The sequence below is a fragment of the Odontesthes bonariensis genome, chromosome 8 (genome assembly GCF_027942865.1).
Source record: "Odontesthes bonariensis isolate fOdoBon6 chromosome 8, fOdoBon6.hap1, whole genome shotgun sequence".
Lineage (NCBI taxonomy): Eukaryota > Metazoa > Chordata > Actinopteri > Atheriniformes > Atherinopsidae > Odontesthes > Odontesthes bonariensis.
Window position 1 is genome coordinate 25586714 of NC_134513.1, and position 60948 is coordinate 25647661.

General features: G+C 44.2%; 8 non-coding genes and 1 pseudogene across 8 annotated transcripts; 2 read left to right on the forward strand and 7 right to left on the reverse strand.

Moving 5' to 3' along the window:
• Window positions 1–11218: 11218 nt before the first annotated feature.
• Window positions 11219–11292, reverse strand: trnai-aau (transfer RNA isoleucine (anticodon AAU)). The gene has a single exon. It is a non-coding gene; the product is annotated as a tRNA-Ile (tRNA).
• A 2481-nt stretch (window positions 11293–13773) lies between these two features.
• On the reverse strand, window positions 13774–13862 carry trnay-gua (transfer RNA tyrosine (anticodon GUA)). The gene is given in 2 exon segments: window positions 13774–13809; window positions 13826–13862. It is a non-coding gene; the product is annotated as a tRNA-Tyr (tRNA).
• Window positions 13863–24962: 11100 nt separating this feature from the next.
• On the forward strand, window positions 24963–59863 carry LOC142385694 (uncharacterized; annotated as a pseudogene).
• trnam-cau (transfer RNA methionine (anticodon CAU)) lies at window positions 26947–27019 on the reverse strand. The gene has a single exon. It is a non-coding gene; the product is annotated as a tRNA-Met (tRNA).
• Window positions 27588–27660, reverse strand: trnam-cau (transfer RNA methionine (anticodon CAU)). The gene has a single exon. It is a non-coding gene; the product is annotated as a tRNA-Met (tRNA).
• Window positions 30467–30538, reverse strand: trnae-cuc (transfer RNA glutamic acid (anticodon CUC)). Its single transcript has one exon. It is a non-coding gene; the product is annotated as a tRNA-Glu (tRNA).
• trnag-gcc (transfer RNA glycine (anticodon GCC)) lies at window positions 30821–30892 on the forward strand. Its single transcript has one exon. It is a non-coding gene; the product is annotated as a tRNA-Gly (tRNA).
• On the reverse strand, window positions 32843–32914 carry trnae-cuc (transfer RNA glutamic acid (anticodon CUC)). The gene has a single exon. It is a non-coding gene; the product is annotated as a tRNA-Glu (tRNA).
• Window positions 34032–34103, reverse strand: trnae-cuc (transfer RNA glutamic acid (anticodon CUC)). Its single transcript has one exon. It is a non-coding gene; the product is annotated as a tRNA-Glu (tRNA).
• Window positions 59864–60948: the final 1085 nt, after the last annotated feature.

The following is a 60948-nucleotide window of genomic DNA, read 5'->3' on the forward strand; positions in this document are numbered from 1 at the left end:
AAGGCTAATTCCCCCGAACAGATCCTTTGTGTGGTTCTGCAGGGGACAAGCATCAATATTCTCCAGGGCCCTTTTCCACTTCTTGGCCCCTGGACGTTTGCCAGTAGAGAAGTGGTATTGGCCCTGGGCATATTTTACACAGATGTCCCTCCAGTAAGCATCAGGTTTGCAAACATTAATAAAACAGGTTAATGTAAAGCTAGGCTATGTGTACAAAGGGTATGAATTCATCCCCCTTTCACAAAAATAGAATCATTATCTTAATGTGGTTTCATGTAGGGATGTTAGAGGTTGTTTGATTAAAAATTAGGCGAAACAAAAGCAATTGCACTTAGGACAAGTCAAATTTAGGGTTGGGGTTATTACAATCTCTTCAGTATATACCCAAATGTGGAAGGCAAATGAGGTCAAATTATAAATGTGTTGATATGCAGTATGCATTAAATAGCCATACCAAATATGACCACTAGGTGGACCTACCAAGCATAAATAGAAGGTCAACTACATGAATAAGGCAGTAGAACAAGTGATGTTGAACCTGGAGACATGATTGAAAATGTTTGTTAAATAAAGTGGAGTACAAGCTCTTTAGTGGGCGGCTTTAGCTCAGGAGGAAGAGCAGTCACCCACCAATCGGAAGGTCGGTGGTTCGACTCCGGCTTCCACGGGCTACATGTCGAAGTGTCCTTGGGCAAGACACTGAACCCCACGTTGCCTACCGATACATCTGTCGGTGTATGAATGGTTGTGTGAATGAATATAAAGCACGTAGTGTGTATAGATGTAGACGTGCTGTATGAGTGTGTGCGAATGGGTGAATGTGGCATGTAGTGTTAGAAGTGCTTTGAGTGGTCAGTTAGACTAGAAAAGCGCTATACAAGTACAGTCCATTTACCATTTAAGGAAGCTACAAAGTTTATCGACTGAGTTCGTAAACAACACATGGTACCAGGAGTGGGGTTTGAACCCACGTGGGCGAGCCACTATGCTTTCAATCACGTTACATCCAGTCCTCAGCATGCACAGGCAAATGGCAAAGCTGAAAAGGGGGTGCACATCATTAAACAGATTCTGAAAAAGACCACAGACAGCAAGTCAGATCCTTACTTAGCTCTTCTAGGCTACAGAGCTGCCCCGCTTGAATGTGGTTTATCCCCAGCAGAACTGTTAATGAATCGCAAAGTACGCACAACCCTTCCCTGTTACACAGACATCAAGCACAACACAGGGATACAGACGAAATTGGAGAACATGAAGTGGAAACAGAAACAACGTTTTGACAAGTCAACTAAGCCTCTCAGTCCACTCGCCAAGGATGACGTGGTGCGAATCCAGGATCAAGAAGCATGGAACAGAAAAGCAACTGTTCTCCAGGAGGTCGGACCTAGATCCTATGAAGTGAAGACAGAAGAAGGACATGTCCTCAGAAGGAACCGCCGCAGCCTTCTGAAAACAAAAGAGACTTTCACAGAGGCTGAAAATGATTCTGATGATTTCAGTGCAGACGCAGCATCAAGTGCAGACAATGGACATTTGCAGGAGGACACAAGCAATGTTCAGTCGGAATTACCTGTCCTGAGAAGATCTGGGCGCCAGACAAAAAGACCTGATAGACTGAACTTGTAAGAAGAATGGACTGGATATTGGTTCACTGTAAAAAAAAAAAAAAAAACTGGTGATGTGTTGATGAATGTTTAAAGTAAGTATCAGTGTGTTAGATCTATTAAGTAAGTAAGTTAAGTATCAGTGTGTTAATGTTTGGATCTACAGAAGGGGGGATGTGTTGATATGCAGTATGCATTAAATAGCCACTCCAAATATGACCACTAGGTGGACCTACCAAGCATAAATAGAAGGTCAACTACATGAATAAGGCAGTAGAACAAGTGATGTTGAACCTGGGCTGCGTTCGAAACCGCCTACTACATACTACATACTTGAAAACGGCATACTCATCTATCTGACAGTATGCAGAGCGTTTACACACAGTGCACTTCACTCCTGCCCGAGCCGAAATCAGCCAGCCTGAAAAGCTGATTTCGCTTAATCTATAAACTCTGTAAATTTATAACTTTAGCAACATTTGACACATTTTCAGGCGAGAAAGTAGTCATTTAGACCCCCAAGGTGTTGAAAATCTGACAAAATACCGGCTATTTACAATTTTGTTCCCACGAATTCGCCGCTAGTAAAGCTAGCCGCAGTGAGCAACGCACTTCCGGTTTCGCCGTTTTGACTGCTCTCGTCCCGTTAACGGAATTTGACCGTTCAAATGGCGATGGGCGACGTCACGTTACGTTGCATCTTGGGTAGTTTGAGTGTGACAAGTAACCTCATGATGAATACTCAACATTTCGGTGAAACTAGTATGCATCTAGTGTACATCCGGGAACTTAAAAAAGTATGACTAGTAGGAATAGTAGGAGAAGTAGGCGGTTTCGAACACAGCCCTGGAGACATGTTTGAAAATGTTTGTTAAATAAAGTGGAGTACGAGCTCTTTAAGGAAGCTACAAAGTTTATCGACTGAGTTCGTAAACAACACAATAAAGGGCTTGCTTTCCAGGTAAAATGTGGCGGGATTTATGTCCACACTCCTCAGAAATCTTTTAGGTGCTCTTCTGGTGAGAGGCCTTAAACATATCACAGAAAATAATAATGGACTTACTGTGCTTTCTATGTTAAAATTCTCAGAATATTCCTTCCCTATTCTCACTTGTATTTTTCTTCCTTCTAAATTTTTTTTAATCCATTTAAACATACAACCATTTATATCCATTCTTCTAATTTTAACTAATAACCCTTCTCTCCACATCATATCATACGCTCTTTCAATATAAAAATATACTGCTACAACACTCTCTTTATTTACATGAGCCTTGCTTATTTCATTCTCTAGACATATTAATGGATCCATTGTACTTCTCCCTCTCCTAAATCCACTTTGATACTTTGATATAAGTCCTACTTTCTATATAATATAACAATATTTCATTTACCATTCTCTCCATTATTTTACATATATTGGATGTTAAAGCTCTTGGTCTATCATTTTTGATTTTTGGTTTTAATTCATCTTTTCCTGGCTTTCTAATTGGTATAACCACAGCTTCTTTCCAACTTTTTGGTAATTCTCCCTCCTCCCAAATTCTATTATACAATTCCAATCAAATATTTTTAGAAAATTCACTTAAATGACTTACCATTATATAACAAATCTGATCTTTCCTGGAGCTGATAATTTATATTTTTAAACTGCCCTATTCAATTCCATTATTGTAAATGACATATTCAATAAATCATTCGATTCGACCATTTTCTCCAATAACTCCTTATTTTCCAGAATTGTCTTTTCTCGCCCTACTACACTGATATTTTCAGAACTATGAATTCTAACAAACACTTTTCTCAACATCTCTGCCTTATCTTTATTTTTCACTGCTGTTGTTTCTCCATTATTTAATATTGGATATCCATTCACTCTTTTAATTCCTTTCATTCTTTTAATCACTTTTAACAGTTCTTCTTCCCTTTGCTTGCAATTTTTTGTATTCATTCAAATTCTGAGGGCTATGATTTCTTTTTAATACTTTAAAGGCTTTATTTGGTTTCTTCAATAGCTGCAGTACATTCTATTGTCCACCATGGTACCAACTTCCTTTCCTTTTTCCCACCTTTTATCCTTATAGTTTGACTAGCCACTTCTACAATAGCATTACATATATAAAGATTAAAATCCTCAATACTACTATTTAAATCCACTTTTGGTATTTTTAATTCACTATTATCTGAATGAGCCCTGAATCTTCTAAATCTAATTATACCTGATGAGCAACAGCTGTGTCACCTCCACGAGGAGCTGATTTAAACCTCACAGGTGGGTTGGGATGTTGTTTGCTGACTGGAACAATGGGAGCTGTTGGAGTCCTGCTGATTTCTGTGCTGACGGCTTGGCTGGCCAAAGGTTTTGCATTTTTGTCTGCTGTTTTTGGTGTTAAGTCCTAAAACTGGATTGTGTCTGTTGTTCTTTCTCATGATTAGCATTTGTGCAAAATATGCTCTCTCCATAGGATCATGTTGGCCAATAGTTGGGATGAATCATGGAGCTGCCAGTGAGGTTCAGAAAAAGCAAAGCGGTAAGGACAGCTGTAAGAAATGTTTTAAAGCTGTAGGTTTTCATAGTAACTCAATGCCTTTTGTGTCATAGACTTGTCTTCAAGGAAACCCCTTGAACTTGTCCAGCCAATGGATTCCATGTTGGGGAAGAACTCAAAAGAAGGTATGCATAATGAGTTTGAGTCTTCCTTGGATGGTGAAACTTTATAAACTGCGTTAGTTGAGCATTGACTGGAAAATGGTTTTCAGAAGACACCTGTCTGAACATTGACCCGTTTCAATCTGCTGCTGTTTACTTGACTTCTGCATAGTTGTATAGTACGTGTCAGGATATGGTAAAGCCCTTTAAAGCTTTGTCACACTGCAAGAAAAGCAACTAAACTGAGTTTAAAGCTGAAGTGTTTGCATTTTCTGTTTGACTAACTTGTCTATATTTCTTAATCCACTTTTGAACTTCTTTGCAGTCTTAATGGAAAGCAAAGAAGTTAAAGCTGCTGCATCCATTGGCCACATGAAATATAAGCAAGCTGAAATCTCACAAGTAAATCTGAAGGCTAAAAGAGAAGTGAATGTTTCTCTGGCTGCCGCGGCCAATCCGACAGAAGCTGCCGCTGCAGTGGCGGTCGCCGCGGCCAATCCGACAGAAGCTGCCGCTGCAGTGGCGGTCGCCGCCAATCCGACAGAAGCTGCCGCTGCAGTGGCGGTCACCGCCGCCAATCCGACGGAAGAAGCTGCCGCCGCCGCAGTGGCGGTCGCCGCCGCCAATCCGACGGAAGAGGCTGCCGCCGCAGTGGCGGTCGCCGCCGCCAATCCGACGGAAGAGGCCGCCTCCGTCTGAGGTGGCTGTCATGAAGCTGTCTAACTTGCCAGCCTGAACCTCTTTTTAAATAAAACGGTGGTATTGTACAATGTGTGCTGCTGAAACCAATTGGCTCCGAATAATTTATTTGTCTCGATGGAAGGGTGGCTGTCCAAGGCCTTCCTAAGGAAGGGAACCAGGGAGAAACATCCTGTGATGTTTGGAAATGGATTTAAGTTGGAGCTGCATGTTCTTATAGATGCAGCTACTCAAATGATGGCTCTGTACAGCCAGTTGCCAGCAGGGTCCTATCCAGTTTTCAGCCAAGTAACACCACCCCAGCCATAACAACAAAGTAATGTAATGTCCTTAATCAAGGAAGTGAGCTGCAATGCCTTTTCTCCACATGGGGAGGAGCAATGACTGAAGCTAAAACTGTGTACAGCTGTCTCTGTATTTTTACTTTCTCGTGGAGTCATCTGAAAGTAAAATATTATGCCAGAACTCCTTTTTAAATGGTGATGAAGATGTAGGCGCCTGCAATGGTTTTTACTTCCTGAAGAGTGCAGATGTCTCTGCTTCCTCCTGCTGCTTACAGCTTTATTCACTTTTAAATCATTCTACTTTCCACAAGTCTTGGCTATAATTTTATTCTTTTATTCCTTTAATTGTATATTTGTAAACGGTATTGGCCCTCCTGTTTACAAAAATAATCGAATAGAACAATGTCTCCTCACCCTGCAGTATCAGTAAGCTGCACAGTGTGAGCTCCTCTGTTAGGATAACACAGCTCGAGGATTAAAACACTGCAAGACATATGTATAAACGAGGAATTTATTGATTCTAATATAGCTCCTGTGCAGGCTGTAGTGCCTTCATGTGCCAAAGGACTAAGTCAGATCTTTCTACATGGGATCACAGCTGATGTGGAATCTCACACTGCAGAGGCAAGAGGCAACATGTACATATTAAAAAGCAATGGGCCTAAAATTGATCCCCACACTTAATTTAATGAATTCTCGAGGAGCATGTATCCATACTTATGAAAAACTGTCAATCTGTGAGAGATGTAAAGCCATTTATGAACAGTGCCAGAGCACCAGACTTCTAACTCTGTTTAATAAAATCTGGTGATCTACTGTGTCAAAAGCTGCACTAAGATCCAGCAACACCAGGGGCCCGTTGCACAAAAGTAGGATTTAGACATCCAGGATGAATTACTTAGCCAGGTTCAAGGAATCCAAAACATGGGCACCCAGGCTTAGTGTGTTGCACAAAGGCCAAGCCTGGATGAGCAGACACGGATTCATTAAGCCAGGTGAAACCGATCCTGGATAAGTGCTGCACACGGCTTGCTTAAATAGACCCCACGATCGATAATAGATTCACTTATTCACCATGGCAACAAGGGTGGCGTATTTCTCCCCAGCGGAGCAAGAACTATTAATGGAAGCATATGAAGAGGTGAAGGAGAAAATAAAACAAAAAGGAAATACTGCCACAGTTAAAAAACAAAGGGAGCAAGCGTGGCAAACCATTGCTGACCGCCTGAATGCGTAAGTAGTGCACAAATACACACTCACCACTCCACTGAAACTATCACAATTAGGCTACAAGCAAAAAAAAATGTTAATTAACATATTTGAAAACATATTTGTAACCTACTTTGATTATGAATAAGTTGAAATTGACTGCATGTGAGTGAAACTATCTAAATGTAACTCCATGCTCCTCCACTGTTTCATCGTGTGTGTGTGTGTGTTTTTGTGTGTGTAGATTTAACATGACTGGGCCAAAACGGACATGGCAGCAAGTCAAAGTAAAATATAAGAACATCCTACAGAATTGTAAGTCCCCTGACAAATACTTAACAAGTGTACTTTTTAGTAAGAATGTGCCTGCCGTCACATTGCCTGTACTGTGCATTAATTGGTTTAACATCTTATCATTTCAGATGGTCTGCTCCATTTGCAGACCCTCTGGAGGCACAACTGGCACACAACCATGCCCATGCCAGAACAAGGGCCCGGATAGAAATGACATTTGGCCTACTGAAGGCACACTGTCAGTGTCTGAACCACCTGAGAGTCAGCCCAGACAGGGCATGTGATATCATTGTGGCCTGTGCTGTCCTCCACAATGTGGCCTGCCTGAGAAAGGAGAGGGCCCCCAGAGTGCCAGCTCTCATAGACTGGGACAATCCTGCCATCTTCCCGGATGACGACTGTGGTCGGCTGGTCAGAGACCAATAGGTGTTAAATTATTTGAATTAATATGCATGTTGATTTAAGTTGGGCCTGCAATGGCAGAGGAATTTTTGTTAGGTTTTTGTGCTGTATAGGCAAGGCAATTTTATTTGTATAGCCCATTTTTACAAACAGTTTGTCTCAAACTGCATGCTTTGATTCTGTGCTTTTTGTCTTGTACAGCACTGTGTGACTTCAGTTTTGAAAGGAGCTGATGGTTTACTTGCTTTGATTCATCCTTGTTCAATAGAGGAACATCATGGTACTCTCTAATGTGTATTTATATTTATATGGTGATGTACGTTATGTGTAGTCTGTGGGAAACTAAATTGTCTAATGATTGCAAGTTCATCTAAAATCATCAGTTATCTAAAATGATTGCAATTAATGATCACAAATGTTTCAATAATGATAGTGGGTATAGTTAAATGTTTTAACAATATGTTCTAGGCAGTGGAATAAATATTGGTTTCCATTTGTGGTGACCGCTGACTGAGATAAGGAATGAGATTAAATAGATCCTGGAACTTAGCCTGGTCTGGAGCAGGCTAGCTTCACAGAATAAATCTCCATGGTAACTTAGGTCTGAACATATCCCACTTCCCTCTATCCCACTTTTGTGCAACTGGATTACGGATAAGTTGAGCCAGGATAGCCTACATATCCCGGCTTAATCCCTTATCTTAGTTTTGTGCAACGGGCCCCTGGGGGGTGTTCCTAGAAAGTAGCTAAAGAAAGCCAGGCTATAGCCGGTAAGCGTCGCTTGAACTAGCGCCATCTCCCAATTAAGCCTCAAGTCGTTCCTCGAAGATATTTCAGCTGCATCTCAGTGAGGCTAATCCAAGCGAGGCTTACATAGCCTGGCTTAGTGCGAGTGCACGAGGAACGTAAGAAGCCCTGACGAGTGGATGGTGGAAAAATGGAGATCTGTGTGAAAAGGAAAGCAAGACAAGCGCTGTTGTTTTTTCGGCAGCTGAACAAATAATGCTGATGGAGCTGTATGAGGATTTTAAAAGTGTCATAACCAGAAATGGTAATACAGCTGCGATCAATAAAGCGAAGAATACGGCATGACTGACAACTGCAGACAGACTAAATGCGTAAGTTATGAAAGTTTCATACCATTGACATTCATTTTACTGTTCTCATGTATTTATGCTCTCCTCTTTGTGTTATAATGTGTTTACATAAAGCATGCTGAATTGTCTCTGTATGAGATGTACAGCACACATACACTGGCCCTGCTCACTTTATTAATAACACAATGATCGACACGCATCATCATACTTTGTGACTATATTATCCTGTGTGTGTGACCCACATATTATTTTTTCACTGTTACATCTCAACAGGAGCAATCTTAACAGCCAAAAGCGTACCTGGCAGCAGGTGAAGGTAAAGCACAGCAAAATATCAGAGTGGTAAGTAGCCTTTGAAGAAATGTGTTTGTCCAATAAAGAGAGCACCAAACTAGATATGGAACACAAGAAACTGAAAATAAAAAAGATCAAGCTCGAGATTATGAAACTGGAGAGGGATGTTAGTATAAATTCAGATAAAGGAGAATTTCGTGTTGTGAACTGTATTTAATTCTGTTTTCTCTCCACAGCTTGAGAAACATGTAATAATAATTAAACAATTCAACACAACTTGAACTCAAACTTGTCATTATTGTACGGTTCATGCAAAGTGTTAGAAATGTGTTTTTCACATTTATATTCACAGTGGGGTACCATGACCTAAACGTGTGGAAAGTTATAAATCATCTCTGTCCATTTAGTCTTAAATAAGATGATCTTGAGCAGAAACCGAACACCATGGAGAAACACTATGATGGTAAAGGCCTTGAAAACAGAATGCAGGAATGCAGAGCGTAAATGGAGAAAAACTAAACTTCAAATTCACCATGACCTCTACAAACAAAGTCTTTGTAATTTTAACCACGGGTTACTCCGCGCTAGACAGTAACACTTATCTGAAATGATTAATAAGAACATCAACAACACTCGTGCTCTGTTTGCTATGGTTAATAAGCTGACAACCCCCCCAAAACAGATAGTTTCAGAACTCTGTTCCACAGAAAAATGCAATGAATTTTCTTGTTTTTTCAATGAAAAATCAAATCTATAAGGCTAAATATCAACATAAATCAGCAAAATAATAAAATGACGCAATCTTTAAAACCACCTAGGAATCAATCAACTATGATGTCAGAATTCAATAAAGTTGACCAAAAAACCATAGAAGAAACAGTCCAGCATCTTAAACCATCGAAATTCTGTCTTGACACAATGCCATCTGACTTCTTTAAAACTATTGTAAGTTCTGTCCAAACAGATTTGCAGCAAATAATAAACTGCTCACTTCAATCAGGCACGTTTCCTAAACCCTTAAAATTAGCTGCCATCAAGCCACTCCTAAAAAAGACAACATTGGATGCTTCCATTTTAACCAACTACAGACCCATCTCAAATCTTCCTTTTATAGCCAAGATTGTTGAGAAAGTGGTTTTTAATCAACTCAGTAAGTTCTTGAACTCCAGTGGACTCCTTGACAAATTTCAGTCAGGCTTCCGACCTCACCACAGTACAGAAACGGCTCTCATTAAAGTGTTAAATGACATAAGGTTGAACACTGACTCAGGCAAGGTGTCAGTTCTGGTATTGTTGGGTCTCAGTGCTGCATTTGACACTGTGGATCACAGTATACTGCTGAACAGGTTGGAAACCTGGGCAGGACTCAGCGGGACAGTCCTAGAATGGTTCAGGTCCTACTTGGAGGAGCGGTGTTATTTTGTGACTATTGGAAGTAATCAATCTGATCGAGTGGCTATGACGTGGAGTTCCTCAGGGGTCAGTTCTTGGACCCCTTCTGTTCACCCTATACATGCTGCCTCACAGATATATCTCGTACTGTCTCCAGATGACTGCAGTCCTATAGAGTCATTGTGCGACTGCTTAGAGCAAGTCAAAAAGTGGATGAACCTTAATTTCCTTCAGCTAAATCAAGAAAAAACTGAGGTCATTGTGTTTGGCACCAAAGAGAAGAGGTTTGCTGTCAGTAAACACCTTGAGTCACTGTCTCTAGAAACTAAAGACCAAGTCCGGAACCTCGGCGTGCTGATAGACTCAGACCTGACCTTTAAATATCATATCAAATCAGTCACCAAATCAGCCTTTTATCAACTTAAGAACATATCCAGAATTAAGGGTTTCATGTCCCAAACAGATCAGGAGAAGCTGATTCATGCTTTCATCTCCAGCAGACTTGACTACTGTAACGGTCTTCTGACTGGACTCCCCCAAAAGAGTCTCAAACAGCTGCAGCTCATTCAGAACGCTGCAGCCCGAGTTTTAACCAGAACAAAGAGATCACATCACATCACCCCAGTTCTCAAGTCTTTACATCGGCTCCCGGTCAGATACAGAATAGATTTTAAAGTTCTGCTACTCGTCTACAAATCACAGAATGGTTTAGGTCCAGAATACATGAATGACATGCTAGCAGAGTATAAACCCAGCAGAGCTCTGAGATCTACTGACTCAGGTCAGATAGTGGAGCCCAGAGTTCAAACTAGACACGGTGAAGCAGCTTTTAGCTGTTATGCTGCACACAACTGGAACAAACTACCAGCAGACCTGAAATCAGACCCAACTGTAAGCACTTTTAAATCCAGGTTGAAAACATTTCTCTTTCGGTGTGCTTATGGTTGAGTTTATATTTTCCCTTTTCCCCTCTTCTTTGATTGCTTTAATTTTTATTCTATTTTTTTTCTCTTTAAATTTCTTGTTTTTATGCTACTTCATGCTGTTCTTTTAAATGCCTTGTCTTTATGTAAAGCACATTGAGTTGCCTGTGGAATGAAATGCGCTATATAAATAAAGATGCCTTGCCTTGCCTAGATTATGTCCTGTGAGAATCGGGGCTCGGGATGTCTGCTCACATTGCTTCCTTTGTGATCCGTTCCAGGAAGAGCAACATCAAATATATTGATATATCTTTAAAAGGCATGTGTTATGGAAGGGCACCTACACATGTGCTGTTGTTGCTGATATTCGTGGCCAGTATGGGGATTGAACCCATGACCTTGGCGTTATTAGCACCACGCTCTGACCAGCTGAGCTAACTGGCCTGATTTTGAGTTGCCCTATGAGCAAATTTTTGCGAGAATAAGTGCTCTCAGTGTTTTCTCTGTTACCTATTTAAGTCACACAAACATTCTATACAGCTTGCCTTTGGTATTGCGGATTTGGATGTTATCAGCAGGTGAGATGAAAGACTTTTAGTTCTTCAAAAAATTGCTTTCAAAGCAATTATTTTATCATTTGTTATATGCTACAATGACTCGACGTGATAGAACTTACTCATTCAAGTCTAGCATCTTTTTTTTATAGCTTTAGCGTAGGCAGTATGGGGAAGCCAAGATCATTGCGCAACATCAGCATAACTATGGATTTTCTTTACCAGTAACAGACTGGTAAAATCCTCCGACTTTAATGGCATGCCATTCAGAGGATTTCTGACACGGAGTACAACTAGCAAAGTACTTACCAGCTTTCACCATGTGTTTATTTGGTTAGTACTCAGTACAGTGCTCTTGATTTCTATACATATATGACAGCATACAACTAAACAAGACAACCACGAAGGGACTCGAACCCTCAATCTTCTGATCTGAAGTCAGACGCCTTGTCCGTTAGGCCACATGGTCTCACCTGAGTCATCTGGCCGGTACAGGGGTGGTGTGCTGCCAAGTGTGAAACAGCCAGGAATAAAATTGTACCTCCAAGTCTGAGGCTCTGATCCTTAGTTGGAAAAGGGTTGAGGGCCCTCTCCTTGCTTAGAACCAGTTGCTGCCTCAAGTGGAAGAGTTTAGGGATCAGACCATTTTGACCACGACTGGAGGATCTCGTTCTACCAGTCGATCTTCCTTCCAACGCTCACCTCTGGTCACTCCTTATGAGTGGTGACTAAATGAATGAGATTGCGAATGCATTAGGGCTGAAATCATCTTCCACTCTGTGGTGATTAGGCTCACCCTCTTGGATAAGGGTGATAGGCGTAGTCATCTGGAATATGCTGAGAATACAGTCTCTTCCGCTCTTCTTTGAATGAAGCCAGATCAGGCGGTATGGGCATCTGGTCAGAATATCATGTAGACTCCCCCCAGGGGAGATATTTTGGATCAGTTGCACGGTGAGGAGGCCTGAGGGAAGGTCCAGGACTCACAAGAAATAAACCATACTGGTCTTGCATTGGTATTTCTGTGTGTAAACCCGAGAAGAGGTGTAGATTATGTCCTGTGAGAATCGGGGCAAGGGATGTCTGCTCACATTGCTTCCCCTGTGATCCGTTCGAGGACAAGCAGCATCAAATATATTGATATATCTTTAAAAGTCATGTGTTATGGAAGGGCGCCTACACATGTGCTGTTGTTGCTGATATTCGTGGCCAGTATTGGGATTGAACCCATGACCTTTGCGTTATTAGCACCACGCTCTGACCAGCTGAGAAATCCCGGCCTGATTTTGAGTTGCCCTATGAGCAAATTTGTGCGAGAATAAGTGCTCTCAGTGTTTTCTCTGTTACCTATTTAAGTCACACAAACATTCTATACAGCTTGCCTTTGGTATTGCGGATTTGGATGTTAACAGCAGGTGAATTGAAAGACTTTTAGTTCTTCAAAAAATTGCTTTCAAAGCAATTATTTTATCATTTGTTATATGCTACAATGACTCGACGTGATAGAACTTACTCATTCAAGTCTAGCATCTTTTTGTATTGCTTGAGTGTAGGCAGTACGGGGAAGCCAAGATCATTGCGCAACATCAGCTTAACTTTGGATTTTTTTACCAGTAACAGACTGGTAAAATCCTCCGACTTTAATGGCATGCCATTCAGAGGTAAATGAGGGCCACTGTGAGTTATCTTTGGGGTGTAAGTGAGCTGGGATACCCAGGGAGTAGAAGGTTGTGGTGGCTACAAGCTAAGTGCCACCGAGAAGCTTTCGTGGGAGTTCAATAGCTGACGCGCAAATACTTGTCTCTTCTTTGATGTCTTTTATTCGTTGTTAAAAGTTCAAATACAAAGGTTAAAATGCCTATCTAAAACCGCCACCGTGCAGTGCGCAGCCGGTGAGAGTTAAAGTGCTATAGTGCGTAAAGAGAGCAATGTTTCCATCTAGCGATGCGGTCAACAAAAATTGTGCTCTCCCATGCCTGCCCCTCTCCCAGCCAGTAAACAGGTGCACAGGCGCACAGGTGCCTAAATACAAAACAAATTGATACGCTACCCTCACGTGACACACGGTGAACGTCAAAATAAAGCCATTACAAAAACACATGACAAGGCATATGGCCGCTACAGAAGGTTTAAAGCGATCCCGTTCTATAGGTGTGGGGGAAGTGAGAGACTAGAACCAGCCTGCCAAGCTAGCCAGGAGTTGAACCTAGAATCTTCTGATCCATAGTCAGACGCGTTATCCATTGCACCACTAGCCCTTAGCAGTTCGATAGAGAGTGGAACAGTCTTTCGTAAAACAGCATATTCCAAAAGCTTTGAAAGGATTGACGGAGTTGGCCAAAAGAGCCTCTGTATACAAAAGCTTGGCACATCCTTCGAGCCGGAATTGAACCAGCGACCTAAGGATAACTGTTGTTGGGCGCCTACAGTCCTCCGCTCTACCAACTGAGCTATCGAAGGGAGCAAAGCCAACATCCTTTTCATGAAACCTGTATGAATGCATGTAATCAGGCTTAAGATGCGTATCATGGGACACCTGCAGTTCTCTGCTGTACCAAATGAGTTATGGAAGGGAGCCAGGGGCTTGGGCCTGTTTATCAGTTAAATAAACACAAAAAGTGATGAGAAACCATCAGTTTCAGATGCGTTTCAGATCAAATCAGCCTCAGTTTCTATCATGCATTTAGTCGTTACAGAAACATATCTGGCATCTGTCTGGGAAAGTCTCCACATCGTCCAACACAGATGTTGATCCTCCATATACCCTCACATTGTCCAGCGCAAAAGTCCAGCCTTTTTGTTTTGGTTCTTTTTTTGTCAGGTCTATCCATCCATTCATTTGGCACACGATTTTCATCTTCTGTTGTTAGGATGTTTATACTTTGGGTGTGGCGGTGTGTGAAAACCCTCCCTTTAGAAGAGCTAAAAAACACAGAACATATGCGGCCTTGGCGACTCATTAAAAAGGCACTATTTCTCATTGGGGCCTGTTTGATACTTTGACCCCTTTTATGCTCTTTAAATGGGCAGACCTTCTGCATTTGTGCTGTTTGATTCTTTCAGACCTTTGATACGGGACAGAGGCCTGTAGACAAATTATTTTTTTTTAAAGTTTAAGAAATGTAAGTTGAAAGTGGGATCTTTTTTCAGCGATGCAAACAAATTCGGTCGGGGGGTTGCCGTGACCACAACACAGAGTACTAACCACTATACGATCACGGCCGGTTGTGGGTTTTTGTCGTGTGTGGCTTTGATGTGATCCGAAACACCTTCGTATCCCAAGGATAGCATATGTAGCTCTGCGGCATGTGGCTGGCAGGCATGTTTTTTTTTTGTGTTTGGAGCAAAATCATTGACAGCAGAGATAAAGAGGAAGACGAGCTTTCCTTACGGTGTGGGGTCAGCCACATGTGTTGCAAGACGACACACTGTGAGGTATCTTTGGGGCGTAAGTGAGCTGGGATACCCAGGGAGTAGAAGGTTTAAAGCGATCCTGTTCTAAAGCAGTGGGAGAAGTGAGAGACTAAAACCAGCGTGCCGAGCTAGCCAGGAAGTGAACCTAGAATCTACTGATCCGTAGTCAGACGGTTAATACATTGCGCTACTAGCCCTTGGCAGATCTGATAGAGAGTGGTACAGGCTTTCGTAAAACAGCATATTCCAAAAGGATTGAAAGGATTGACGGAGTTGGCCAAAAGAGCCTCTGTATACAAAAGCTTGGTACATCCTTCGAGCCAGAATTGAACCAGCGACCTAAGGATAACTGTTGTTGGGCACCTACAGTCCTCCGCTCTACCAATTGAGCTATGGAAGGGATCAAAGCCCACATCCTTTTCATTAATCCTGTATGGATGTACGTAACCAGGCTTAAGATGCGTATCATCAGAGGGGAACCCTCGGGGCCTTCTACGCCTTCAGAGAAGGTCTTAAAATATTCAGAACAAAAACATATTAGTATTAAATAATAATGTATGTATACATAAAAAAAACTCAATCACTCTCAATTAATTTAATACAATACATTTAATACCACATTCTCGCTAATCTATGTTCCAAAGTTAAGTTTACTGTCAAATTCACATCGGCAATGAAAGGGTTACTGTCCTGAAACATACTATCCAATCAGAATCGTCCATTTCTATCGAAGCAAGATTAACCGGCTCATTAATTGGTTAGGACTTCACGCATCTCGGGGAAGGCCAAGCTATGTGTTTTGGTTTGGAGAGTGATGGGAAAATTGACCAATCACGGTTTTATTTGAAGTGGGCGGGACAAAAAAAAAGATCGTAGGCCTTCGTGAAGTCCGAAAAGCGTGCAGCCCCAGTCTAGCATTAGAGTAGGCTCTCTTGCATCCACACCCCGATCCAGCAGGTGGCGGTAATGAACATTTTTCGTTAAGCTGCCAACCTCCATAATAACCCAAGAAGATTGTTTTTTTTTTTTATTTTTAAAAACACAACTTTATTTACATTTAATTACTGAAAGCCACAGCGGTAACGACAGCTCAGTCAATAAATCAGGTCAAAAAGGATGCAAATAACATTGTCAACGACAGCGTGGGAACAAATCAATTCAAAAAGGATGCAAATCATAATTTTCCGTGAGCTACTCGGCACAAAAGCTCTTTGTAAGCCCACTGCTGTACAAAAACATCCAGGTTTCCGGTGAGACTGTGGAAACAAAACTCCAGTTTTAACCTGGCCTTCACATGGAACTTCCACAGAGTTTCTGGGGCAAGGGTCGGCTCACCCTTCAGCTTGTCTCTGCGAGTTAAATAAATGGACAACTTAGCTTCCCCAACTAAAAAATTAAGGAGTGTACACTTTTCCTTTTGTGTTTTACAATACTTAACTCCACAAATAAAGATGGGTGCAGTAAAAAGAACATCAAACAAACCAAAAACATGAGTGAGAACACTAAAGAAACTTGTTAATCTGCTGCACTCAGTGAAAACGTGGAAGAGGGTTTCGGGCAGGTTACAGAAAGGACAGACATTGATAACACTGGGACTAAACTTAGATAAAAAGGCGTTTGTCGCGTTGGCGCCATGTAGAAGTCGCCACTGGAGATCCCCTGTTCTCTTTTTCAGAGGTGGTTTGTACAGGACCCTCCATTGTGGGCTCAGCTCACCCAGCCTCCCGGTCCACACACACTCTGCCCTGTCGCACAGGCCCTTCTGTTGGATGTCTTTAACATAGGACATGTACAGTGCCTTCTTATCTGCCGAGTGCAGGCTCAGCTTCACCGCACTGCAGGACGTCAGCAGAGGCCCGCTCAGCTCTGCCAACCCAGGCCTCAGGTGGATGTCAGGGTACAGGTCCCTGGGGTCCGGGTCCGCCTCTCCCCTGCCGTATGCGAGGAGAAGGCCTCTCTCCTTCTCCGTCAGCCTCGCCCTCCACAGCTCCAGGCACCTCTCCACCAGATGGAGGGAGCGCACCCCCAGAACGGAGCCCAGAGCTCGGCTGTCCGTGAGTGCTGGACCTGCAACACTCACCAGCTGATGCAGGCAGACGACCGTTGACCTGCAGAGCGCCCCCTGCAGACCGGGCACAGCACTGCAGCAGACGTCCAGCCTGGCACCGCAGATCAAAGGCTCCTGTAACAGCCAGTGCAGAGAGTTACACTTATCACTTCTTCGAGTGTGGAACAGCGCCCAGGACTTAAAAGCACCACGATAAAAAGGAGGCAACCCACTTAACTTTAGAGAATTAAAATCAGTAAAAAACAGAGCAGCATCCAGCCCCAGGTCGTTAACACGCCTGAGTATGCAGCTGGCCACGTCCCTCCACACCAGATCCTCCAGTCCAGTCAAATAACGCTGAAAGAACCGGAGTCTGAAGGTGGCTGTCTTACTGGCCAGGTGGACCAGGCCCTGGCCCCCCTCGTCTCTGGATAAAAACAAAACAGACTGAGGCCCCCAATGAAACCTATCCCAGAAAAAGGTGACCATCTTGGCCTGAATCTGGGCCAGCAGTACAGGTGGAGGGTCCAGACAGGCCAACCGGTCAGCAGCGACCGCCACCACCGACCCCGCAGGAGCCCCCGGCCCCGCGGCGGTAATGGCCGCCGCCCGCCGCTCTGCGGGTGCAGCCGGCTCAGCGCGGCCGGGACAGGCCTTAATTAAATGTCCCTCCTCACCACAACCGAAACATTTCACGGTGGACAATGTCGCAAACAAAATATATTCAAACTCATCCGCACGGACACGGAAGCGATAGTCAAGATCCTCATTCCGGTTGTTGAGGATCATGAACAGCTGCCTGCGGTGAGACACCACGTGTCTCAGCAGCGGGGACTTACAGCCTGACAGCACCTTTCTGATGGGAGACACCACCTTACCGTGCTTCGACAGTTCTTTAATGAGGAACTCGTCGCTTATAAAAGGAGGCACGTAGCCGGCTGCGTAAGCGGCATCACCGGCTCAAACTGCCCATTGACCGTGATGCCCGCCTCCACCAGGCTGTGCACCTGCTCCACCTTCGCTAAAAACAAAACCACCGCGCTGGTCATGCGGGCAGCGGACTTTACCGACCCGTGCCCGATAACCAGCCCCACGGCCAGTGCTACTTCCTCCACGCTGCACGGAGAGCCGGCACCAACTCGGATGCCGTGCTTCCGGGACAGCATGGAGAAGCCGCCAGACGCCATTGCGGCCGGGAAGCGCACCAAACAATTGCGAAAAAAACCTCGAAATTAACCTTACAACACTACACAAAGTACCAGAACGAACACAACTAATGAAACATTCAACAGAGAAGACAAGGATAGTGAACAAAGGTTAGAAAAACCACTTTCACAATTAGCCTTTCTCTCAGCTCTTCCACTCACACTCCTCGCCAGAAGATTTTTTTTTATTTTTACCAAAACATTTATTCACATTTTAACATAATACATCACACTGTGTCAATCTGTAAAACAGGATAAATTAGTGTTCAAGAAAAAGTGTAAACTGCAGTTCATTATTATCATCAATGGAACAAAGAATATCGTTAAAACACCAGATGCTTTTCAAACGTTGGAGATCGTCTGTAAGTTTGTAAAAGCTAAACTCCAGCCTCAGTCTGCACCTGAGGTTGCAGCACCACACAGAGGCCGCCTCCTGACCCGCTTTGTCCGTCACTTTGTTCTTTCTGGAAACATAAATAGCCAACTTAGCTTCACCCAAGATAAAATTTAAAAGCTGAAACTTCTGTTTGTCTGTTTTTTTATATCCTGCGCCATAGATAAAACGTGTGATGCTAAAAGACTCATTAAATAGGTTAAACACTGTGGTTAAAAGAGTGAAGAGCACTGTGAGTCTCTGACACTTGCTAAAAACGTGATAAACTGTCTCCCGAAGGAGACAGAAAGGGCACTGGTTAGACACAGCTGGGTTTAAAACAGAGATAAAAGCATTGGAGGCGATGGCACCATGTAAAATCCTCCACTGGAGGTCGGCAGTCCGTTTCTTTATGGGAGGCTTGTAGAGAACTCGCCACTGTGGACCGGCTCCATCGGCTCCCAACCTGCCAGTCCACACGGTGGGCTCCCTGTCGCAGAGCCCCCTCCTGTTGAGCACTGTCACACAGAGGTGGTAGAGAGTCCTCCTTCCAGCCGTGCAGAAGTTGATGCTCCTGAAAGTGGAGGCCCTGCTGGCCAGGTGGATGAGGCCCTGGCCCCCCTCCTCTCTCGATAAAAACAGCACCCCCTGTGGCACCCAATGCCGGCCATTCCAAAAAAAAGTCAATAAGTTTTGCTTGGACCTGAGCCAGCAAACCTGACGGCGGGTCCACGCAGGCCAGGCGGTGCCACAGCAGAGATGCTACCAGGTTGTTCAGCACCAGCACTCTACCCCTGTAAGACATCTGGGGGAGCAGCCATGTCCATTTTTGTAGTTTGCCTACAACCTTTTCTGTGACGCCCTCCCAGTTCCTCCTGGTCATCTCCTCACACCCGAGGAAGACGCCAAGGTATTTCAGCCCCTCTCTGCTCCATTGCAGGTGCTGAGGGAGAACTGGGAGGCCATCACACCATCTGCCCACAGCAAGGGCTTCACTCTTCCTCCAGTTCACCTTCGCTGCGGACAGAGTGTTAAAGGAAGCGGCTAGTTCAACTAAAAGATCTACTTCTTTCTGGGATCCGATCAAAACAATGACGTCATCTGCGTAGGCAGACAACACAATGCTCTGTTTAAAACCAGGTAAAAGCAGGCCATCTATGCGTGTGCGAATCTTACAGAGGAGGGGCTCCAGGGAGAGTGCATAGAGCATCCCAGACAGAGCACAGCCCTGCCGGATGCCTCTATGCACCCTGAAAGGAGCACACAGACTGCCATTGAACTTCAGCATACTCTCAATGTTACAGTATAACACCCGGATCTTGGCTACAAAACCAGCGCTGAACCCAAACCTCTCCATGGTTTTCCAGAGGAAGTTGTGCTCAACGCGGTCAAAAGCCTTTTCCTGGTCTAACGAAATGAGACCAGTATCAATGCCCAATGAGCTGGAGACCTCCAAAACATCCCGAATCAGGTAGACATTGTCTACCATAGACCTGCCAGGTACACAATAGGTCTGATCCCGGTGGATGACCTGCTCCATGGCATTCCTCAGCCTGTTTGCCAAGGCCTTGGACAGGATTTTATAATCCGTGCACAGGAGCGACACAGGGCGCCAGTTCTTTATCTCCTGAAGGTTGCCTTTCTTTGGCAGGAGGGTGACAGCAGCCCTGCGACAGGACAGTGGCAGGGAACCCGAAGCCAAGCTCTCGTTAAAAACCGCTAAAACATCGGGTGCTAAAATGTGCCAGAAGGCCTTATAAAACTCGACAGTCAGACCGTCGATGCCGGGGGCCCTCCGTCCCTGCATGCCCTGCAGAGCAGCCTGCAGCTCCACCAGCTGTAAGGGCTGCTCCAGCTGTGCGCTGGTCTCCTCAGAGACCTGAGGCAGCTCACCACAGAACTCCTCAAACAGGGCGTCATTCTCCTCGTATGCACTCGCATAGAGGGATGCGTAAAAATCCACAGCTCGCTGTCTGATGTCTGCGGTGTCAGTGAGTTCCTGCCCTGTGTCGGAGAGCAGAGAGTGGATCACCTTGGCCTGACCTCGCTTCTTCTCCAGGCCGAAGAAGTAGCTAGAGGGAGCATCCATCTCGGAGATGTTCAGGAACCGGGATCGGACCAGTGCACCCTGCACCTTTGTGTCCAGCAGGTTGGCCAGAGCCATCTTTTTAGATTTGAGGACTTCAATACATCCTCGATTTCCTGTGGAAGTGGCAACTGTCTCCAGTTCCACGATCGCAGTCTCCAGGTCCTGTATAGATCGACAGGCGTCCCGTGTAACATTGAGAGTATACTGCTGACACAAGAGTTTTATCTCAGTCCATGGTCCCACCACTGCCTGAGACACGTAAAATCACCTTTCCTAAGTCTAAAAATGGCCCAAAAATAACTTAAAGCTTCTTTAAAACCTTTATCAAACGTCAGCGCTGAATTAAAATGCCAGTACGCACTCCTGGGTAAAACATTCTTTAGAACAACATGACATAAAACCAAAGAGTGGTCAGTAAAACCGACTGGCATGATCGTACAGCCCTTAAAAACATTAAAATGATGTTTAAAACAATAAAAGCGATCAAGCCTGGCTGAGGAGATCCTATTGTCTGTCAGGTGGGACCATGTGTACTGCCTGCAGTCTGTGTGCGTCCTTGTCCACACATCCACCAGGCCGTGGGAGCAGACCAGCCGCCTCAGAGCGAGCTGGGAGGCTGGATGAGGCTCTGCATGGTTACGGTCTAAAACCGCGTCTCCAGTACAGTTAAAATCCCCCCCCAAGAATAAAAAGTCCTCCGAGCCACAGCAGTTCAGTCCGTCGTTGACCTGATTAAAAAAGCTCTCCCTCCCTGGACCATTGGTCGGAGCATATATGTTTACAAAAACCAGTGTGTGATGTTCAAACTTTGCTTTGATTAAAAGGCACCTCCCTGGTACAATGTGCTCGACCTCCAGAGACAACGGAGTGAATGTTCTGGAGAAGATGAAGCCTACTCCTGCACTCTGAGTGCTGTGATGGCTTAAAAACACTTCACCTTCCCACTCCCTGTTCCAGTCTGCCTCGTTGCTGCCATCGCTGTGGATTTCCTGTAAAAACAGCACATCTATCTTTTTTCTCCGTGCTGTCAAAAACCAGAGCCCTTTTTCTGGCCTCCCTGGCTCCGTTAGCGTTTAACGTCCCCATTCTTAAAATGTTCATGGTAAAAGATATGTTAAAACCAAAGACAGTAAAATGGAGAAGTAAAACCAGTTCTAAAACCCTCATCGTTAAAGTCCGATTTGACTTCTCACTTTGATCATTTGTTTTCTGAGCCTGTAAATTTCCCCATCAGTGAGACCTGAGGTAGCCTTTTGTTGAATAAGGTGTCTCGCTGAAACGTAAAATTTAAGCAGATCTGGAAAACGCTGCTCCAGACGCAGGCCCTTCATGCCCTTGGTCTGCTGCAGGAAGGTCTGGAACACCTCAGCAGGATACAGGTCACCTTCCCGACTGACGGTTGTCTGACTGAGGGACAGCTCGCTGCAGTCAGACACACCGCCCTCGCTGTCGCTGCTGCCTGCGTCGCTCACTCCAGCCTCCAGCCGGCCGGTTTTACAGCCCCCCACAACCTTCACCACATTTCTGCGCTTGCTGCGACGCTTTTCAGGAACAGAGTTCTCCCCAGACTCACAGGTCTCCATGAGTCCAGCTTCAGCAGCTAAAGCAGCTAAAGCACCTGTACACGCTGCAGGGAGGACACTCGCCTCACCTGTCCCACACACCTTACCTGTCCCACCTGTCTCACTTACCTTACCTGTCTCATTTACCTTACCTGTCTCACTTACCTTACCTGTCTCACACACTTTACCTGTCCCACCTGTCTCACTTACCTTACCTGTCTCATTTACCTTACCTGTCTTACTTACCTCACCTGTCCCAAACACCTTACCTGTCTCACTTACCTTACCTGTCTCACACACTTTACCTGTCCCACCTGTCTCACTTATCTTACCTGTCTCACACACTTTACCTGTCCCACCTGTCTCACTTACCTTACCTGTCTCATTTACCTTACCTGTCTTACTTACCTCACCTGTCCCAAACACCTTACCTGTCTCACTTACCTTACCTGTCTCACTTACCTTACCTGTCCCACCTGTGTCACTTACCTTACCTGTCTCACACACCTTACCTGTTTCACTTACCTCACCTCTAACTTCACCCTCCTCCCTTTCCCCCTCGCGGCTCACCCCCTGCTGGCTCTGTGTCTGCCCCTGTTCGGCTGTTCGGCAGCCGCGGCTCCATCAGAGCCGGAGGCGGGAGCATCAGCCCCCCCCCGCCCCGCGGCACCAGGAGCGGGCTGTTCGGCAGCCGCGGCTCCATCAGAGCCGGAGGCGGGAGCATCACCCCCCCGCCCCGCGGCACCAGCAGCGGGCTGTTCGGCAGCCGCGGCTCCGCTGGAACCCGCCGGAGCAGCTCGGCCGAGACAAGCTTTAATCAGGTGGCCCTCTATGCCACAGCCAAAGCACTTCATTGTGGAGGAAGTGGCAAACAGTGTGTAATAGAACCCTTCCACACGCACAATAAACCTCAAGTTTAATTCCCCCGACTTGTCATTGAGGATCAGGAGCAGCTGTCTGCGTTGAGACACCACGTCAGCAGCGGGGATTTACACCCCGACAGCACCTTCCTCAGCGGGGAAACCACCTTCCCGTGCCTGGAGAGTTCCTTTATCAGGAACTCGTCACTAATAAACGGGGGCACGTTGCAAGGGCGTAATTTTGGGAAGGGACGCTAGGGTCACGTCCCTACCAATATTCAGCCCCCTACTCAGGGTCTCCGCGGATCCTTAAAAAGTATTAAAAAGTCTTAAATAAAAAATACTTTTTTTAAGGTCTTAAAACGTCTTAAATTTTGACGATTTTCGAAGAGTGGCATTAAATTTCATCTGGGCGAAATGAAAGAAAGATATGTCTGGAGAGACAATTTTCTATCGCTCTGTGCACAATATGGCGACCGCTGACGTTTTGTGTGTGCGCCAGTACTTCTGGTGAAAACTTCCGGTGATTTGACAGCTAGCGCGTCAGGTTAGGGCCAGTGGCCGTAAACAAAGGTTAATTTATACCCGAGAAGAAAGATGATAATATAACGTAGCTAAAAATACTAGCCTTCTTCTGTAGCCTAATGCTTACCGATTTAGCAAGCCTAGCAGCCTCGTTGCTAATGCTAGCCGCAGTAACGTTACCAACCATACCCGACGTCAAGGTGTTGGCTGAGCAGGGGCAAGAGTATGGGGCTGGCAGAGTTAACTTCATAATGGGTGAGTGCAGTTTTCATTCACTTGTTTTCATTCTTTCACAGGATTGATTCACTTCATTGGTTTATCCGATTGCTGGCCGCCGAGCCATTATGTGTCTGGGTTTGTGTAGGTTACTGATCATGGTTGTTAGCAGTCGATAGTCAGGTTGTATGATGTGTGTGAGAGTGTGTATTTTTTCTATGGGTAGGCTACGTGCCATTGACTGTATGAGCGGTCTGTGCTCGTTTTTATTTATTTGATTAGATTGGAGATACTTTATTAATCCCGAAGGAAATTTGATTTTGTCGTGTGGTTTATGCTGCAAAGTCACTGTCCATAGTCTGTGCTTCACGTGAATTGTCCAAAGTTCTGGTTTAAGTTAACTTAGGTAGTAAAATCGTTTTGCTAGTTGTAAAAGCACAGTAGACATAACTCGAAAATTAGGTTCAATTATGGATTTATTTTGCTCAGAGCCTCAGACAAACAGACAGACAAATGGCAGCGAAAACACGCTCCTTGGCAGAGGTGTGACAATCGGGCACGATTGTCCTGTAGTGTTTGGTGTTCCCTTGTGCGTTCAAATCTTATGCGATCATGTTGACACACTGATTCAGTATCACTGAAGCACACATTTCACACTGGACTTTTTTTCAACACCGAACAGCCTAGAGTGTAGTTTTTATATATATTTTTGCCGTGGTAATGGTCTTAATTTTTATTCTTAGAGGTCTTAAAAAGGTCTTAAAAGTCATTAAATTTGTTGATTAAAAAATGTGCAGATACCCTGCATTATATGAGTTACATTGCATAACACTTAGCTGACTTTTTTTTATCCAAAGCGACTTATAAGAACACATTATTGGTTACAGTCTCTGGAGAATTGTTGGGTTAGTTGTTTTGCTCAAGGTCACTCCAGGTGTAAACAGAGGTAGCCTAATCGTGGGATTTGAGCTTGCAACCCTGTGATTTAAAGACCAACTCCCTAAAAATTAGGATGGCTCGTTAACATATAGCATCTGCATGCCATTAACTTATGATTGGTAATGCAAAAAAAACAAAAAAACTGCACTTTTATGTCCCCACCAATGTCAAAATCAAAGTTACTCCCTTGGCACGTTGGACAGAACGATCTTCGAAGCCGGCTGCATCAGCAGCATCACCGGCTCGAAGAGCCCGTTCACTGTGACTCCCGTTTCTACCAGCACCTTAACCTGTTCCACCTTCGCCACAAATATAACCACAGCCTTGTTCATGCGGGCAGCAGATTTGACAGAGCTGTGCCCGATCACCTGCCCGACAGCCAGCGCCACCTCCTCCACGCTGCAAAGGGAGCCGGCACCAACCCTGATGCCGTGCTTCCTGGACAACCACTTTTTCTCTCAGCCTTTCTCTCAGCTCTTCCACTTCCACACCTCTCACACGAAGAAGAAGAAGAAGAAAAAGAAAAGGAGGAGTGATGATGCGCAGTGGTGGAATAGGGGGAAGAGGCCGAGGAGCACGAAGACACCGTGCTGTCCCAGATGAAATTCGGGCCATAATTATAGATCATGTCATCATTCATAGCCACATAATTTTGCTTGTTTTTTGTTTGTGTTTATATTACAGTATATGTGTGCTATGTATATTTTTCTTTTCCTTCTACAATACTATACTGTATGGAAGTTACGTACTTCACAGTATTTGTGTGAATAAAAATGGTTGGTATGAGTGTATTGTGTGTGCTTTGAGGCTACTCTTACTGTGAAACTTTTTTCCTTCAGTTTTATACACTATTGTATTCTGTTAGGTAGTCCTATGCCATAGTGACAAAACATCTAAACATTTTGACTTGTAGTGCTCACACAATGCCAAAAGGACAATGCATTTTGGGGCACTGACTATTTGAATGAGAAAGAAACTTCATTTTGACACATGGCTGAACTGTTTAGGGGGAGATATGAGCTTTTGCTGGTGAACCATGGTGTTTTGCTGAACCATTCAGTTTAGTTTTGCAAAAAGTACTAAAGAGTGTTTAAAACGTTCGGTCTGTTTCAAGAAATGAGCCTAGGCAACTGAGAAAGATCTTTGCAATTTGGGTGGCACTGACTCTTTTCATGGGAAAGAAATCAGGTCTGAAGCATGGGTGAACAGTTTTGGGAGAGATATGTGCTTTTGCAGGTTAGCTATGGTGTTGTGCTGAACTATAAGAGTGTTATGCCAAATGATCTTAGAGTTTTGAGAATGTAATTTCTGTTTTAAGAAATGAGCCAAACCAATAGAGAAAAACTGTAATACGACGTTTGTTTGAATGGAAGGATATATAAGAAACAATATAACTTGATACTTACTGTAAGATTGTTTTTTTAAGTCGGCAGAGACAACGGCTCGATGAAAAATCCCTCTTCTGTAACCGCTAACTTTTATAATCCTCTAACCTAACGAAAACAAAATCTTTAATTTGTTTTTTTGTTGGTTTTGTAGGAGGAGGGGGAGCGGGAGCGGGAGCGGGAGGGGAGGGAGGTTAACTCCAAGTTAGGGCTTCACCTTGATTGGCCGAGTTCCATTGTGAGCTCGGGCGTTGATAGGCTCGGTTCATTGCGAGTCGGTGCGACATTGGCTAAACCGTTCAATGTGAGAATGGAGAAGTGCAAAGCCTATTGGAGGGGAGATGCAGACTAACGTGAGCGAGGTAGCGCCAACGAGGCTTAAAAATCATGAACATGCATGTATTGTCAGCCTAGGCTCACTTTCACACCCATTCATTGGTCCTGCAGACTTTGCTAAAGGTATGTGATAGCCACTTGCCCAGCTCACATTGATTGCATGGCAATCAAATAAGTGGATGGTAGGAAATACAATATTCTAATCTGTAGCCCCCTGTGACACCTATGGGGGGCGAGAACGGCAAAACCGAAGAAAAATGTGTCTGACATGACAAGTTTAAGTAGATAATAAAGGAAGGAGAAACTGAAAGGCGACAAATATCTGATTGCAAGGCATCTCTAAAAGAGCGATGGTTCGAATCCCCATAACTTGGGTTTGACACAAGGCGAGAAAGATCTGATTGCAATGCTTTAAAAAAAAAAAGAGATGGTTCGAAACCCCATAACTTGTATTTGACACCTTCCACACTTTGGAGTGACTGAGCTTCCAAGTGGGCTTTCTGCAGCTCCAACAGAGAATAATCGGAGACACCTGTGCCCAGCAAGTTTCCAGCTGTAACTGAGGTGAAGTGCTATAAACACATCAAAACACCTGCCCCGTGTGAGGGTCGAACTCACGACCTTCAGATTATGAGACTGACGCGCTGCCTACTGCGCCAACGAGGCCTGCAAAACATTAATATGCATGCATTGTCAGCCTAGGCGCACTTTCCCACACCCATTCATTGGTCCTGCAGACTTTGCTAAAATATGTGATGACATGGCTTGTTGAGCACGTAGCTACTTGTTCAAAAGACCTGTTGTCTGGACTAGAGGTTAAACAATCAACTCACAAGTTTCTTTATCTGGCTTTCATTCTCATTTTGAAAGTTTATGGAAAGTTGCAAAAGAGGTAGTTTCACGTGGGATAAACTTGACTGAATTGTCCCATGTCAGTCTATGTCAAGAGAAGGAGAGTCTGCAAAGGTGCTTTTGTCACACAGCGTATTCTATTATGTTAGCGTGATGAACTTCCTATCCTTTGTCATGGGTCTTGGCCAGGGTGCAACTTGCTTTTCTAAAAGAGACATGGTTCGAAGGCCCATAAGTTGCGTTTGACACCTTCCACACTTTGGAGTGACTGAGCTTCCGAGTGGGCTTTCTGCAGCCCCAACAGAGAGCAACCGGAGCCACCTGTGCCCAGCAAGTTTCCAGCTGTAACTGAGGTGAAGTGCTATAAACACATCAAAACACCTGCCCCGTGTGAGGGTCGAACTCACGACCTTCAGATTATGAGACTGACGCGCTGCCTACTGCGCCAACGAGGCCTGCAAAACATTAATATGCATGTATTGTCAGCCTAGGCTCACTTTCCCACACCCATTCATTGGTCCTGCAGACTTTGCTAAAGGTATGTGATGCCCACTTGCCCAGCTCACATGGATTGCATGGCAATCAAATAAGTGGATGGTAGGAAATAAGATATTCTAATCTGTAGCCCCCTGTGACACCTATGGGGGGCGAGAACGGGAAAACCGAAGAAAAATGTGTCTGACATGACAAGTTTAAGTAGATAATAAAGGAAGGAGAAACTGAAAGACGACAAATATCTGATTGCAAGGCTTCTCTAACGCTAGTCGTCCATTGTTCCGTCACGTCAACTTAACTCGCCCGATTGGATGCCTAGTGTCGCCGTGTTGCTACTACAGTGGGCGTGTATACGAAGTTGTAGATAGAACATACGGTAGAATGGCTCCGGGGGAAAGTAAATAACTTTTAATCAACCGAAGTTTCGGAGTTTCGGAGGGAAATTAATGTGTATTAATCGTCAGCAATGGAACATTATTTCATATTGCACCATGGATGTGGATCTGCGAGCGAGGAGAGCTGCTATTGTGCTGCTGATGCGACACAGGAGATCTCCTTCTCGCTGCATCACCTGTCCCTGCACCTTTTCTCTGATTTGAAAATGAATCATGAATAAGACATGTTGTGAAAACATGGCCATGGGTGTGATTTGGTTCTTTTGTTGAAATGAATGCCTATCACAATTATTGATAACGTTTAATCCACTACTCCACCTCTGCCCATGAAAGAATTTGATGCACTGGATTGAACCTCTATTCCTTGATGGTCATTACTTTACTGCAAAAGTGGAGATGCTCACAATTGCCTGATGTTTTAGGTGTGTTTATTCGCCTACAATCGTTTTAGCACAGCCATTCTGGCCACTGCTGCTGTTCATTTTGCCCGCAATAGCAATGACATGAGCAATACCCGAAATGTTCAGTGGTGAATAAACAAAGGGAAAAAAAATACATGATCTACTGTCATTGGGTAACGCACTACGTCTGCCGTGGCAAATTTGCATAAACTTCGAGCGAGCCCAACTTTTTGACGTGCCGCAGGTCCCCCGCTCGCCGTGCCAGAATCCCAGCATGCTTTGCGAGCACGGCGACAACGATCGGCCGGATTTCATTGAAAATTAACTGAATGCGTTGGATACGGCTTGCGTTGACGGAACAATGGACGACTAGCGTAAAAGAGCGATGGTATTAACCTGTACATCTTTTGATTTGCTACCAAAACTACAACCTGTCGCTCACCGGTAGATTTGTTCGTGCACACACTCACCCCTGGGTGGGCTCGAACCACCAACCTTTCGGTTAACAGCCGAACCTGCTGGCCGATTGCGCCACAGAGACTTGCTGTAGCTGTCTGTGGGCGTGGCCTCGATCATTACCACCTCTCACCCCATCATCAGAGTGTGTGTTCGATTTCTTTATGTTTGTCATAAGGTTGATATCTGCTGAGTAGGTAACAAGTAAAGTAGCACACAACAAGTAGTCAATAACTTCCTGGTCTGACTTGTTAAAGAAAGAGGTTTGATGTCAAATTTTTTCCAAGGTTCCCTCATTAGGTCTCTCAGGCTTTTTGAAATTTTTTTGTTTTGTGTGTGACTTTCATAGCAATATGACAAAAAGGTTCTTTTTTAACTTTGCTTGTGCAATTTTGACAAAAGACAGAGGAGCCTCCAGGTTGAGTCATGCATTACACTGCACTTAAAGGGGAACTCCGGGGCATTTGAAGCGCAATCCCATTGCTAGAGGTTGTCAAATACTGATAGTAGGACACAGACAGGTCCAAATCTGCGCTCCCTGTGTGGATATTGTGCTGTTTGCGCAGCCTGTCATGCGAGGCTAATACGTGGTGGCTAAGGGGCAAGTGCTAACCCTTCCACGTAAAACAACAACCTGCACACTGCAGAAACGTCACACCACTTTATAAACCATCCGACAATAAAGTCACAAGCCTTACCATCAAAACCATATGCATGGTTCTCACATTACTGGCATGGGGACGTTACAAAACAACTTTAAAAACAGCATGTCACTTACCTGTTGTTTGTATGCTCGCGCATGTGAAAGCCTTAAAGAGTCAATGGACGATACTCCCAAATACAAAGCAATTATCTTCTCTAGAAAAACTGCGTTCAAGTATTTAAAACATTACAACAATACATGCACAGTAATATTGTTGTCACCCTTGGAGAAATATTTTGCCAAGGAGCGTGTATAATGCGTAAGGAAAGATTTTTTTATATTTATATTAATTATATATACATTTATAAATTCGTTCATATTTATATACATTTTTTTTACCCAAAATTTCCCCCATGCCAGATCGCCAAATGCTCCAAGTCCGCGGACAAAAACATTTTGTCCGACAATAGACCATGAAATTTCTCTTTTTCCGTATCATTCGTGGATGCCCATGTCATTTAATGACAAATAGCATTTGTCTTTGCTGCTCAAAATGTTATTAAGCACCATGTTACACATCAAAGTATCAGAAAAACTTGATCATTCTTTTAGTTTTTAAAAGCCACAATGGTCCTAGAGCTGCTGGAAAGAGTTAAGCGAGTCCTTCTCTAAAGAGAAGTAGTAAATCTGCTGGCTGTAAAGTGTTATTTCAAATCAAGTGGTGCGCATAGGATGACTCCTTACAAACCAACGTCCTATTGAATTTGTGACAGGGCTCGATTAAATTGACATTCTTGTCATGTCATTGGAAAAAAACAGCAGAAATGTCTTTGGTTTACGCTACTAACAGTGCCAAAACCTGGTTCCCTCATTCCCTGACCGGGAATCGAACCCAGGCCTCGGCGGTGAGAGCGCCGAATCCTAGCCACTAGACCATCAGGGACCCGAAAGCAGTGCACACGGTACAGGTTGCAAGACTGTGGTAAACTCATTCCTAACTGGCAAATTAATTGGCACAGTGCATTGTACTGAAGTTGTGAACATTTTAGCCTTAGATGAAAGCAATTGTGCGCATCTGGAGAATGAATCCAAGCAAGCACAAGTTTCACGCTTTAGACTTCTCTCTTATTTCAGGGAGAAATAGAAAGATTCCTGAGTAAGAGTGAGTGTGTCATAGCCCTGCAAGAAAAACAGTTGATAGATGACTAAATAAGTGTCTGTCAGGGCATTGGTGGTATAGTGGAGAGAATAGCTGCTTGCCAAGCAGTTGACCTGGGTTCGATTCCCGGCCAATGCATACTCTGCACCTTGTATAATCAGCTTTCAAATGTACCTTGCTACCTCTACCTCTGTTCAGACAATGGGTGGCTTGTAGGGAAAACACAGTCTCAAGCTAATGCACTCTAGCAACTCTTCAACCAAGGAAGCATTTTTTGCTATGACTCTTCAGTTAAAGTGATGGTCTGTTTTCTCATGTGCATTCTAAGTTCCTCCTCTACAAAGCAAGTGGGGAAGATTAGATTCCACAGTGCCGTACGACACAAAAAACGGGCCTCCCTCAAACTCGATCCAAGACGGACGGACGGATGGACGGCCAGCACCTGCCAGATCACCAAATGGTTCAAGTCCGCGGACAAAAACATTTTGTCCGACAATAGACCATGAAATTTCTCTTTTTCCGTATCATTCGTGGATGCCCATGTCATTTAATGACAAATAGCATTTGTCTTTGCTGCTCAAAATGTTATTAAGCACCGTGTTACACATCAAAGTATCAGAAAAACTTGATCATTCTTTTAGTTTTTAAAAGCCACAATGGTCCTAGAGCTGCTGGAAAGAGTTAAGCGAGCCCTTCTCTAAAGAGAAGTAGTAAATCTGCTGGCTGTAAAGTGTTATTTCAAATCAAGTGGTGCGCATAGAATGACTCCTTACAAACCAACGTCCTATTGAATTTGTGACAGGGCTCGATTAAATTGACATTCTTGTCATGTCATTGGAAAAAAACAGCAGAAATGTCTTTGGTTTACGCTACTAACAGTGCCAAAACCTGGTTCCCTCATTCACTGACCGGGAATCAAACCCAGGCCGCGGCGGTGAGAGCGCCGAATCCTAACCACTAGACCATCAGGGACCCGAAAGCAGTGCACACGGTACAGGTTGCAAGACTGTGGTAAACTCATTCCTGACTGGCAAATTAATTGGCATAGTGCATTGTACTGAAGTTGTGAACATTTTAGCCTTAGATGAAAGCAATTGTGCGCATCTGGAGAATGAATCCAAGCAAGCACAAGTTTCACGCTTTAGACTTCTCTCTTATTTCAGGGAGAAATAGAAAGATTCCTGAGTAAGAGTGAGTGTGTCATAGCCCTGCAAGAAAAACAGTTGATAGATGACTAAATAAGGGTCTGTCAGGGCATTGGTGGTATAGTGGAGAGAAAAGCTGCTTGCCAAGCAGTTGACCCGGGTTCAATTCCTGGCCAATACATTCTCTGCTCCTTGAATAATCAGCTTTCAAATGTACTTTGCTACCTCTACCTCTGTTCAGACAATGGGTGGCTTGTAGGGAAAACACAGTCTCAAGCTAATGCACTCTAGCAACTCTTCAACCAAGGAAGCATTTTTTGCTATGACTCTTCAGTTAAAGTGATGGTCTGTTTTCTCATGTGCATTCTAAGTTCCTCCTCTACAAAGCAAGTGGGGAAGATTAGATTCCACAGTGCCGTACGACACAAAAAACGGGCCTCCCTCAAACTCGATCCAAGACGGACGGACGGATGGACGGCCAGCACCTGCCAGATCACCAAATGGTTCAAGTCCGCGGACAAAAACATTTTGTCCGACAATAGACCATGAAATTTCTCTTTTTCCGTATCATTCGTGGATGCCCATGTCATTTAATGACAAATAGCATTTGTCTTTGCTGCTCAAAATGTTATTAAGCACCATGTTACACATCAAAGTATCAGAAAAACTTGATCATTCTTTTAGTTTTTAAAAGCCACAATGGTCCTAGAGCTGCTGGAAAGAGTTAAGCGAGCCCTTCTCTAAAGAGAAGTAGTAAATCTGCTGGCTGTAAAGTGTTATTTCAAATCAAGTGGTGCGCATAGAATGACTCCTTACAAACCAACGTCCTATTGAATTTGTGACAGGGCTCGATTAAATTGACATTCTTGTCATGTCATTGGAAAAAAACAGCAGAAATGTCTTTGGTTTACGCTACTAACAGTGCCAAAACCTGGTTCCCTCATTCCCTGACCGGGAATCGAACCCTGGCCGCGGCGGTGAGAGCGCCGAATCCTAGCCACTAGACCATCAGGGACCTGAAAGCAGTGCGCACGGTACAGGTTGCAAGACTGTGGTAAACTCAATCCTAACTGGCAAATTAATTGGCACAGTGCATTGTACTGAAGTTGTGAACATTTTAGCCTTAGATGAAAGCAATTGTGCGCATCTGGAGAATGAATCCAAGCAAGCACAAGTTTCACGCTTTAGACTTCTCTCTTATTTCAGGGAGAAATAGAAAGATTCCTAAGTAAGAGTGAGTGTGTCATAGCCCTGCAAGAAAAACAGTTGATATATGACTAAATAAGGGTCTGTCAGGGCAGTGGTGGTATAGTGGAGAGAATAGCTGCTTGCCAAGCACTTGACCTGGGTTCGATTCCCGGCCAATGCATTCTCTGCTCCTTGAATAATTAGCTTTCAAATGTACCTTGCTATCTCTACCTCTGCTCAGAATATGGGTGGCTTGTAGGGGAAACACAGTCTCCAGCTTAATGCACTCTAGCAACTCTTCAACCAAGGAAGCATTTTTTGCTATGACTCTTCAGTTAAAGTGATGGTCTGTTTTCTCATGTGCATTCTAAGTTCCTCCTCTACAAAGCAAGTGGGGAAGATTAGATTCCACAGTGCCGTACGACACAAAAAACGGGCCTCCCTCAAACTCGATCCAAGACGGACGGACGGATGGACGGCCAGCACCTGCCAGATCACCAAATGGTTCAAGTCCGCGGACAAAAACATTTTGTCCGACAATAGACCATGAAATTTCTCTTTTTCCGTATCATTCGTGGATGCCCATGTCATTTAATGACAAATAGCATTTGTCTTTGCTGCTCAAAATGTTATTAAGCACCGTGTTACACATCAAAGTATCAGAAAAACTTGATCATTCTTTTAGTTTTTAAAAGCCACAATGGTCCTAGAGCTGCTGGAAAGAGTTAAGCGAGCCCTTCTCTAAAGAGAAGTAGTAAATCTGCTGGCTGTAAAGTGTTATTTCAAATCAAGTGGTGCGCATAGGATGACTCCTTACAAACCAACGTCCTATTGAATTTGTGACAGGGCTCGATTAAATTGACATTCTTGTCATGTCATTGGAAAACAACAGCAGAAATGTCTTTGGTTTACGCTACTAACAGTGCCAAAACCTAGTTCCCTCATTCCCTGACCGGGAATCGAACCCGGGCCGCGGCGGTGAGAGCGCCGAATCCTAGCCACTAGACCATCAGGGACCCAAAAGCAGTGCACACGGTACAGGTTGCAAGACTGTGGTAAACTCATTCCTGACTGGCAAATTAATTGGCATAGTGCATTGTACTGAAGTTGTGAACATTTTAGCCTTAGATGAAAGCAATTGTGCGCATCTGGAGAATGAATCCAAGCAAGCACAAGTTTCACGCTTTAGACTTCTCTCTTATTTCAGGGAGAAATAGAAAGATTCCTGAGTAAGAGTGAGTGTGTCATAGCCCTGCAAGTAAAACAGTTGATAGATGACTAAATAAGGGTCTGTCAGGGCATTGGTGGTATAGTGGAGAGAATAGCTGCTTGCCAAGCAGTTGACCCGGGTTCGATTCCCAGCCAATGCATTCTCTGCTTCTTGTATAATCAGCTTTCAAATGTACCTTGCTATCTCTACCTCTGCTCAGACAATGGGTGGCTTGTAGGGGAAACACAGTCTCCAGCTTAATGCACTCTAGCAACTCTTCAACCAAGGAAGCATGTTTTGCTATGACTCTTCAGTTGCTTCACTGCTGCTCAATTTCAGCCATTTTCACAGTCATGATGGATGACAGAGTTCCATTCAGAGCCAACTTATTCCTGGTCTTAGTTTTATTGAGCCCCACCCTGGAAAAAACCCTCTCTGCATCAGCATTTCAGGGCGGCAGAACTAATACCATTTGGCAATTGTAGATATCCTTGGGAATCTGCTCACACCTTTGAAAATAATTAACCACGGAAGCCTAATTACACTCCTACATATTTTTCATTTTTCATTAAGTTGCTCATGTCAAAGGGTGTGTGCTGAATATTTAGGCCTACTTCTCCAACGAACACTTTAATCGGCAGGTCTTTTACAAAGAGTAGGAAAACTATGGTAACTAATAAAAGATTAAAATAAATGAAGATATGACCTGCTGATGATTCTGACGGTTCTCTTCCACCTCCAGCTCGTTTACAACTTCTGGACGCATTCAGAGCATAATAGTTGCATTCATGGAACGCGTGCTTGCAGCTGAAAGCTATTTCAGACCTCACCCGGCAACAAGAAATTCTGTTTTCTGATTGGCTGAGAAATTCCATTTTGTTATTTGCCGATGGGTTGCCAAATCAAGACAGCTGTACCAGAGCTATAGTTCTGAGCTGTACAAGCGTACAGCAACATGCCAGTGATTCGTTTATAGTATAGGCCATTAGAATTTCTGTGTGACGAAGTTGATCATTTCTCAGCGTGAGAAATGGCATGTGTGGCGTGTGAGCGTGTGAACTTGTTGAAATGCGTGTGTCTCACGCTCATTGCGTGAGACTTGAGAGCCCTGATAAAGTATTTTTATGAGCCCTGGATAGAAGCATTTTTGAACAGGGAAACGTAACATCCTGTATTAATGTTAAGACCTTTATTTTATAAGCCAGACTGGAAGTGGTTCTGTTGTTCACCTGGAAGTGAAGGTGAGGATTAAAGGTTAAAGGTTAAAGGAGCCAGCCAATGTTGAACGCCACGTGTGGTTCTTTTGTTTTCTTCAGTAAATAAAGTCAAGACGACCCTCTGTTACATTTTTAACTTTTTTATTAATTCATCTATAAAATACACGGCTTACATCATCTTATATACATTTTAAAGGCGCATTTTTACTTTTTAAAATATTAAGGGGCTTTGGTAAAGGAAAGAAAATCTTTATGAAATACAAAAAATCTGGGTTTTACATTCATATATTTACATTTCTGTATGAAATATTTTCTGAATAATACTATGTTATTGACCAGAAAGTCCCATTCACTATTAACCATCATAAGACCATAAATAATGTCTTTTAGGGAGAAGGGTTGGAGACGGATCCCCGTGTGCAGCCAGTCATGTACATCAATCCAGAATGTTGAAAACATACAATGAAAAAACAAGTGATCAGAAGTTTCATCCTCTCCAAAAAACACACATCCATCCGATTTACAACCAAATCTCCGTCTCAGTAGCTCTCCGGATGGATATACACCATTTAGGATTTTAAAGTGAATTTCTTTTGCTTTGGGATTAATGGGGAATTTTAAATATTTAGAACGCAACGAATATATGTCTTCTTTGGAGAAACTTTGTTTAATGGAGTTACGAAATGACAATGAAGGGTGCGTGACGTCATCAAATATCTTTCTAATTGTTTTTATTAGGAATCTTAATAGTCTTAAAATGACAATTTCCAACAAGAAGAAGTGGAACATTAGGAGTGATGTCAGTGGAATTGGAAACAATCCCTTGAATTAAATGTAAAGTAGGTTTAGGGATGGCTTTTATTATGGATACAAAGAAGTTTCGATTGATGATCAGATTATCAGGCATGAAAATGGGTTAGGGGTTAAAAAGGTGAGAAGAGTGCGCGCTCGGCCCAGGGGGCGGGGTATGACGAGCTTTGTTCACTAACACTGTTTCACTGAACACGTTTCACTATGTTGAAGGACACCTCTTGCCCCTTCACGCAAACCTTTCCTTCAAGTTTGACCCAAGCCCATCTCCAGCTGCACTTGATCCCTGAGTCTATCTGCTTCACAGCTGCAGCATCCTCCTCTGTTAATACACTCATCCTGCAAGAATATTTTGTGTTAGTTCAAATGGAACATCAGTATTAACTGTAAACAGGGCTCGAAATTAACTTTTTTCACCACCACCCAAAATGACAAGAAGATATTAATGTTACTAGCCAAACACAAAATGGCTTGTACGTTTTCTTTTCTACCAGCCACACTAAGCTTAAATTTACCACCATTGGGCCAGTGTTGAAAGAAGAGCTGGTTTCTGTAACATGGTTACCCAGATGTCAGAACAGTAATTGGTCGTAAGTAAATGTCACTCTTAATTTAGATTAGTGGTGTGGTGTCATAACACTAGCACTTTTGAGAGCAAATAGAATGGCCAATCACTGTTTCTCACATTTGGGTAGAACTAACCACTGGACTACCAGATATCATTTCACCCTGGTGTTTAATTTAGAGCGAGACGGGCGGTGTTCGCTATTTTTAGGCGGCTTGAAACCATTACATTTCAATGAATCAATAAATAACATTACTGGCGACCAGTGTTTCTGTTACGTAGCGTTAAAAACAAGCTTGACACTAACTGTATTAACAATATCGAGCGAACAGGAGCTAATCATTTCTACCGGAGCTTTAGCTAGCTCTCACGGTGTTCAAGACAAGTTGTAGCGTACAGTGACTAGTTCTTAACCCATGTCAAGAAAGCTCCTCAGTTGAAAAAAAAAAAAAAAAAACAATCTCGGCTTTCTAACGATCAAAAAACGCCCAAATCAAGTCTGCTGTTTTTTAAAACCATCCAGTGTGAACAAGGAATTTCTCCATTCAACACCACTGAGCTTAGTTTCCATATCACTCGTCTCGCAAAAGCAGGCTAGCAGGTAACAACTAGCAGCCGTCATGAGCTAGATAACGTGTTATGCCCTAAACTTGATTTTCAGCAAGCATGTTAGAATAACATTTATGTACACGTTTCCCACAGTAAGCGAGTTACCTCAACGCGTAACAGCAACACAACCGTGCGACTTTTCCATTTAGCAGCTTTCACCCTAAAACGCGTTGTTCAGATCCAGAGCCGTCAGTGTTGCGGATTATTCCATCAGTCAGTTTAGATCCAGCGGGAAATGAGGTTGCCATGTCATTAAATAAAAATGTGACTTTGCTGTCTGAATCAGTGGAATATTCGTAAACGAGGACTGGCAACCAGGAGGGGGTTGTACCAGCTGATCAGGACACCAATAGAAAAGAAGCGCTAGTTATTAATAGCTATTAATCTCGTTTGGCTGTAACCATTTGTATGCGTCAGTGGATGTACCCAAAAAAAAAAAAAACTCTTCGGATCTACACGATTCACACAAGTTACCTATTTTGGGACCAAAACGGCGAATTTCGCCGAAAGGTGAGGGATTTTCATGCATGGATTATATTTGAGGCAAAAATGTTCATATGTCTACGTGACTTCCGCATTCCTTTCTTTCTTTGGAAGTCTGTGGGGGTGTCGCTGTCCAAGATGGCGGCCCCACGGCTCGTCAGCGCCAATAGACAGTAGCGGTACTATATAAGTAAGCCTATTATGAATATTAAAATACGCTGAATCAAGTGTCCCGTATCATGCCTACATATGACGTTTGCAGGAAAAAAAATCCGGTGAAAATCAGTTTAATATTCAGCGAGTTATGATTGATTAAATGCGCTGACACTTCACTGCGCCAGCCAGCCAGATTACACTGAGTGGAGCTGATGACCGGTCCAAGATGGCGGCCCCACGGCTCGTCTGCGCCAATAGACAGTAGCGGTCGATGCGGCGTCTATTCTTTACATGTCTATGTGTCTGTGCCATCTCCACTGCTCTTCATTCTGTACACCGATGAGTGCAGATCAACACACTCCAACTGTCACTTGGTTCAGTTTGCTGACGATACAGTTCGCCTGTCCCTCCTATCCGGCCCCTCCCTCCATCATGGACCCGCTCTTCAGCAGTTCATAGAGTGGTGTGACTCTTCCTGCCTGGAGCTGAATGTCAGCAAAACTAAGGAGATGGTGGTGACCTTCTCTACAGCCAAAGGGAACTGGCGGCGGCTGTCCCCACTATGATCCACGGTTCTCCGGTCGAGACAGTTGAGGAATATAAACATCTGGGAACCATCCTGGGTTGCCAACTGAGGTTCTCTTCCAACACAGAAGGGATCCTGAGGAAGTGTCACCAGAGGATGTACCTACTGAGGAAACTGAACTCTTTTTTTGTCAGTCAGAACATCTTGTTGACACTCTATTACACATTCATTGAGAGTGTTTTGGCTTTCTCCATATGCGGCTGGTATCACTCCATTACTGTACAGGATAGGAACCGCCTGCATAACATTGTCAAGGTGTGTTCTAAGATTATTGGACTTTCTGTTGGCCATCTGAACACTGTGTACGAGCAGCAGGCTAGGCCTGGCTCGTCGAATTCTCAAGGACCCGACTCATGCTGTGTTTCCGGCATTTGAGCAGCTGCCATCTGGTTGCAGGTTCCGCTGTCCAGCCTGTAAGACCCAAAGGAGGAGAGCAACCTTTGTTCCCAGTGTTATTCTCCTCTTGAACTCTAAGAAGTCTAAGACAGTTACTACAACTTAGGTCTTCTTGTACAATACTCTAGTGCAATATCTCATGTCCTGATGTGCAATATTACAATATCACCATGACACTTTAACTACGATGTCACTTTAATCACATTGTCATTTTAATTTTATCGACGCCTTATTTTATTTATTTGCAAAATATATATATATATTTTTTGTCACCCCCTTTTGTGTTTTTATTTTCTTTGTGATTCCATTTTCTTGTTCTTCTTTTAATGTACCGCTCTTCGTCCTTCTAATTGCCCTTCGGGGATAAATAAAGTTTTTTCTGATTCTGATAAAAGCCATCCCTAAACCTACTTTACATTTGATTCAAGGGATTGTTTCCAACCCCACTCACATCACTCCTAATGTTCCACTTCTTCTTGTTGGAAATTGTCATTTTAAGACTATTAACACATTGACTACCAGCGGTTTTTACAGAATTATGTCGTAGAATCCCAGCGTTGTAAACCATTTTTTTGACGTTTTTTGTACAGTCACAGCATATTATGTGATAGGGCCACTGAAACATGTTATGGCTCGTTTGAAAGCTGAGACTTTAAACTCTTTGTGGGTCAAAACTGCGTGTCTCTAGGTGCCGCCATTAGCGAGCTATCCTTAGCTAAACCAAGGGGGGTATCCACCAAAATCAACAACTAGCTGAGATCGGGGCTTTTGTTGTGAAACGTGCGCTCTGTCAGCCTGTCGCACTTTAGATACATATCCGAGTCAGAGGATTTGCGTGTCTTTGTGTCAAAGGAGTTTACATGTTCATAAGACCGCCTCGTGTCTTTTTCTCCTTCTTGTTGTTTGTTTATACAGTGGAAACCGCTTATAGTGGTCACGGATATAGTAATCAACCGCTTATATGGATCAAAAGGCTTGGGACGGAATCATTTCTATACAAATGCTGTTTAAATAATTTGTTTATAGTGATCAAGAAATCCGCTTATAATGTTCATTTTTGGCCATTTTATGAATGTAAACATGTGCAAAAATAATTTTAAAACTACGTGTAGCTATTTTATTTTTTACTCCCTTGATTCCTTTCTGGACGTCTGCTTCTGCCTCGCTAGCTAACGTAAGAGTTGACACCGGGCAGCAAGCGCGCGAATCATGGCTGGAAAAAGGAAGTCATGGAGGAGCATGTGTCCGAGGATGGGTGCTGGAGAGCGGATTGAATGCGCGTGTGACCGCTGGAAGCTCCAGGCTGGTTCTTGTAAGATGGGAGACCGGTGCTCATTCGATTTCTCCTACTTGTCGAGAATTGCTACTTTGTGGTTTTGCGCATGCGCCAAGCCGATTTTCTAAGTTTCGTTTTCACACCAAGTAGCACAAATCGACAGAACACCGGCACGGAGGAGCATAGATCCGAGCAGGGGTGCTGAAAGGCGGATTGAATTCAAACTTTATTTTCTGACTTGTAAGAAAAAAAATGCACCGGCGGCACAGCAGAGAATAAGTAACGTACTGTATTTGAGTTAGCCTACAGTATGTCTGCGCACTGCGCAGTAGCCTACTGTAATTAAACTTGCATGATAATAAAATTCAGTAAATGCTGAAGCTATCCGTTTTATTTAGTTTTTCTCATTGAAAAACGATACAAATGGCATTTAGATGATATTCTCCATAAAAAATAAGTGAAATACCTGTACTGTAATACAACTTCGGTTTTAGTAATCAACCGCTTATAGTGTTCAAATTGGCTCAGGACCAACGTGATCACTATAAGTGGTTTCCACTGTATTACTTTCCCGTCACCCTCTGGAAACCGACACGTGCGATTGGACAAAATGTGGAAATGCACAACAATCAATGCAGCGTTATCAAAATTGTTCTTGAGTTGATGCAAAGCCATTGACGTAATGATCAAAATGTCCAGATGATGACACCAGTTTTTGACTGCCATCTATGTCAGTTCTGTTCATCACATAATTACAAAAATCACACAGAATGTGCATTAGAATGTATAGATTCAGAATCCCTAAAAAAAACGGAAAAACGTATTTTTACCATGTGGGAGCCAACGCATGGGCAGTAAAAACGTAGTTTTACGTGACTTGGGAGTCAATGGGTTAAGATTGATAAATCTGATGTAGCAATCAGATTTAACATATTTAAAACTCAACATATTTAAAAATTATTTAACAGAACTATATATGATGCCGTTACACAACTCAAACTATAATTTATTTTCCATCCTAATGCCTACACTGAACTGTCAACTTCGATATAGATTTCTGAGTTTACAGGGTGCACTTGAATGCACCATAAAACCGCGCACACGCTTTACCGTACGATGCGATGTAAACGGGAACTCGATTTTAAAATGTAGCTAGCGCGCCGTGCCTCTCCGAAGCGCAGATGGCGTGACCGCAGTGAAACATCCTGGGTTGGGACAAACTTAAGAGTAGGCCCTATTCGTATTTCAAAATCCGCATTTTAGTACAAGACACGATTTCGGTTATTGCACAGCCCTTGACACACCAACAAATCTCAGACAAACCTCGACCAAGCAAGAGCGCATCAGGAGACGTAGCCTGGCTACAAACAGCCCTTGCCCTGACAAAGTTTTCAAACATTGCCAGGCTATGAAACGACGGGCAAGCGTGAACGAGCAGCAACTCCTCTGTGAAATAAGTTTTCATTCATTGTCTCTCGCCTGATATGCATCATAAACACTGACGAATCTTCACCTGCAACACCAGCGACGTCTTTCATTACACTGTAACAGACTGCAGACCGCAAGCGCAGTGTGTGGGAGCGGATTCAACATAGTTGCTATTCAGCAATGGGGGCTGATCGCAAGCGCATTTATACAAGGAGAGTGAAAGCAGAGCGGATCAAATAGTCTTTGGTTAGGAGAATGCCATGATATAAAATTATAGTTTTTAGGTTCTGCACCGAAAGCGCCGTTTGCACTTTCTCTACTTTTTGAAAGTGGTGGGGACAAATCTGCTCATCAGACAAAGTGCCGGGGACGCGTCCCCACCGCATTAACACGTTTTATTTTTTTTAAAGAAATTTTTTGAGGGCTTTTGTGCCTTTAATGGATAGGAAAGTTCAGACAGACAGGAAGCAGGGGCCGAGAGAGGGGGAACGCACATGACACTGACGTGATGAATGAAGGTGAAATGCTGTTTCAAAAAGCCTTTCCTTTCAAGATACTTTTAATAATTTGAGGAACTAATGTTAGCTAAACCTTGGTCCAGCGCAGTGTTGGCCAGGGCTAGCGAGCTAAGCTAACGTTAGCTAGCTAGACAACTTCGCTAGGTAGCTAGAGGCCAAAGTCAACCACATAAAACAAACAAAAAAAATCGCTAAAATCATTAAAAAAGAGAACGTTTTATCGACCGAAACTTAACTTACCGTAGAAAGAAGAGACTTGGAAGACAAGAAGTGTGACTGCAGTCTGAGTGCTGACTCTGAGGGTAAATCCAGAGTGATTCTCAGAACGACGGAGTTCTTTCACTATCAGGAAAGAACTGCAGGGGAAGTTCATTTTGATCAATTCTGAGTAAAATGAATAGTAACCCCTGTTAATTTACACCAACACTAAAAAAAATAACACTGACACATTTGCTGCGCAGTGAGGCACTCGGGATGGGTGTCACTGTGGGCCCCTCCTCTCTCGCTTGGGAGTGTGAAGGGTGTGACAGAGATTTGGTCTGAAGGTCTCCATGGTAACCTCGGTTCTAATACGTCACAAAGAGCTCACAACATATGTGATGATAATGCCTCAACGACACACGTCAATGTAAAACACGTGCATGCCACGTGATTTATACGTCATAACACATCATTATACGTCAGAGGCGAAAGTTTATAAATAGGACCCAGAGATATCAACAGCTTTGTGTTGGGAGGTTGTGGCTCCCCTCCCTCAGGGAGCAGGTTGAGAGGCTGATGGCAGATGGGCGTTGAGTCTCGGCTGCCAGGACAGCAGTCAGGCTCTTTCCATGCGTACAGTATGAGGCTGTGGCTGGAAGCGTCTGCTCCGCACTCGCAAGTCAGGCTTGTGTTGTGGACAGGAGCCCCCGGAATTGGTTGCGTCTTGGTCTCGGTCCTCTCATGTCCTTCTGGTCCCTGAGTACGTCTTTTGTGTTAATTCCAAACACAATCATCTGAGGCTACAGCAGTGCCCGCTGTCACTGCCGTGCATTATTAGCCTCCATCACAACAGCTGGTCTCACTTTTCCATGGCAAGGAAACGAAACCAAATCATCACGGGTCCAACACATCACTTGTCCACTTCACTAGTGGGACCTGCTAGTAGGTTTTAAAGGGGGAAAAACTGAGATCGGGTTTAAGTATTAAGTTAACCTGCTGAGTCTTGGAAATAACTCTAAAATAATTTTAACTCCTCGGCAGGAATATCTCTGCAGCTCTCTCATCCAGAGGATCTACAATCATGCATGTGTTTGTAACGTAGCAGAGGGTGTATTCTTTCTAAAGTCAAGCATATTGCCTTTTGTGCACTCTGAGATGTTTAAAGCTCAGATTAATGTCAGAGCTGAGATTTAGAAACACGTGGAACATTCTGTATTTCCTCTTTTGTCTGTTGAGGAGCTGCTAAATATCAATGGTTCAGTATTTGTAGCACATGCTCGTGCACGTAAACACGTTATGTTTAGGTTTTATTTTGTACTGTAGCTATACATACTGTGAGCTACACCACAGCTGACTGCTTATACCTCATTATATAGTCATATACTGTATACATAGACAGCTTTGGTATTGCCCTTGAGTATAATCCAGGGTTTTATACCTAAAGCTTTGCCATAAATCCACTATCAGTGGACTACACATACGAATTCACAGACCGACTTGGAATTATTAGGAAGTTTATTTCTAAGAGTTCTGTGTTGAAGCAGTGCTGCACACTTAGAAGACGGTACATTGGGTTTAATTCATTTTCATTTTCAATTCATTTTTATTTATATCGCGCCAAATACAACAAATGTCATCTCAAGGCACTTAGATAATAAAGTCCAATTCAAGCCAATTGGAATTCAATTAATTGTAATCATAATTATTCATAAAATAATCCAATTTGTTCATACAGAGCCAATTCAAAAACAATTTCCTAGCTAAGGAAACCAACAGATTGCACTGAAAACTTTTTGTTTTTCGGTCCAATCTCCCGTCCTGAGCGTGCCTGAGGCGACTGTGGAGAGAAACGACTCCCTTTTAACAGGAAGAAACCTCTGGCAGAACCAGACTCAGGAAGGGTGGCCATCCGCCTCGACCAGCTGGGGTTTGAGAAGACAGAGAGGGGGGGGGGCACTGTAACACCATTCAAAGGATATCTGTTGGAACAGGGAAACACGAGTTAATGACCACAATAATGTCACATATACATAAAGAGAGTAAAGTGAGGAAAGGTGTGACAGATGAGGCCCCCCAGCAGTCTGGGCCTATAGCAGCTTAACTATGGGATGTTTCAGGATCACCTGAGCCATCCCTAACTATAAGCTTTATAAAAAAGGAAAGTTTTAAGCCTGGTCTTAAAAGGGGAAAGGGTGTCTGCTTCCCGGACATTTACTGGCAGCTTATTCCACAAGAGAGGGGCCTGATAACTGAAGGCTCTGCCTCCCATTCTACTTTTAGAAACTCTGGGAACCTCAAGTAAACCTGCAGTTTGGGAACGAAGTGCTCTGTTAGGAAAATATCTTACAATGAGATCTTTAAGATATGATGGAGCTCGGTCATTAAGAGCTTTATATGTAAGGAGAAGAATCTTAAATTCTATTCTGAATTTAACAGGGAGCCAATGAAGAGAAGCTAAAACTGGAGAAATATGATCTCTCCTGTTAGTTCTCATCAGAACTCTGGCTGCAGCATTTTGGATCAACTGAAGGCTTTTCAGAGAATATGTGGGACAGCCCAATAATAAAGAATTACAGTAGTCCAATCTTGAAGTAACAAATGCATGGACTAGTTTTTCTGCATCACTCTGAGACAAGATGTTCCTGATTTTAACAATATTACGAAGATGAAAGAAGGCAGTCCTAGAAACCTGTTTTTTATGCGAGTCAAATGATAAGTTCTGGTCAAAAATAACTCCAAGGTTCCTCACTGTAGAACTAGAAGCCAAGGAAATACCATCTAGAGTAACTATATAGCTAGACAATTTCTCCCTGAAGCGCTCAGGTCCAAAGATAAGGACTTCAGTTTTCTCTGAATTTAGAAGCAGACAGTTCTGAGTCATCCAGGTCTTTATGTCTTTAAGACATGCTTGTAGTCTGACCAACCTATTGGGTTCATCTGGTTTTATAGATACCTCCTTGAACAGTCTGGTTGGGATTGGGTCTAAAACACAAGTTGATGGTTTAGAAGAGACTATTGCTGTTGTTAGTTCAGAAAGATCAACTGGGCAGAAGCCGTCTAAATATAAACCAGGTTCTAAAGATACTTCTAAAGCTGCTGTACTTGATGATACATCACTGATAATAGTGGGAAGGACTCCATCAATCTTCTCTCTGATAGAAACAATTTTATTGATAAAGAAGCTCATGAAATCATCACTGCTGAGAGTTAAAGGAATACCTGGCTCAGCAGAGCTCAGACTCTTAGTCAGACTGGCTACAGCGCTGAAAAGAAACCTGGGATTATTCTTATTCTCTTCTATCAATGATGAATAATAAGCAGTTCTAGCTTCACGAAGGGCTTTCTTATACGTTATTAAACTATCTTTCCAGACTAACTGAGACTCTTCTAAATTAGAGGAACGCCACTGTCTCTCCAGCTTTCTTGCAGTCTGCTTTAAAGCACGCAGCTGTGAATTATACCAAGGAGCCAACCTCTTCTGACTGATTACCTTCCTTTTCAGAGGGGCAACATTGGCCAGTGCTGTAAGCATTGAAACTATAGTGCTGTCAACAAGAGAGTCAAGTGTTGCTGGAGTAAAGTTTAGGTAGTCGTCCTCTGTCATATCTGCACATGGCAGTGAAGAAAAGGATGATGGAATTAACTCTTTAAATCTGGTTACAGCATCCTCTGATAGACACCTTCTATATGTAAATTTCTTCTCAGAAACTGTATAGTCAAGTAATGTAAACTCAAAGGTTATCAGAAAATGGTCAGATAAGACCGGGTTATGAGGGAACACTGTTAACTGTTCACTCTCAATGCCATAAGTCAGCACAAGATCAAGGGTGTGATTAAGGCAGTGAGTCGGTCTGTGAACACTCTGAGAAAATCTATATAGAATTAAAGTTCATATTTAGGCTGTCATTTTCAAACATCTACATGATTATTAAAGTCACCCACTACAATGACTTTATCTGTACTCAGCACTAACTGGGATAAACACTTTGAGAATTCAGACAGAAACTCAGAATAAGGGCCAGGTGGACGATACACAACAACAAACACAAGAGGTTTCTGGGATTTCCACTTTGCGTGGGAAAAACTGAGAATCAGAGATTCAAAAGAGCTCAAACTAATCTTGGGTCTGGGACTGATTAGTAAGGCCTATTTCAGACCAGGGCGGCAAAGCGTGGCAGAACGGAAGCGATTTTCACCGGCGGAGGTGAAAATACATGGAAACAGATCTGTCCTTGCACACCGACGCGGCGGTAGTCGGGCGGTAGCGGCGCGGAGACGCCTCCGTCCCGCGCTGCTTTTGGAAAATAGAACTCGAGCGGACTTTGGACGGCAGCGGCCGGCGGCGGCCGGCGGCGGCCGGCGGTGTCCCGTTGAAATGAATGGGGAATGCAGACAGGGCTGGAGCAGAACTACCGCGGCCGCGGACTGTCCGGTGTGAAAAGCCAAGTTGAACACACCGCCTGATAACCGGCGTAAGACTGCCGTCGTTTCGCTGCCGCCACGCCACGCTCTGGTCTGAAATCGGCCTAACCCTGATCTGAAGATAGCTGCCACTCCTCCTCCTCTGCCTGTGGTTCCAAGAACGTGAACATTTAAACAGTCAGAGGGAGTTGCTTCATTAATGCTAACATGATCCTCCTGCTGCAGCCAGGTTTCTGTAAGACAAAATATATCAATATGATGATCACACATCAACTCATTCACTAACAGAGACTTGGAAAGGAGAGATCTGATATTCAGCAAACCACATTTAATAGTTTGATGTTTTTGTTCAGTTAAAGTTTTTGTTTTAATTTCTTTTTGCACAAGAGGATTTGCTCCTTTTGTGTTAATTGATTGGGTGGGTAGCAGCAGGTGGGAAGCTGCAGAGAAGTGTGTAAGACTACAACTCTGCATCCTGGTCTGAACCCTGGGTTGTCATGTTTTAGGGTGGCAAATAAATTCATCCATATTTCTAGAAATGAGAGCAGCTCCTTCCAAAGTGGGATGGATGCCGTCTCTCCTCATCAGACCAGGTTTTCTCCAGAAAGATTGCCAATTATCTATGTAGCCCACGTTGTTTGCTGGACACCATCTAGACAACCAGTGATTGTAGGACGACATGCGGCTAAACATGTCATCACTGGTCAGATTTTTTACTCTGAGCTGGATTTTATCCAACATATTAGAAATGTAACAAATAGAATGAAATAGAAATGTAAGACAGGATTTTATCATCTTAAAAATATTGCCAGAGTTCACCCATTTCTCTCTCTTGCCAGCACGGAGGTGCTGATGCATGCTTTTATTTCTAGTAGAATAGATTATTGCAATGCCCTGCTCTCGTCTTCCCAAAAAAAAGTATTTCTAACCGACAATTACTACAGAATCAGCTGCACGTGTGCTGACGAGGACCAGAGGGCGGGAACACATGACACCAGGTTTAAAACCGTTGCATTGGCTCCCCGTCCGTTTGAGGATTGATTTTAAGGTTCTTTCAGTTGTTTATAAATGTCTTATTTTTCTGATCTGCTTTTAAATTATTGGCCCTCGCGGACCCTGAAGTCCTCTGGTACCGGCCTTTTAGTTGTTCCTAAAGTTGGAACAAAAACTTATGTTGAGACGTCGTTTCATTATTATGGACCTGCCAGAGAACCTCAGGGCTGCAGAGACTGTTGTTTTTAAAAAGAGGCTCAATACCTACCTTTTTTAGTTTAGCTGACAGCTGAATTTTATTTCATTTATTAATTTGGGTTTAGTTTACTTTCATCCATTATTTTAAACAGGGCTGGGCGAGTCAACTTGTTATCGCATTAACTCATTCATTAGACACCGAGAGGTGGAGGTGTCGATCACATTATACCTCAAATAAAATTATATCCAAGACTTGCGGAAAGAAGTAGAATGATTTAAAAGTGAATAAAGCTGTAAGCAGCAGGAGGAAGCAGAGACGTCTGCACTCTTCAGGAGGAAGTAAAAACCATTGTAGGCGCCTACATCTTCATCACCATTTAAAAGGACTTCTGGCATAATATTTTACTTTCAGATGACTCCACGAGCCAAACTAAAAATACAGAGACAGCTGTACACAGTTTTAGCTTCAACAGTCACTGCTCCTCCCCATGTGGAGAAAAGGCATTGCAGCTCACTTCCTTGATTAAGGACATTACTACTTTGTTATGGCTGGGGGTGGTGTTACTTGGCTGAAAACTGGATAGGACCCTGCTGGCAACTGGCTGTACAGAGCCATCATGTTGAGGTGCTGCATCTATAAGAATATGCAGCTCCAAATAGTTCCCTCCAAATTAAATCCATTTCCAAACATGAAGATATTTCTCCCTGGTTCCCTTCCTTAGGCCTTCGACAGCCACCCTTCCATCGAGACGAATAAATAAATTATTTGGAGCCAAAGAATTGGTTTCAGCAGCACACATTGTACAATACCACCGTTTTATTTAAAAAGAGGTTCAGGCTGGCAAGTTAGACAGCTTCATGACAGCCGCCTTAGACGACAGCTTCTTCCGTCGGATTGGCGGCGGCGACCGCCACTGCTGCGGCAGCTTCTTCCGTCGGATTGGCGACCGCCACTGCTGCGGCAGCTTCTTCCGTCGGATTGGCGACCGCCACTGCTGCGGCAGCTTCTTCCGTCGGATTGGCGACCGCCACTGCTGCGGCAGCTTCTTCCGTCGGATTGGCGACCGCCACTGCTGCGGCAGCTTCTTCCGTCGGATTGGCGGCCGCCACTGCTGCGGCAGCTTCTTCCGTCGGATTGGCGGCCGCCACTGCTGCGGCAGCTTCTTCCGTCGGATTGGCGGCCGCCACTGCTGCGGCAGCTTCTTCCGTCGGATTGGCGGCCGCCACTGCTGCGGCAGCTTCTTCCGTCGGATTGGCGGCCGCCACTGCTGCGGCAGCTTCTTCCGTCGGATTGGCGGCCGCCACTGCTGCGGCAGCTTCTTCCGTCGGATTGGCGGCCGCCACTGCTGCGGCAGCTTCTTCCGTCGGATTGGCGGCCGCCACTGCTGCGGCAGCTTCTTCCGTCGGATTGGCGGCCGCCACTGCTGCGGCAGCTTCTTCCGTCGGATTGGCGGCCGCCACTGCTGCGGCAGGTTCTGTCGGATTGGCGGCCGCAACCGCTGCGGCAGGTTCTGTCGGATTGGCGGCCGCCACTGCTGCGGCAGGTTCTGTCGGATTGGCGGCCGCCACTGCTGCGGCAGGTTCTGTCGGATTGGCGGCCGCCACTGCTGCGGCAGGTTCTGTCGGATTGGCGGCCGCCACTGCTGCGGCAGGTTCTGTCGGATTGGCGGCCGCCACTGCTGCGGCAGGTTCTGTCGGATTGGCGGCCGCAACCGCTGCGGCAGGTTCTGTCGGATTGGCGGCCGCCACTGCTGCGGCAGGTTCTGTCGGATTGGCGGCCGCCACTGCTGCGGCAGGTTCTGTCGGATTGGCGGCCGCCACTGCTGCGGCAGGTTCTGTCGGATTGGCGGCCGCCACTGCTGCGGCAGGTTCTGTCGGATTGGCGGCCGCCACTGCTGCGGCAGGTTCTGTCGGATTGGCGGCCGCAACTGCTGCGGCAGGTTCTGTCGGATTGGCGGCCGCAACTGCTGCGGCAGGTTCTGTCGGATTGGCGGCCGCAACCGCCACTGCTGCGGCAGGTTCCTCCGTCGGATTGGCGGCGGCAGCCAGAGAAACATTCACTTCTCTTTTAGCCTTCAGATTTACTTGTGAGATTTCAGCTTGCTTATATTTCATGTTGCCAATGGATGCAGCAGTTTTAACTTCTTTGCTTTCCATTAAGACTGCAAAGAAGTTCAAAAGTAGATTGAGAAATATAGACAAGTTAGTCATAAACAGAAAATGCAAATACTTCAGACCTGCCCCAATATATGGCATTAAACTCAGTTTAGTTGCTTTCCTTGCAGTGTGACAAAGCTTTAAAGGGCTTTACCATATCCTGACACGTACTATACAACTATGCAGAAGTCAAGTAGACAGCAGCAGATTGAAACGGGTCACTGTTCAAACAGAAGTCTTCTGAAAAGCATTTTCCAGTCGATGCTCAAACGCAGTTTATAAAGTTTCACCACCCAAGGAAGACTCAAACTCAATATGCATACCTTCTTTTGAGTTCTTCCCCAACATGGAATCCATTGGCTGGACAAGTTCAAGGGGTTTCCTTGAAGACAAGTCTATGACACAAAAGGCATTGAGTTACTATGAAAACCTACAGCTTTAAAACATTTTTTACAGCTGTCCTTACCGCTTTGCTTTTTCTGAACCTCACTGGCAGCTCCATGATTCATCCCAACTATTGGCCAACATGATCCTATGGAGAGAGCATATTTTGCACAAATGCTAATCGTGAGACAGAACAACAGACACAATCCAGTTTTAGGACTTAACACCAAAAAGAGCAGACAAAATGAAAAACCTTTGGCCAGCCAAGCCATCAGCACAGAAATCAGCAGGACTCCAACAGCTCCCATTGTTCCAGTCAACAAACAACATCCCAACCCACCTGTGAGGTTTAAATCAGCTCCTCGTGGAGGTGACAGAGCTGTTGCTCATCAGGTATAATTAGATTTAGAAGATTCAGGGCTCATTCAGATAATAGTGAATTAAAAATACCAAAAGTGGATTTAAATAGTAGTATTGAGGATTTTAATCTTTATATATATAATGCTCTTGTAGAAGTGGCTAGTCAAACTATAAGGATAAAAGGTGGGAAAAAGGAAAGGAAGTTGGTACCATGGTGGACAATGGAATGTACTGCAGCTATTGAAGAAACAAAATAAAGCCTTTAAAGTATTAAAAAGAAATCATAGCACTCAGAATTTGAATGAATACAAAAAATTGCAAGTGAAGGTAAAAAGAACTGTTAAAAGTGATTAAAAGAATGAAAGGAATTAAAAGAGTGAATGGATATCCAAGATTAAATAATGGAGAAACAACAGCAGTGAAAAATAAAGATAAGGCAGAGATGTTGAGAAAAGTGTTTGTTAGAATTCATAGTTCTGAAAATATCAGTGTAGTAGGGCGAGAAAAGACAATTCTGGAAAATAAGGAGTTATTGGAGAAAATGGTCGAATCAAAAGATTTATTGAATATGTCATTTACAATAATGGAATTGAATAGGGCAGTTTAAAAATATAAATGATCAGCTCCAGGAAAGATCAGATTTGTTATGGAATGATAAGTAATTTAAGTGAATTTTCTAAAAATATTTGATTGGAATTGTATAATAGAATTTGGGAGGAGGGAGAATTACCAACAAGTTGGAAAGAAGCTGTGGTTATACCAATTAGAAAGCCAGGAAAAGATGAATCAAAACCAAAAATCTAAAATTATAGACCAAGAGCTTTAACATCCAATATATGTAAAATAATGGAGAGAATGATAAATGAAAGATTGTTATATTATATAGAAAGTAAAGGACTTATATCAAAGTATCAAAGTGGATTTAGGAGAGGGAGGAGTACAATGGATCCAGTAATATGTCTAGAGAATGAAATAAGAAAGGCTCACGTAAATAAAGAGAGTGTTGTAGCAGTATTTTTTTATATTGAAAGAGCGTATGATATGATGTGGAGAGAAGGGTTATTAGTTCAAATTAGAAGAATGGGTATAAATGGTTGTATGTTTAAATGGATTAAAAAAATTTAGAAGGAAGAAAAATACAAGTGAGAATAGGGAAGGAATATTCTGAGAATTTTAACATAGAAAGCACAGTAAGTCCATTATTATTTTCTGTGATGTTTAAGGCCTCTCACCAGAAGAACACCTAAAAGATTTCTGAGGAGTGTGGACATAAATCCCGCCACATTTTACCTGGAAAGCAAGCCCTTTATAATTTGACCTAATTTGCCTTCCACATTTGGGTATATACTGAAGAGATTGTAATAACCCCAACCCTAAATTTGACTTGTCCTAAGTGCAATTGCTTTTCCATCCATCCATCCATTATCTATACCGCTGAATCCGTCGATTGGGTCGCGGGCGGGCTGGAGCCTATCCCAGCAGTCAATGGGCGAGAGGCGGGGTACACCCTGGACAGGCCGCCAGTCCATCGCAGGGCCACATAGAGACAAACGAGACAAACAACCATGTACGCTCACACTCACTCCTAAGGACAATTTAGAGATGCCAATCAACCTAACAAGCATGATTTTTTGGACAGTGGGAGGAAGCCGGAGTACCCGGAGAGAACCCACGCATACACGGGGAGAACATGCAAACGCCACACAGAAAGGCCCCAGCTGGGTGTTGAACCTGGAACCTTCTTGCTGTGAGGCGACGGTGCTGCAATTGCTTTTGTTTCGCCCAATTTTAAATCAAACAACCTCAAACATCCCTACATGCAACCACATTTAGATAATAATGATTCTATTTTTGTGAAAGGGGGATGAATTCATACCCTCTGTACACATAGCCGAGCTTTACATTAACCTGTTTTATTAATGTTTGCAGATGACTAAGACAGGGAAACCTGATGCTTACTGGAGGGACATCTGTGTAAAATATGCCCAGGGCCAATACCACTTCTCTACTGGCAAACGTCCAGGGGCCAAGAAGTGGAAAAGGGCCCTGGAGAAAATTGATGCTTGTCCCCTGCAGAACCACACAAAGGATCTGTTCCGGGGATGCCTTCTGTGCTCCTGTGGGTTCCACAAGGTAGGTGAAATGATTTACTAAGTCCTGATAAGCCACTGCAGCATGTGGATTTATTTATTGAACAATATATATCTGCACAATTCTGGAGAAAACTGTGAGTGTAGGATTCTGAGTTGCATGTAGCATGGCCCTCTTTTTGTAACCCCCCCCCCCCCCCCAGCCAGCACATCTGTCATTAGCCGCTGGCTCCAGTAAGGCAGCAGAGGTTCAGATGGAGGCAGGTCGAGTCCGAGTCGGCGCAGAGGCAGGGAGAGGAGACACAGAGACAGGGAGAGGAGACACAGAGGCAGGGAGAGAAGACACAGAGACAGGGAGAGGAGACAAAGAGACAGGGAGAGGAGACACAGAGGCAGGGAGAGGAGACACAGAGGCAGGGAGAGGAGACACAGAGGCAGGGAGAGGAGACACGGAGACAGGGAGAGGAGACACGGAGACAGGGAGAGGAGACACAGAGACAGGGAGAGGAGACAAAGAGACAGGGAGAGGAGACACAGAGACAGGGAGAGGAGACACGGAGACAGGGAGAGGAGACACAGAGACAGGGAGAGGAGACACAGAGGCAGGGAGAGGAGACACAGAGGCAGGGAGAGGAGACACGGAGAGAGGGAGAGGAGACACAGAGGCAGGGAGAGGAGACACGGAGACAGGGAGAGGAGACACAGAGGCAGGGAGAGGAGACACGGAGACAGGGAGAGGAGACACGGAGACAGGGAGAGGACACACAGAGACACAGAGGCAGGGAGAGGAGACACAGAGGCAGGGAGAGGAGACACAGAGGCAGGGAGAGGAGACAGAGAGACACAGAGACAGGGAGAGGAGACACAGAGGCAGGGAGAGGAGACACAGAGGCAGGGAGAGGAGACACAGAGGCAGGGAGAGGAGACACAGAGACAGGGAGAGGAGACATAGAGGCTGGGAGAGGAGACATGGTGACACGACAAACTAAGCAACATTGATTGAGTATTACATCCCCTCCTCCTCTCTTCCTTAGGCTGCCCCCTACTCAGAGGACATGCATTTCTGTTGTGGGATGATTGTGCTACTCATGGAGGAGATGGATGTGTATGCATGTCCTTTCTTCATCTTTGTGTTTATACTGGTTACAGGCGAGCGCATAGGAGTGGAATATTTATTGGCCCAGACCAACAGAGGTGACCTCCTGGCTCCATCGCAGGTCCCTGAAGTCCCCTCGCAGGTGCTGGAGGAGGAGGAGGAGCCAGATGACACCATCAGCACGCCTGACATTGTGGGCCAGTCAGCTGCGATAGGGGCTGGTGATCCTCTGAGTGCTGTTATGGGTGACGCTGAACCCGGACCCCTCGTCACAGAGCTCAATAACACTTTCTGTAACACCTTACTCTAAAACATAATATTTAACTGAAGTAAATGTGGTTACATTTTAATAAGATAAATGAATGTAAAATCAGCATGGCTCACATATTAGAAACAAGAGTGTACATTTATTTGCTTGGTTATTCTTTTTCTCACTTTTCGGACCAGTCAATGTGACTGGAGAGGTGTTGCAGGGTGGGAGGCAGTTGATGCCCTAGCATCCTACCTACTAGGCTTGAATCGCACCATCACAGCCTTGTCAGCCAAGGAGGAGGAGGAAATAGTCCACCTCTACACAGCTCTCCATGCCATGGACAAGAAGCCTTCAAGGTACAAAATAGTAATTATTTTGTGCACCAGAATTAAACATACACTCCATGGGCTGAATGAAGAATATGGATGTCTCTTTCACCATTTAGCTATACCCAGAAGGCTAGGAAGAAAGCGCGGGCATCAGGAGGACCGTGGAGAGCACCGAGGAAGCCGAGTGGCTCTGCTCCTGGACAGCAGGCGGCAGAGAGGTGCTTTCTATCATTTTGGTTCAATGCAAATCATTGACTAAGAGAAACACATGTTATTAAGTGTAAATTACTTTATTGCAATCCCTACTGACATTGTCACTTGGTTCTTCGTGGCTTTACAACCTTGTTCACGGTCCAGATCATATCACACTTCTCTCCCACAGACTGTACATGACTCACGGCCAAGCAGCCCGGGACCCCGAAGTCCACAGGGTCAGTGAGTGTGTCTGCCTCAGACTGGCCAAGGAGTTCCAGCAGTCACACAACAGGCCCAAGGACATGAAGGGGAAAACCCTGCCCATCCCTCAGTCCACTGTGAGTGTGTACAGCCACATTAGACAGCTGCTGGAGGACAGCAGGGTTGTCCTGGTCCAGACGACGCTGGCTCTGGTGCCGGTGAACAACACCACGGTCTCTGCATGGTATGTGTTATTTCATTTACCTTCCCCATACAGCTAAGACAGTATCTACTGTATATACATGTATATAAATATTTAACCTCAAGAAAAGCCTCCACCTGCATGCTTGTTAGAAAATACGTAATACACTGTATGTAATAACCTTAGGGGGGGAGGATAGGCTTACACATATAAAATAATGAATGTTTGTCTTCTAGGCTGCTTAGGAGGGACAAGAGGAAGGTGGGGAACATGCTGCTGAAAGGTACAGTTCTCTCTCAACAGCTGCACCTGGCCATGGAGCCTCTCCCTCCAATCAGCACTCTCCCGGCTGCCCCTGTGCAACATGCACACGAACAGATGACCTTTGACCTCCTCAGTTCCCTCCACAATTTGGGCCAGCTCCGTTCCAGCAAGCTCCCATTTTGGACATGTAGTGGACTGCAGTTTGAATGCAATACGAGAAAACTAAAATAAAAAACTAAAATAAAGGACTAAAATAAAATGCAGAAAACACCTTCACTGTCCAGCGACGTAGGGCATTTACAGGGTGAGCAGAGGGAGAGGTATTTAGAAAAGTTTAGATTAGCTGGCGTAGAGAATAACGTTTACCTGCTTCCATCAGGATGGTTCACTGACGTTCGGAAGTTCACGGCGATGTCATCATTACCCGACTTCACCCCTCATGATCTGTACCCGTATGTGATTAACAATCCATACACAGGTAGTGATCTGAAAGCGTTTTAAAGTTTGGATGCCTACAAGTACTTTGTGTCAGGCTGGGTCACATGCCTACATCAGTGGATCGTCCCTGGAGCCGGTGGTCGCCATCTTATTACAGCTAAGGTTTGTTTACATTTTCATTTAACGTTGGTCATCAGGATCAGGATAAACAAAATGCAGGGTTGACAACTCTCACGCATCTGCCGTGACACTCACTCTTTCAGACTCAGTGTCACGCTCTCACACTTAACAAAGAAATCTCACGCTAGATAATTTTTTCTTTCTGTGTTGATTTTTTTCACTCTCGTTCTATCTCTGAATGCTTAAACTCATGATTGGACCACAGCAGAGCGTCTAATCCCTCTCTGATTGTTGATTCGCTGGAAACGGCTTGTCATTACGTCAGTCGGTACGTCAGTGACGTCGGTCTGCCAAGGCCAAATCTGATTGGTAACGCAGCGCTGTCTCACTACAGCAATGTAAGGCAAGGCAAGGCAAGGCAATTTTATTTATAGAGCACAATTCATACACAGGGCAATTCAAAGTGCTTTACAGCTACATAAAATCACAAGAAGGCAATAAAACAATTAAAAAGGAAAAAAAAAAATAAAAGAAAGAAATCAAAAAAGATGTAGTGTTATTCCATTCAAGTGAGCGCGGCCAGTTCAGTCTGAAGGACAGAATTTACCACTTCACTGAGAAGCCGCGAAATCAGTAAGGTAATACAAGAAGTAGGCTTTCACTCGATGGTACCCTCTCTTCCATTATGTGCATAAAAATGAACGACCTAGAGCCGTGCTACAAGTATGAGCCCCCGGCTCAGATAGTGAAAAACGCAAAGTCTGCCACAACCCGCTTTAACAGTTCTTTACGATGTGATGATTAGATATGCACACACTGATATCTTCTGGGTTTTTTTGTGCCTGGTGGTGTGTGTGTGTCTGTCTGTCTGTCTGTCTGTCTGTCTGTCTGTCTGTCTGTCTGTCTGTCTGTGTCTGTCTGGTGGTGTGTGTGTGCCTGTCTGTCTGTCTGTCTGTCTGTCTGTCTGTCTGTCTGTCTGTCTGTGTCTGTCTGGTGGTGTGTGTGTGCCTGGTAGCCTTTTGGAGGGGACTGTACTGTATGAGTTGGAAATTGAAGAGAGACACTTTGGATATGGACATTAAAGGCAAAAAAAAAGAGACAAAAAAGGCAAAAAAAAAAAAAAGACACCAAGAAAAGGCAAACAAAAAAATGGATCAGCAACCCTGATGAATGGTTATTTTTTGATGGTCGCAATTGTTACAAGATTTGCAGATCTGTGTTCGCTCAATCAACTAGTGATAGGAGGCAGCATCTTTATGCACAAACAAATCCACAAAGCCACATGGAGATCACCCGACCACTTCACAGAAAACCAGATCGACCACATGTGCATCAACCGGAAGTTCCGACGACTGTGGCGTGATGTAAGGGTGATGAGGGGGGCAGATGTGTCATCAGACCACCACCTTATTGTGACGTCAGCACGGCTGAGGCTGAAGAAATACTCCACAAACACCAATCCACGTAAAAGATTCAATGTAGGCCTGCTCAAGGATAAGGACATCCAGACAGCATTCAAACTCAGCATTTCTAACAGGTTTCAGCCACTGCAGGAACTCTTTAAAGAGGAGGATATAGATATTGAGAACCAGTGGCAACAGGCCAAAAAGGGCTGGCTTGACACATGTTAGGAGGTCTTGGGCAAGACGAAACAACATCACAAGGAGTGGATGACCTTCCACACTATGAAGAAGCTAGAAAGGAGGAAACAAAAGAAAGAGGTATTGAACACAAGCCGGACAAGAGCAGAGAAGGCAAGGGCACAGGAGGCCTACACAGCAGCAGACAAGGAAGTTAAAAAGAGCATCAAAAAGGACAAAAGAGACCACTTTGAGGACCTAGCCAAGCAGGCAGAGGAAGCTGCAGGGAAGGGAAACCTGAGAGAGCTCTACCTGACGACAAGAAAGCTAGCAGGTAAATTCCAACAAGTAGAGAAACCAGCTAAGGACAAAGAGGGCAACCCACTTACAACAACAGAACAGCAACTTAGAAGATGGGCAGAACACTTTAATGAGCTATTAAACAGACCAGCCCCAGTGGCACCTCCAGATATACCACCTGCAAATACAGAGCTACCTATCAACACTGGAAAACCTACAAAGGTAGAGATCAAGAAGGCCATCATGTCTTTAAAGAACGGGAAGTCAGCAGGACCAGATGAAGTACCAGCAGAGGCCCTCAAGGCGGACATAGTGAGCTCAGTCAACATGCTGCACAGCCTTTTCAATAGGATTTGGGAAGAGGAGCAGGTTCCCCTGGAGTGGAGGGAGGGCATACTCGTTAAACTACCGAAGAAGGGGGATCTTGGTAATTGTAACAACTACAGAGGGATTATGCTACTGTCAACAGCAGGGAAAGTGTTCAACAGAATTGTCCTGGAGAGAATGAGGGATGTAGTGGATGTCAAACTGCGAGATGAACAGGCAGGTTTCCGGAAGAACAGGTCCTGTGCTGACCAGATTGCCACCCTACGCATCATAATAGAACAGTCACTGGAATTGAACTCTCCTCTCTACATCAATTTCATAGACTACGAGAAGGCCTTTGATAGCATACAGTAGATAGAGACACCTTGTGGAAGTTGCTGCGGCACTACGGGATACCAGAGAAGTTTGTATCTCTAATCCGGAACACATATAAGGACATGAAATGCAGAGTAGCCCATGCAGGACAGCTAACAGAGAGCTTTAATGTGAAGACAGGAGTACGTCAGGGATGTTTACTGTCGCCATTTCTTTTCATACTGGTTATTGACTGGATTATGAGGACTACTACTAGAGGAGGGAGAAATGGGATCCAGTGGACACTTTGGACACAGCTGGAGGATTTAGATTTTGCCGACGACCTGGCACTCCTCTCACACAACCACAAACAAATGCAAGATAAAAGAGCCCATCTGGACAGAACGTCAATCAGTACAGGACTTAAGATCAGCAAAAAGAAGACTGAACTCATGAAGATTAACATCACAAACAGCACACCAGTCACAATTGGAGGGGAAGAGGTGAAGGAGACAGAGTCCTTTGTGTACTTGGGAAGTGTGGTTGACCGGCAGGGGGGCACGGATAGGGATGTAACAGCCAGGATAGGGAAAGCAAGAGCAGCCTTCATCATGCTTAGGAATGTCTGGGCCTCCAGAGTGATTCGCATAGCCACCAAACTCCGGATCTTCAACTCCAATGTCAAGTCAGTATTGCCCTACGGATCCGAGACATGGAGAACCACAAAAGCAACACAACACAGGATACAAACATTTATAAACACTTGTCTGAGAAGGATCTTTAAGATTAAGTTGTCAGACAAGATCAGCAACCTGGAGCTGTGGGATAGAGCAGGACAAAACCCGGTGGGAAGCCAGATCCTCAAGAGAAAATGGTCTTGGATAGGGCACACCCTTAGGAAGACACCATCCAGCATCACAAACCAGGCTCTAACCTGGAATCCACAGGGTAAACGAAGGAGAGGAAGGCCAAAAAACAGCTGGAGAAGAGACATGGAGGAGGAGATGAGGAGCATAGGCAACAGCTGGCAAGACCTAAGGAAGAAGGCCCAGAGACGAGTGCAGTGGAGGACAATCATCGGTGGCCTATGCTCAGGCATGAGTAATGGGCCTAAGTAAGTAAGTAAGCAATTGTTACAGAATGTTAATGTTTATATTAATAATATTAATATTTTGATTTCTGATTTGAGTTTATATATTGATATTTGCAATGTATTATATTTCTCTCTGTTAAACAACATTGTCTTTTGAAGGGCAGCTGAGGATGTAGGCTATGAATGAGATGTGGATTTAGGATTTGCCATGTCTAACTAGTCACCCTAAAATCGACCAGAATGGAAGAAATTGCATTTAAGAAATTTAAAATTTTCTAGAGGAAGGCCCCACACTCTGCACTATTGCATATTCATAAAATGTATACATGTATCTACATCATATCTACACAGATATATATATCTGTACTGTGGAACAACTTCTGAGATGCGTGTCGCGAACCGACCCGCTGAAATCTCACTCCAAGGTTTTTGGAAAAGTTGGCAACCCTGAAAATGTTATGAACTGTCATTGAAATAACTGCTTAATCTGTTGAGAAATGGTCCTTGTCATAAATGTGCTGCTACCAGAACCAAGCACTGTATTACTGAAGGGTCGGTTTCTGTAGTGTTAGTAGCCTACAGGGGTCGGGAACGTGTGGCTCGCGAGCCACTAGTTATGCATGTCGCACACTGAAACAAGTTAGTATTAGCATTAACAAGTTGTAACTATGTTCGATTCCACTTATGCACGTGAGAAATCCTACTATTCAGTTTGGACGAGAGCTTATTTAGTCCACTTGTGTTCGCTCTCGATGACGTGCGAACGCAAACACGCCTTGTTCTTGGTTGTTAGCAGTGGTAGACTACTGGTAGTCCATGTCCAAAATGGCGCTTACTTTTGCGCTGACGTCACACGGGATGGGTCAATAGTCACCATTACTTGTCTCTCTCTGTTGTTTGTCTGTCTGTCTCTGGGTTGTTCCGGTCCGTCTCTCTGTCTGTTGGCGTGGATATATGACAGGGCCAGAGCTGAGGTGTGTGTGTGTGTGTGTGTGTGTGTGTGTGTGCGCGTGTGTGTGTGTGTGTGTGTGTGTGTGTGTGTGTGTGTGTGTGTGTGTGTGTGTGTGTGTGTGTGTGTGTGTGAGTATGTGCGTGAGTGAGTGAGTGAGT